General features: G+C 44.0%; 1 protein-coding gene across 2 annotated transcripts; it reads left to right on the top strand.

Moving 5' to 3' along the window:
• The first annotated feature begins 46,746 nt into the window (after positions 1–46,746).
• On the top strand, positions 46,747–71,240 carry LOC309561402 (type III endosome membrane protein TEMP). 2 transcript variants are annotated; one of them, XM_082265285.1, is made up of 5 exons: positions 46,747–46,769; positions 49,362–49,441; positions 53,746–54,226; positions 60,609–60,752; positions 70,563–71,240. In XM_082265285.1, the coding sequence occupies exons 2-5, from the start codon at positions 49,373–49,375 to the stop codon at positions 70,883–70,885; spliced, it is 1,017 nt and encodes a 338-aa protein (XP_082121411.1). In that variant the 5' UTR covers positions 46,747–46,769; positions 49,362–49,372; the 3' UTR covers positions 70,886–71,240. The 2 variants fall into 2 exon arrangements, with proteins under 2 accessions (XP_082121411.1, XP_082121410.1); XM_082265284.1 differs by lacking the exon at positions 46,747–46,769 and adding an exon at positions 46,821–46,828.
• Positions 71,241–72,089: the final 849 nt, after the last annotated feature.

Raw genomic sequence — 72,089 nt, 5'->3', positions numbered from 1 at the left:
TCGGGCTAAGAGGGATTCTTCAGATGTGGAGAGGGGGTGGTTGGAGAGGTTGAAGATTTTCATAGTCTGCGTGACTTTTCTGGTCTGTCTGTGTCTACGTTTTCCCCCTCTTCTACCTCTGCAATGAATTTTCTTTTTGAGCAGGGTAGGGGGGTTTGTACTAAAAAAGACTGGGGGGAAGAGGGAGCTGGTAAGCTTATAGGGGGTGTGTTGGGTGTAGCATTAGGGGGCTCCTGTGATTGGGGAACCGAGTACACTCCTGTGGTAGGAGGGTCAGTAGTTAATACATGGTATTGCGTGTCCTCTGTTCCTGAGCTGGTTTGATTGGGTGGGCCGGGTTCAGATGTATGGTGTTGTTGAGCTGTGGGCATGATATGCTGTTGCCCAGTATTGTCAAGTGGATGGGGTAAGCTGGAATCTATTTTTGATCTGGTAGCCTTTTTGCTCCTTTGGCGAGGGACTTCTGCTTGACGACTGCATGGTGTAGAGCAAGGTTGGGACGGAATAAGGGGTTTAGGGGGGTCCTTTCCATGTGGTGGTAGGTTGCTGGAAGAACAATTGGTCTGTTTGGATGATGCACGTACCCTCTTGAGTAGCGAGGGTGTGGGAACAGGACGACAGTCCATGAGGGGGAACGCGTGCAACCCCTATTTTTCTCCTGCCAGGAAGTGATGTCATCAGGGATCAGAAGTCGGCAGCTGGAGCCCTGTTGTGCATGCTCCGCCGCGGCCAGTGACAACTAGCAGCCCCACAGCGGCTCGGCTATACCTCTGGAACCTCACCACCTTCTCCTATGACCACTATCCTGGAAGAGGAAGATGGATGACCCTAACAGTCTTTGTGTACCGGTCTCACCCAACCTCGGACAGTGAGTCACCAATTTTAACAGTGTTAAATAAACTTGTACTATACTAAGCTGGCGCCGCTCTCTCCTTTCTCTGATGAATGCTCTCCTTGCCCGTCTGGTCAGTTTAGGTGGACGGCCATGTCTTGGTAGGGTTGCAGTTGTCCCATACTCTTTCCATTTTCCCATGATGGATTGAACAGCGCTCCGTGAGATGTTCAAAGCTTGGGATATTTTTTTATAACCTAACCCTACTTTAACCACTTAAGCACTGCAAGGTTTTACCCCCCGTAATGACCAGGCCATCATTTGCAATTTGGCACTGCGTGATTTTAGCTGGTAATTGCGCAGTTATGCAATGCTGTTACCAAACTAAACTTATGTCCTTTTTTTCCCCACAAATAGAGATTTCTTTTGGTGGTATTTGATCACCTCTGCGGTTTTTATTTTTTGCAATATAAACGAAAAAAAGACCGAAAATTTTGAGAAAAAAAATTACATTTTCTACTTTTTCTTATCCAATAAACTAAATTTTTGTCATATATTTAGGCAAAAATGTATTTAGCTACATGTCTTTGATAAAAAGGATTAGAGGATTAGAGGATTACTGTACTATACTTATGCGTCCTGATGAAGCATAACTTCGGCGAAACACGTTGACACATGAGGATCTCTCTTTATTGCTTGTATTGAGCAAGGGCAATATTATTGTTCAATGTACAACTAGTTAATCAATCAAGCACCATATATTAATGTTTTAATGACGTTTTTTATTTTTAATTATGTATAATATAAATTAGACAATATATAACATTGTTTTCTTTGGTTTAATAACACTTTAAAGGAGATATAATTTTCTAGCAAAAAAATGCTGATTTTAACACGTAAAAAATGTAAAAATTGTGGATGAGGTCACTGAATGAAGTGTGGTAATTGATGATGATGACTGGTGAGGTGACTGATCAGAGATGTTACACAATATCAGGTTGTCTCATATTATGGATACAATGTAACAGATGATTGCTCGGATGGCGGTATTTGGGGTGAAGTCTTCCAGCTGTCTTGCAGAGTCCTCGCGGCTTCCTTGTCGCGCTCCGGGATCCAGAATAAAGATAGCAGAACAATGGGGAGGAAGCTTGGGGCTGTCTCAGGTCTGGGGCTCCAGGGACGGGGGAGGGGCTGCGGACACGGTGAAGTTTTATGTCTCAGAAGTTGTTTTTTTCCTGCAATTCTTCAGCTGCTGGCACAGAACCAGCGCTGGGTCCAATCTCCCAACAGTGTGAGACCTCATCGCTTTTTCCTCTACGTGGCCCATCAACAGCAAGAGGTCTATTTATAACAAGGGGGGGGGGTGCAAGTGCTGATCTCCAAAAGGAGGAAAAAACAAACAGAGAGATAATAACAGTAGCGATGATAATAAATATGATAATAGCAACAACAAAGACAATATTATAAACAATGATAATAGCAACAACAACAACAAAGATATTATTATAAACAATGATAATAATACTATCAATACCAATGATAATAGTCATATCAATAATAATACTATCAATACCAATGATAATAGTCATATCAATAATAACCATAACATTTCTGACCCAATAATGTTGAGATCTGGGAATGGGACAAATTAATGTACCTTTGCAGTAAACTAACCCCATTCCTGGCTCCAGCAGGGTCCCTCCGTCCATGCAACTGATTATATAATAATAATAATATTATTAATAATAATAATAATATTATTGACCTATTAAAGCTGCACCCTGGGAATGAAACCAAATGTACCCTTGCAGTGGGTTTGCTGTATTTCTGGCACCAGCAGGGTACCTCAATTCATACAACTAATAATAATAATAATTATTATTATTATTATTATTATTATTTTGATAACTAGATAAATAATCAATATTATTATTATTAGTGTTGTTATTATTCTTATTGCTGTTATTATTGTTCATATTGTTGATATAGTTATTATTATCACCAATGATAATAATAATAATAATAATAATACTAATAATAATAATTAATATTATTATAGTTATTATTATCAATGCTTATTTTTATTATTATTATTATTATTATTATTATTATTATTATTATTAGTAGTAGTAGTAGTAGTAATAATAATAATAATAATAATAAATTATTATTATTATTGTTATTATAATTCATATTATTAGATGATGACTATTATTAATAATAATAGTAATAATATTATTATTATTTTGATATTAACTATAATAATAATTATTATTATTATTATTAGTTTTAGTATTGGTATTATTATTGTTAATAATGTTGATATAGTTATTGTTATCACCAAGAATAATAATGATTATTATTATTATTATTATTATTTTGAAACCTAGATAAATAATAAATATTATTATTATTAGTGTTGTTATTATTCTTATTGCTGTTATTATTGTTCATATTGATGATATAGTTATTATAATCACCAATGATAATAATAATAATACTAATAATAATAATAATAATTAATATTATTATAGTTATTATTATCAATGCTTATTTTATTATTATTATTATTATTATTATTATTATTATTATTAGTAGTAGTAGTAGTAGTAGTAGTGATAGTAATAATAATAATAAATTATTATTATTATTGTTGTTGTTATTATAATTCATATTATTGGATGATGATGATTATTATTATTATTATTATTAATAATAATAGTAATAATATCATTATTATTTTGATATTAACTATAATAATAATTATTATTATTATTAGTTTTAGTATTAGTATTATTATTGTTAATAGTGTTGATATAGTTATTATTATCACCAAGAATAATAATCATTATTATTATTATTATTATTATTTTGATATTAACTATATTGTTAATAATAATTATTATTAGATTTAGTATTGGTATTATTATTATTGTTAATATTGTTAATACTGTTGATATAGTTATTATTATCACCAATAATAATGATTTTTCATATAGTTGTTATCATCAATATTTAATAATATTAATAATAATAGTAACATTTATAAATATTATTAATATTATTATTGTTGTTGTTATTAAAGTAGTTCTTATTAGCAATAATAGTATTATTACTATTATTGCTATTATTATTAGAATAAAAATCCAAAAATCTTTGTTCAGAGATCTTCCAGGGTCACCATCCACTCTGTGCCCTGAAATGACACAATCATGTAAGGCCATTTCCCCATGGGCTTTCCATCGGCCTGCTTTTTATCCATCCGTTTACAGTGATAAAGAAAAATGGACAGCAATACATTTCTAGGGGCAAACGAATGTTTATCCATTACCATCCATTTATATCCATTTCTGTTTAGTTCTGTTTTTTTTTTTTCAGTTTTCTTTAACCACTTGCCGACCACCAGCAGTACATATACTGCGGCAGATCAACTCTATCCCACGAAACGACGTAACTGTATGTCGCTTCGCGGGACTGCTAGCGGGGGCACCCACCCATTCTCCTCAGGGAAAGCCAATTTGCAGGTCCGGCAGCCAAGATGTCCGCCAGGCACCCGCGATCGCTCCCCGTGGAGAGAGAGCGGTTGTCTGCCGTTGTAAACACAGCAGACCGCTGTTCTGTCAGTTATAAACACTGGGATCCTTCTATTTAGGAACACAGGTCTCTGTGTTCATCCAGCAAGCCCACCCACAGTTAGAAAGCACCCCCTAAGGACACATTTAACCCTTTGATCACCTCTAGGTTAACCCCTTCCCTGCCAGTGTCATTATTACAGTAACAGTGCACTGATTACTGTAGTAATGTCACTGGTCCCCCCAAAAGTGTGAAAAATGTCAGTTAGGGGTCCGATCTGTCCGCCGCAATGTCGCAGTCCTGCTAAAAATTGCTGATTGCCGCCATTACTAGTAAAATAAATAAATAAATAAATAAAAGGGACATAAATCTTTCCCTTAGTTTGTAGACGCGATAACTTTTGCGCAAACCAATCAAAATACGCTTATTGTGATTTTTTTTACCAAAAATATGTAGCAGAAAACAAATTGGCCTAAAATGATGAAAAAATTTGATTTTGACTTTTTTTTTTTTTTTTGGGGGGAATGTTATATAGCAGAATGTGAAAAATATAGTTTTTTTTTTTCAGAATTGTCACACTTTTTTGTGTATAGCGCAAAAATTTAAAATCGCACAGGTGATCAAATATCACCAAATGAAAGCTCTATTTGTGGGGGAAAAAAAGGACATCAATTTTATTTGGGTACAGCGTCGCACGACCGCGCAATTGTCCGTTAAAGTAATGCAGTGCCGATTCGAATCGCAAAACATGGCCTGGTCATTAAGGGGGGAAAATCTTCCGGTCCAGAAGTGGTTAAAAAATATTAATTATTATTATTATTAGTAGTAGTGGTAGTATTATTATTATTATTATTATTAGTACTAGTAGTATTATTATTAGCAGTATTATTCTTCTTCTTCTTATTATTAGTAGTAGTAGTATTATTATTATTAGTATTATTATTATTATTAGCAGCATTATTATTATTATTATTAGTAGTAGTAGTAGTAGTAGTAGTAGTATTATTAGCAGTATTATTATTATTATTAGTAGTAGTAGTAGTAGTAGTAGTAGTATTATTATTAGCAGTATTATTATTATTAGTATTATTATTAGCAGTATTATTCTTATTATTATTATTATTAGCAGTATTATTATTCTTATTATTATTATTAGTATTATTATTATTATTATTATTATTAGCAGTATTATTATTATTAGTAGTAGTAGTAGTAGTAGTATTATTATTATTATTATTATTATTATTAGCAGTATTATTATTATTATTAGTAGTAGTAGTAGTATTATTATTAGCAGTATTATTATTATTATTAGCAGTATTATTATTATTAATAATAATAATAATAAAATAAAATGTAGGGCCAATCAATAATTGCACCAAATGCCCCAAAAAAGATGCCTATATTTTTTTTGTAATGCATCGCACCATAACGCATGGTAGTGTAATACTGCGGGTTGTTGTGTTCTGCAATGTAAATCTATTAGTAAGGTGCATTGGAATGTTATATCGAACGCACGGCACCGCAGCACCCCAAAATGCTTGTTTTAGCGTGCGCAGCAGTGTGACCCCAATCTTGAGAACATCTCCAGTTCCATTGGAGTCCTCCAGCTCTTTGGGGGTTAATTCTTCTCTCCATCGTCTCCTTTGTCTCAAGATGTTTTCCTGTTATTGTTTGGAGGACGATGAAGTTCTCGGGACATCCTGACGGGCTGTGCGAGCCGTGAGCCCGATGGGCACTCATTGGCTGGCCCGGTGCGGCCCCACGACTGAGGATGTCACCACTTTGTCTTAGGATTTCATCAACAGCCAATGGCGCGCCCTCTGCTTCCTGCCCCCAGTACTCAGAGTGGTAATCCAGCAGATGGAATGGCGGGCGGAGGTCGGCGATGGGATGCATTAATATTCCCAGATCTCAAGTGGACTCCATGGGAAGACGCTCACAAAGAGATTAATATACTAAAGACAAATAGGCTGTGCACTTTGCAATGTGCAGTTGCTTCAGCGCTTAGTAAATGAGCAGAAGCTCTGCTGACTTCAATCATCCAATCATGTGCAAGCAAAAATGCTATTCTGTTTTTTTCCTTGCACGTGATTGGATATTCTTTGCAAAGGGAATCTTTACCTCATTTACTAAGCTCTGGAGCAACTGCACTTTGCAAAGTGCACAGTCTATTTGCCTTTAGTAAATCAACCCCATTGCAGCGTCATCTCATAGCTGGGAGTTATATATTTTTAACGCCAGCTCACACCTACGCATTGTGCTGACACATGTGGATTGAACACGTTATTGTGCATTTTGTTAACCACTTAAGGACCGCCCGTCGCAGATTTACTGCAGCAGTCTGGCCCTCCTGCACGAACCGACGTAGCTCTACTTCAGTCAGTCGCCTGCAGCTAGGGGGCGAGAGCGTGCCACCGGCTAGGGGGCGAGCGCGCGCCACCAGCGGTGCGCTCCCGCCCCCACTTGGCAGCGGGGACTCTGATGCACGGGGCCGGCGGCCGGCACCCGCTGTCATTCCCCGCTCAGAGAGAAGGACGGTCAGTTGTTGTAAACACAGCCGACCGTTCTCTCTGGAATGATCACAGAGCTCCTGTGATCCTTCTATATAGGAACACAGGTCTCTGTGATCATTTCAAAAGCCCCTCCTCCATACAGTTAGAAACACCCCCCAGGCTCACATTTAACCCTGTGATCGCCCCCTGGTGTTAACCCCTTCCCTGCCAGTGTCATTATTACAGTAACAGTGTATATTTTTAGCACTGATTACTGTAGTAAAAAGTGTCAAAAATGTCAGTTAGGTGTCCGATCTGTCCACCGCAATGTCGCAGTCCCGCTAAAAATCGCTGATCGCCGCCATTACTAGTAAAAAAAAAAGACAATAAAAATGACATAAATCTTCCCCGTAGTTTGTAGATGCGATAAATTTTGCGCAAACCAATCAAAATACGATTATAGCGATTTTTTTGTTTACCAAAAATATGTAGCAGAAAACAAATTGGTCTAAAATGTTAAAAAAAATGGATTTTTAATTTTTTTTTTTTTGGGAATGTTATACTGTTTAGCAGAATGTGAAAAATATTGTTTTTTTTTTTTTTTTTCTAATTGTCGCTCTTTTTTTCGTTTAAAAAAAAAAAGAGGTGATCAAATACCACCAAAAGAAAGCTCTATTTGTGGGGAAAAAAGGACATCAATTTTATTTAGGTACAGCATCGCACGACCGCGCAATTGTCCGTTAAAGTAACGCCGAATCACAAAAAATGGTCTGGTCATTAAGGGGGGAAATTTTCCGGCCCAGAAGTGGTTAACATGATGCACTGCAATGCACAGATCGATCGCACCTTTGATCGGTGGTGAGCTACAATGCGCAGTGACAGTGGGTGACAGGTGGGTGTCTTGGTGACAGGCGGGTGTGTGGATGGCAGACGGGTGTCTTGATTATAGGCGGGTGTCTTAGTCAGAGACAGGTGTCTTAGTGACAGGTGGGTGTCTTGGTGACAGGCAGGTGTCTTAGTCAGAGGCAGGTGTCTTAGTGACAGGCAGGTGTCTTAGTGACAGGCGGGTGTCTTGATGACAGGTGGGTGTCTTAGTCAAAGGCAGGTGTCTTAGTGACAGGGGGTGTCTTAGTTACAGGCAGGTGTTTTAGTGACAGGTGGGTGTCTTGGTGACAGGCGGGTGTCTTAGTCAGAGGCAGGTGTCTTAGTGACAGGCAGGTGTTTTAGTGACAGGCAGGTGTCTTAGTGACAGGGGGGTGTCTTAGTGACAGGCAGGTGTTTTAGTGACAGGCGGGTGTCTTGGTGACAAGCGGGTGTCTTTGTCAGAGACAGGAGTCTTAGTGACAGGCAGGTGTCTTAGTGACAGGCAGGTGTCTTAGTGACAGGGGGGTGTCTTAGTGACAGGGGGGTGTCTTAGTGACAGGCAGGTGTTTTAGTGACAGGCGGGTGTCTTGGTGACAGGCGGGTGTCTTTGTCAGAGACAGGTGTCTTAGTGACAGGCGGGTGTCTTGATGACAGGCGGGTGTCTTAGTCAAAGGCAGGTGGTTTAGTGACAGGCGGGTGTCTTGGTGACAGGCGGGTGTCTTGATGATAGGTGGGCGTCTTCATGACAGGCGGGTGTCTTGATATCAGGCCTGTGTCCTGGTGACAGGCGGGTGTCTTAGTCAGAGGCAGGTGTCTTACAGTGCCCTGAAAAAGTATTCACACCCGTTGAAATTTTCCACATTTTGTCATGTTAAAACCAAAAACAGAAATGTATTTTATTGGGATTTTATGTGATAGACCGACACAAAGTGGCACATAATTGTGGAGTGGAAGGAAAATGATAAATGGTTTTCAACATTTTTTACCAATTAATATGTGAAAAGTGTGGCTGCATTTGTATTCACCCCCTGAGGTCAATACTTTGTAGAACTGCCTTTCCCTGCAATTACAGCTGCAAGTCTTTTTGGGGATGTCTCCACCAGCTTTGCACATCTAGAGAGGGACATTTCTGCCCATTCTTCTTTGCAAAATATCTGAAGCTCTGTCAGATTGGATGGAGAGCGTCTGTGAACAGCAATTTTCAAGTCTTGCCACAGATTCTCAATTGGATTTAGGTCTGGACTGTGACTGGGCCATTCTAACACATGAATACGCTTTGATGTAAACCATTCCATTGTAGCTCTGGCTGGATGTTTCGGGTCGTTGCCCCCCTGGAAGTTGGCCTCTTCCTCAAGTCTCAAGTCTTTTGCAGACTCTAACAGGTTTTCTTCTAAGATTGCCCTGTATTTGGCTCCATCCATCTTCACATCAACTCTGACCAGCTTCTCTGTCCCTGCTGAAGAAAAAGCATCCCCACAACATGATGCTGCCACCACCATGTTTCACAGTGGGGATGTTCAGGGTGATGTGCAGTGTTAGTTTTCTGTTACACATAGCGTTTTGCTTTTATGCCAAAAAGTTCAATTATGGCCTCATCTGACCAGAGCACCTTCTTCCACATGTTTGCTGTGTCCCCCACATGGCTTCTCACAAACTGAAAACAGGACTTCTTATGGCTTTCAACAATGGCTTTCTTCTTCCACTCTTCCATAAAGGGCAGATTTGTGGAGCGCACGACTAATAGTTGTCCTGTGGACAGATTCTCCCACCTGAGCTGTGGATCTCTGCAGCTCCTCCAGAGTTCCCATGGGCCTCTTGGCTGCTTCTCTGATGAATGCTCTCCTTGCCCGGCCGGTCAGTTTAGGTGGACGGCCATGTCTTGGTAGGGTTGCAGTTGTGCCATACTCTTCCCATTTTCCAATGATGGATTGAACAGCGCTCTGTGAGATGTTCAAAGCTTGGGATATTTTTTTTATAACCTAACCCTGCTTTAACCTTCTCCACAACTTGATTCCTGACCTGTCTGGTGTGTTCCTTGGCCTTCATCATACTGTTTGTTCACTAAGGTTCTCTAACAAACCTCTGAGGGCTTCGCAGAACAGCTGTATTTATACTGAGATTAAATTACACACAGGTGGACTCTCTTTGCTAATTGGTTCCACTAGATTTTTGCCAATTGGTTCCACTAGATTTTAGTTAGGAGTATCAGAGTAAAGGGGGTGAATATAAATGCACACCACGCTTTTCACATATTTACAGTATTTGTAAAAAAAATTTAAAACCATTTATCATTTTCCTTCCACTTCACAATTATGTGCCACTTTGTGTTGATCTACCGCATAAAATCCCAATTAGGGATGATCGAACGGTTCGGGTCCACCATCGGTTCGGCCTGAACATTGGGTGTTCGAGGTTCGGCCGAATTTAGAACTTTTTGCCCAAAAAGTTCGGAATTCGGCAACCAGAACCGACCAAAATGCAATGCTTCAGGAAATGGGCTTTAAAAGCCTGTGATTGGACCAGAACCATTAGCAAAAGCCAATTGAGGGGGCAGGAGAATGCTAGGAATGTGATTGGAGTGACTAGGGGGTCCCTAGACCAATCATTAGTGAATACGCCCCCCAGTATATAAGATCGCCCGCCATATTCCCAGCATTGTTATACTGGACATGGAAGAGAGTGGAAGCAGTTCTGTTAATTTTACTTTAAAAGTGTCATTTAGCATTTATTAGTGTGAGGAAAGGGATATCTAGTGTAGTTAGAGTGCTCCTTTACACTTAAGTTAGCTTCAAAAATTTAGTTTCTGTAGGGAAAGTGTTAAGTGTAAGGGGACCGTAGTGTAGTGTAGGGTTAACTGACAGTGACTGCTATGGAAGGGTGACAAAACCCTTCCATAGCAGGGTGACCGCTATAGAGAAATGATCATTTCTCTAAATTGCTTCGGAACTGGAATATGGCTTCTCACCAGCCAAGCATTTTTCATGCTGCAGGGGCTGCCACTGCCAGTGCTTTTTTGAGGACATGACATCTGAACATGTGTATAGGGGGTATATATACACATATATGTCTGTATATATACCCCTAGACATATCTAGGTGTGATAGTAGCAGAAATATATGCTTGCGCTAATGAAATCATTTACAGTAATATATTTCTGCTACTATCACACCTATATATGGCTAGGTGTCTATATACATATAATTATGTGTGTATATATACCACTATACACAAGTTCAGATGTTTTGCCTGCCTCAAAAGAACCCCAAAAAATGCCAGAAAAAACGCTAGCGTCAAAAAAAAAAAAATGCCCAGGTGTGTTTTTGCTGGCATTTTTTGGGGGTTTTTGGAGGCAGGCAAAACATCAGAACTTATGTATAGTGGTGTATATACACACATACATATATTTATATACACACCTAGACATATATAGGTGTGATAGTAGCAGAAATATATGCTTGCGCTAATGAATTCATTTACAGTTATATATTTCTGCTACTATCACATCTATATATGGCTAGGTGTCTATATACATATAATTATGTGTGTATATATACCACTATACACAAGTTCAGATGTTTTGCCTGCCTCAAAAGAACCCCAAAAAATGCCAAAAAAAATGCTAGCGTCAAAAAAAAATGCCCAGGTGTGTTTTTGCTGGCATTTTTTGGGAGTTTTTGGAGGCAGGCAAAACATCAGAACTTGTGCACAGTACCACTTTACACAAGTTCAGATGTTTTTCCTGACTGCAAAGAACCCAAAAAAATGCCTTCTATTAAACCGGCAAGGTGTGAAAACCGAGGAGAGAAACTAACCCCCTGAGCTGAAAGTTTTCTAATACAAACAATCCTTTTTTTTCTGGTTCTGGACATGCTACAGAGCTGAAACTTCACAGGTACACCTTTTAGACCCCCCAGACACAAAATCACACAAAAAAAAAGTTCTTAAAAATTGTCATTTTTGATTAAAAAAAAGCCAATTATTGAAAAAATTAAAAAAAAAGAGATTTTTTGATTTTTACTTTGGATTTCAGATCTGGGGGGTCTAAAAGGTGTACATGTGAAGTTTCAGCTCTGTAGCATGTCCAGAACCATGAAAAAAAAGGATTGTTTGTATTAGAAAACTTTCAGCTCAGGGGGTTGGCTTCGCTGCTGTAACACCTTGCCGGTTTAATAGAAGGCATTTTTTTGGGTTCTTTGCAGTCAGGAAAAACATCTGAACTTGTGTATAGTGGTACTGTGCACAAGTTCTGATGTTTTGCCTGCCTCCAAAAACTCCCAAAAAATGCCAGCAAAAACACACCTGGGCATTTTTTTTTTTACGCTAGCGTTTTTTTTGGCATTTTTTGGGGTTCTTTTGAGGCAGGCAAAACATCTGAACTTGTGTATAGTGGTATATATACACACATAATTATATGTATATAGACACCTAGCCATATATAGGTGTGATAGTAGCAGAAATATATTACTGTAAATGATTTCATTAGCGCAAGCATATATTTCTGCTACTATCACACCTATATATGTCTAGGTGTGTATATACATATAAGTATGTGTGTATATACACCACTATACACAAGTTCTGATGTTTTGCCTGCCTCAAAAGAACCCCAAAAAATGCCAAAAAAAACGCTAGCGTCAAAAAAAAATGCCCAGGTGTGTTTTTGCTGGCATTTTTTGGGGGTTTTTGGAGGCAGGCAAAACATCAGAACTTGTGCACATACCACTATACACAAGTTCAGATGTTTTTCCTGACTGCAAAGAACCCAAAAAAATGCCTTCTATTAAACCGGCAAGGTGTTACAGCAGCGAAGCCAACCTCCTGTGCTGAAAGTTTTCTAATACAATCTTTTTTTTATGGTTCTGGACATGCTACAGAGCTGAAACTTCACATGTACACTTTTTAGACCCCCCAGATACGAAATCCAAAGTAAAAATCAAAAAATCTCTTTTTTTTTTTAATTTTTTCAATAATTGGCTTTTTTTATCAAAAATGACAATTTTTAAGAACTTTTTTGTGTGTGATTTTGTGTCTGGGGGGGTCTAAAAGGTGTACCTGTGAAGTTTCAGCTCTGTAGCATGTTCAGAACCAGAAAAAAAGATCATATAGGTGTAAAAGGAGGGTCCCACATCCCTGTTCTACTGAAAAATTATCTTTTTTTTTTCATGGTTCTGGACATGCTACAGAGCTGACACTTCACATGTACACTGTTTAGACCCCCAGATACTAAATCCAAAGTCAAAATAAAGAAATCTCTCTTTTTTTTTTTTTTTTCAATAATTGGCTTTTTTATCAAAAATGACAATTTTTAAGAACTTTTTTTTGTGTGATTAATAGTTAATGGGGCATGACCCAGAACCCTAGGCACTTTTTAGGGGCATTTATTGGGTTTTAGGGCTTAAAAATTGTGTTTTTTGATTACCGAAGTTCGGGTCCCATTGATTTCAATGGGGTTCTGAAATCCGGGCCGAACTTTCGGTAAGTTCGGATGTTCTGGCCGAACCAAACTTTTCAAAAGTTCGATCATCCCTAATCCCAATAAAATACATTGACATTTTTGGTTGTAACATGACAAAATGTGGAAAATTTCCAAGGGGTATGAATACTTTTTTAAGGCACTGTGGTGACAGGAGGGTGTCGTGATGACGGGCGTTTTATGTGCCCACTCTCATTCTCATCTTCTGCACAGCCCAGTCCTGCAGTCCATACAGAGGGAATACTTGGCGCTGGAATGCCGGGGTCAGGATGCTGGAGAGGTCTCCGCACAGCAGAATGAAGATAAGGAGACAAAGGAAATAGGAGGATGTGCCCATCATTCTGGAGATTGATAATTGCACTCCACCTATTGGGCGATTCGCTTAAAATAGAATAACAAACAACAAGAAAGCTATAAACAGAATTTATCAGCATAGGAGTTATTTAAAATGTATTTTCAGCCAAAACTTTTTTTTTTTTTTTTTAAAGTGGGGAAACATGTGACAGTGACATCGACCACACCAGATGGGACTAGATGGGACCAGAGGGAAAATCTTCAGATATTAATGAAAAAGAGTGAGAGAAGCCTAGAACCCCCTGGCAAATTTGTATTGCTGTCTGTGTCCCTGTCACAGATTCTCTCTCACTTCCTGTCTGGTGGAATCGTCTGATGTGACTGGCTCAGTGTTCTTTGTACAGCACTGTGGTATATGTCGGAGCTATATAAATGTATAATAATAGTGTGTGACTGTGGGGAGACATTAGAGTGTAAGCTCCTCTGGTACAGAGACTGGTGTGACTGGCTCAGTGTTCCCTGTACAGCTCCATGGTATATGTCAGTGCTATAAAAATGTATAATAATAGTGTGTGTGACTGTAATGGGACATTAGAATGTAAGCTTCTTTGTTGCAGAGTCCGGCTGGCCCCCATATTCATGCTCATGCCGCTCCCAAAACAGATCCATGGATTCTGGACGCACGAATTATAAGTCGTATTCATAGGAACCTGCCGGACTGATGAGAGCATATACAGTATCTCAGTCCCTGCCACAGATTCTCTCTCACTTCCTGTCTGGTGCAATCGTTGTCACCCATTCAGGAAGTTAGGAGAAATTACTCTAACAGAGACCCAGGTAGATAAATATCCAACAGAGGTTTTAGTTTCTCCCCGCTCCATCCAAAACTAAAAAAAAAAAAAAAAAATGTGTTTTGGTTAGATGTAGACTTTATACATAAAGGGGCATTTATAGGAGTGAGCAATTTTGCACCCGGTAAGGCACACAGTCAGGTAAATGCTCAAATATGTACCAAGTATATTTGTTCACAGCCGGGGCCCAAAAAACTATAGAAAGTAAGAAAAGAAAGAAATTACAGTCATTGACACATAATAGATTATTTGCAACAATATTGCACATCATTTCCCTGTTGCGAATTCTCTCTGAGAGAAAGAGAAAGAAAGAGAGAGTAAGAGAATGAGAGAGAGAAAACGAGAATGAGGGAGAGAGAGTGAGAGAGAGAGGGGGGAGCAAGATAGAGGGAGAGAAATAAAGAAGAGAGAGAGAGAAAGAAATGAGAGCGAGAGAGAGAAAGAGAACGAGAGAGAGAGAGAGAAAGAGAACGAGAGAGAGAGAGAAAGAGAGAGAGAAATAAAAGAGAGAGAGAAAGAAAAGAGAAAGAGAGGAAGAGAGAGAAAGAAAAGAGAGAGAGAGGAAGAGAGAGAAAGAAAAGAGGGAGAGAGAGAGAGAGAAGAGAGAGAGAGAAAGAAAAGAGAGAGAGAAAGAGAGAAAGGAAAGAGAAAGAGAGAGAAAGAAAAGAGAAAGAAAAGAGAGAGAAAGAAAAGAGAAAGTAAGAGGGAGAGAAAGAAAAGAGAGAGAGAGAGAGAGAAAGAAAAGAGAAAGAGAGAGAAAGAGAACGAGAGAGAGAAAACGAGAACGAGAGAGGGGGGAGCGAGAGAGAGAGAGAGAGAAAGAGAGAAAGAAAAGAGAGAAAGAAAAGAGAGAAAGAAAAGAGAGAAAAGAGAGAGAAAAGAGAGAGAGAGAAAGAAAAGAGAAAGATAGAAAGAAAAGAGAAAGAGAGAAAGAGAGAGAAAGAAAAGAGAAAGAGAGAGAGAAAGAGAGAGAAAGAGAACGAGAGAGAGAGAAAACGAGAATGAGAAAGAGAGGGGGGAGCGAGAGAGAGAGAGAGAGAAGAGAAAGAGAGAGAAAGAAAAGAGAAAGAGAGAGAAAGAAAAGAGAAAGTGAGAGAGAGAGAGAGAGAGAGAGAAACAGAGAGAGAAAGAGAGAGACAAACAGAGGGGGGAGCGAGAGAGAGAAAGAAAGAGAGAAAGAAAAGAGAGAGAGAGAGAAAGAAAAGAGAGAGAAAGAAAAGAGAAAGAGAGAGAGAAAGAAAAGAGAAAGAGAGAGAGAAAGAAATGAGAAGGAGAGAGAGAGAAAGAAAAGAGAAAAAGAGAAAGAAAATAGAGAGAAAGAAAAGAGAAAGAGAGAGAGAAAGAGAGAGAAAGAGAACGAGAGAGAGAGAGAGAGAGAACGAGAATGAGAGAGAGAGGGGGGAGCGAGAGAGAGAGAGAAAGAAAAGAGAAAGAGAAAGAGAGAGAAAGAATAGAGAAAGTGAGAGAGAGAGAGAGAGAAACAGAGAGAGAAAGAGAGAGAAAAACAGAGGGGGAGCGAGAGAGAGAAAGAAAGAGAGAAAGAAAAGAGAGAGAGAGAGAAAAAGAGAAAGAAAAGAGAGAGAGAGAGAAAGAAAAGAGAGAGAAAGAAAAGAGAGAGAGAGAAAGAAAAGAGAAAGAGAGAGAGAAAGAAATGAGAAAGAGAGAGAGAGAGAAAGAAAAGAGAAAGAGAGAAAGAAAAGAGAGAAAGAGAGAGAAAGAAAGAAAAGAGAAAGAGAGAGAGAGAAAGAGAATGAGAGAGAGAGAGAGAGAGAGAGAGAACGAGAGAGAGAGAGGGCGGAGCGAGAGAGAGAGAGAGAGAGAGAGAGAGAGAAGAGAGAAAGAGAAAGAAAGAGAGAAAGAAAAGAAAGAAAGAGAGAGAGAAAGAAAAGAGAGAAAGAAAAGAGAAAGAGAGAAAGAGAGAGAAAGAAAAGAGAAAGAGAGAGAGAAAGAGAACGAGAGAGAGAGAGAGAGAGAAAACGAGAATGAGAGAGAGAGGGGGGAGCGAGAGAGAGAGAGAGAAGAGAAAGAGAGAGAAAGAAAAGAGAAAGAGAGAGAAAGAAAAGAGAAAGTGAGAGAGAGAGAGAGAGAGAGAAACAGAGAGAGAAAGAGAGAGACAAACAGAGGGGGGAGCGAGAGAGAGAAAGAAAGAGAGAAAGAAAAGAGAGAGAAAGAAAAAGAAAAGAGAGAGAAAGAAAAGAGAAAGAGAGAGAGAAAGAAAGGAGAAAGAGAGAGAGAAAGAAATGAGAAAGAGAGAGAGAGAAAGAAAAGAGAAAAAGAGAAAGAAAATAGAGAGAAAGAAAAGAGAAAGAGAGAGAGAAAGAGAGAGAAAGAGAACGAGAGAGAGAGAGAGAGAGAGAGAACGAGAATGAGAGAGAGGGGGGGGAGCGAGAGAGAGAGAGAAAGAAAAGAGAAAGAGAAAGAGAGAGAAAGAATAGAGAAAGTGAGAGAGAGAGAGAGAGAAACAGAGAGAGAAAGAGAGAGACAAACAGAGGGGGAGCGAGAGAGAGAAAGAAAGAGAGAAAGAAAAGAGAGAGAGAGAGAGAAAAAGAGAAAGAAAAGAGAGAGAGAGAGAAAGAAAAGAGAGAGAAAGAAAAGAGAGAGAGAAAGAAAAGAGAAAGAGAGAGAGAAAGAAATGAGAAAGAGAGAGAGAGAGAAAGAAAAGAGAAAGAGAGAAAGAAAAGAGAGAAAGAGAGAGAAAGAAAGAAAAGAGAAAGAGAGAGAGAGAAAGAGAATGAGAGAGAGAGAGAGAGAGAGAGAGAACGAGAGAGAGAGAGGGCGGAGCGAGAGAGAGAGAGAGAGAGAGAGAAAGAGAGAAAGAGAAAGAAAGAGAGAAAGAAAAGAAAGAAAGAGAGAGAGAAAGAAAAGAGAGACAGAAAAGAGAAAGAGAGAAAGAGAGAGAAAGAAAAGAGAAAGAGAGAGAGAAAGAGAACGAGAGAGAGAGAGAAAACGAGAATGAGAGAGAGAGGGGGGAGCGAGAGAGAGAGAGAGAGAGAGAGAAGAGAAAGAGAGAGAAAGAAAAGAGAAAGAGAAAGAAAAGAGAAAGTGAGAGAGAGAGAGAGAGAGAGAAACAGAGAGAGAAAGAGAGAGACAAACAGAGGGGGGAGCGAGAGAGAGAAAGAAAGAGAGAAAGAAAAGAGAGAGAGAGAAAGAAAAGAGAAAGAGAGAAAGAAAAGAGAGAAAGAGAGAGAAAGAAAAGAGAAAGAGAGAAAGAAAAGAGAGAAAGAGAGAGAAAGAGAACGAGAGAGAGAGAGAAAACGAGAATGAGAGAGAGAGGGGGGAGCGAGAGAGAGAGAGAGAGAGAGAGAGAGAGAAGAGAAAGAGAGAGAAAGAAAAGAGAGAGAGAGAGAAAGAAAAGAGAAAGTGAGAGAGAGAGAAACAGAGAGAGAAAGAGAGAGACAAACAGAGGGGGGAGCGAGAGAGAGAAAGAAAGAGAGAAAGAGAGAAAGAAAAGAGAGAGAGAGAGAGAAAGAAAAGAGAGAGAAAGAAAAGAGAAAGAGAGAGAGAAAGAAAAGAGAAAGAGAGAGAGAAAGAAATGAGAAAGAGAGAGAAAGAAAAGAAAAAGAGAGTAAGAAAAGAGAGAGAGAGAGAGAGAAAGAGAACGAGAGAGAGAGAGAGAGAGACCGAGAGAGAGAGGGCGGAGCGAGAGAGAGAGAGAGAGAAAGAGAGAAAGAGAGAGAGAAAGAAAAGAGAGAAAGAAAAGAGAAATAGAGAAAGAGAGAGAAAGAAAAGAGAGAGAAAGAGAGAGAGAGAGAGAGAGAGAAAGAAAGATTTTGAGCTCCTGGGAGAAGTGCATTTGTGTGCTGAGCAGTAGGTGGCGCTGTGCTCCCTATAAACTGCAGTCATTGGCACATAATAGATTGTTATCCGGACAAGTTCATGCTGCTGCTGGAAGGGAGCCAGTTGTGGGACTTTCACCTAACGCACCTTCTTCCTTTAAACGCAGGAATGTGGTACAGCTCAGGTGGGAAGGAGGAGGTATTCCACCTATCAGGAGATGGTTGTGGATAGGATCCTGGCCATGAAATTTAAGGCATAGAATATTCAGTGTCTCACAAAAGTATATATTGAAAAGTAATATTTTATTCTATCTTTTCATGTGACAACACTGAAGAAATGACACTTTGCTACAATGTAAAGTAGTGAGTGTACAGCTTGTATAACAGTGTAAATTTGCTGTCCCCTCAAAATAACTCAACACACAGCCATTAATGTCTAAACCGCTGGCAACAAAAGTGAGTACACCCCTAAGTGAAAATGTCCAAATTGGACCCAAAGTGTCAATATTTTGTGTTGCCACCATTATTTTCCAGCACTGCCTTAACCCTCTTGGGCATGGAGTTCACCAGATCTTCACAGGTTGCCACTGGAGTCCTCTTCCACTCCTCCATGATGACATCACAGAGCTGGTGGATGTTAGAGACCTTGCGCTCCTCCACCTTCTGTTTGAGGATGCCGGACAGATGCTCAATAGGGTTTAGGTCTGGAGACATGCTTGGCCAGTCCATTACCTTTACCCTCAGCTTCTTTAGCAAGGCAGTGGTCACCTTGGAGGTGTGTTTGGGGTCATTATCATGTTGGGCCCAGTCTCCGAAAGGAGGGGATCATGCTCTGCTTCAGTATGTCTCAGTACATGTTGGCATTCATGGTTCCCTCAATGAACTGTAGCTCCCCAGTGCCAGCAGCACTCATGCAGCCCCAGACCATGACACTCCCAACTCCATGCTTGACTGTAGGCAAGACACACTTGTACTCCTCGCCTGGTTGCCGTTACACACGCTTGACACCATCTGAACCAAATAAGTTTATCTTGGTCTCATCAGAGCACAGGAGATGGTTCCAGTAATCCATGTCCTTAGTCTGCTTGTCTTCAGCAAACTGTTTGCAGGCTTTCTTGTGCATCATCTTTAGAAGAGGCTTCCTTCTGGGACGACAGCCATGCAGACCAATTTGATGCAGTGTGCGGCGTATGGTCTGAGCACTGACAGGCTGACCCCCCCACCCCTTCAATCTCTGCAGCAATGCTGGCAGCACTCATACATCTATTTCCCAAAGACAACCTCTGGATATGATGCTGAGCACGTGCACTCAACTTCTTCGGTCGACCATGGTGAGGCCTGTTCTGAGTGGAACCTGTCCTGTTAAACTGCTGTATGGTCTTGGCCACCGTGCTGCAGCTCGGTTTCAGGGTCTTGGCAATCTTTTTATAGCTTAGGCCATCTTTATGTAGAGCAACAATTCTTTTTTTCAGATCCTCAGAGAGTTCTTTGCCATGAGGTGCCATGTTGAACTTCCAGTGACCAGTATGAGAGAGTGAGAGCGATAACACCAAATTTAACACACCTGCTCCCCATTCACACCTGAGACCTTCTAACACTAACGAGTCACATGACACCGGGGAGGGAAAAATGGCTAATTGGGCCCAATTTGGACATTTTCACTTAGGGGTGTACTCACTTTTGTTGCCAGTGGTTTAGACATTAATGGCTGTGTGTTGAGTTATTTTGAGGGGGACAGTAAATTTACACTGTTATACAAGCTGTAAACTCCCTTCTTTACATTGTAGCAAAGTGTCATTTCTTCAGTGTTGTCACATGAAAAGATATATAATAAAATATTACTTTTAAATATATACTTTTGTGAGATACTGAATATTCTATGCCTTAAATTTCATGGCCAGGATCCTATCCACAACCACCTTCCTGATTGGTGGAATACCTCCTCCTTCCCACCTGAGCTGTACCACATTCCTACGTTTTAGGCCCCTTTCACACATACGATCCGTTCAGTTCTTCAGTTCAGTCACGTCAAAATGTATCAGTTTTCCATCCGTTTTTCATCCATTTTTCATCCTTCTTTCATCAGTTGTCATCCGTTTTCCATCCGTTTTTCATCCGTTTTTCATCCGTTGTCATCCATTTTTCATCCGTTTTCCATCCGTTTTTCATCCGTTGTCATCCATTTTTCATCCGTTTTTCATCCGTATTTCATCCGTTTTTCATCCGTTGTCATCCATTTTTCATCCGTTTTTCATCCGTATTTCATCCATTTTTCATCCGTTGTCATCCATTTTTCATCCGTTTTTCATCCGTTTTCATCCGTTGTCATCCGTTTTTCGTCCGATCCGTTTTTTGACGGATGAAAAATAGGACATTCATCCGTTCTAAAAAACGGACATTGACAGAAGCGGATGAAAATGGATGTTAACGGATGATCATCCGTTGTCATCCATTTTTACATAGAGATACATTGATGTCCGTTTTTCATCCGTCAACAGATGGATGAAAAACTGACAAACGGACAGCATATGTGAAAGGGGCCTAAAGGAAGAAGGTGCGTTAGGTGAAAGTCCCACAACTGGCTCCCTTCCAGCAGCATGAACTTGTCCCGATAAATGTCTATTATGTGCCAATAACTGCAGTTTATAAGGAGCACAGCGCCACCTACTGCTCAGCACACAAATGCACTTCTCCTAGGAGCTTAAAATCTTTCTTTCTTTCTTTCTTTCTTTCTTTCTTTCTTTCTTTCTTTCTTTCTTTCTTTCTTTCTTTCTTTCTTTCTTTCTTTCTTTCTTTCTTTCTTTCTTTCTTTCTTTCTTTCTTTCTTTCTTTCTTTCTTTCTTTCTTTCTTTCTTTCTTTCTTTCTTTCTTTCTTTCTTTCTTTCTTTCTTTCTTTCTTTCTTACGTTCTATCGTTTTTTGGGCCCCCGGCTTTAAACAAATACACTTGCTTCAAATTTGAGCATTTACCTGACTATGTGCCTTACCTTGGCCAAAATTGCTCACTCCTATAAATGCTCCTTTATGTATAAAGTCTATATCTACTCACAACACATATTTGTTTGTTTTTTTTTTTTTTGTTTTGGATGGAGCAGGGAGAAACTAAAACCTCTGTTGGATATTTATCTACTTGGGTCTCTGTTAGAGTCATTTCTCCTCACTTCCTGAATGGGTGACAACGATTGCACCAGACAGGAAGTGAGAGAGAATCTGTGGCAGGGACTGAGATACTGTATATGCTCTCATCAGTCCGGCAGGTTCCTATGAATATGACTTATAATTTGTGCATCCAGAATCACTGTGTCTGTTTTGGGAGCGGTATGAGCATGAATATGGGGGCCAGCCGGACTCTGCACCAAAGGAGCTTACATTCTAATGTCCCATTACAGTCACACACACTATTATTATACATTTTTATAGCTCTGACATATACCATGGAGCTGTACAGGGAACACTGAGCCAGTCACACCAGTCTCTGTACCAGAGGAGCTTACACTCTAATGTCCCCCCACAGCCACACACTATTATTATACATTTATATAGCTCTGACATATACCGCAGTGCTGTACAGAGATCACTGAGCCAATCACATCAGTCACTGTACCAGAGGAGCTTACACTCTAATGTCCCCCCACAGCCACACACTATTATTATACATTTATATAGCTCTGACATATACCGCAGTGCTGTACAGAGATCACTGAGCCAGTAATTAGTATAACACAAGGTCAGTGTCTGACTCATAGAGATTAGGGTGTGCTGACTGACGTAGTTCAGTTTTATGGGAGCAGCGGATTGGCTCCTATGGGTCATCTATAAACGTCTCCCTATCATGCTATGAATATTCTGTGTTAGGTGTTCACTATGTGTCTTTCTTGTCTTTAATCAACAATAAGGAAAAGATGCATTTTCACAATCCTCCGTTGTGAGTAAATAATAAATATGATCTCTGCATTGTTTGATTGTCACTGCTCTGTGGTCAGCAGACACTCCCTGTGTAATATTCTCTAGGATCTCATTCCAATAAAACACAAAGCTCTATAAACCCAGCCTGGGTGTGTCAGAATCACCTTCCCGCACTGAACCTTCTCTATCTCTTCCATGGTTCTTTCAGATTGCAATGTTCTAGATGAGCATGTTGGTGCCAGATCTGTGTTCAATAAAAATTCATTACTACTAATCCTTGTTAGGCAATGGCAGCCTGAATTTTAAATGTAAAAGTTGTTTCTACATTATCTCAATCTTCCTTAACCGCTTCTGGACCGGAAGGATTTTCCCCCTTAATGACCAGGCCATATTTTGCGATTCGGCACTGCGTTACTTTAACAGACAATTGCACGGTCGTGCAACGCTGTACCCAAATAAAATTAATGTCCTTTTTTCCCACAAATAGAGCTTTCTTTTGGTGGTATTTGGTCACCTCTGCGATTTTTATTTTTTGCGCTATAAACAAAAAAAAAAGAGCGACAATTCTGAAAAAAAAACAATATTTTTCACGTTCTGCTAAATAACATTCCCAAAAAAAATTGAAAAATCAAAAATTTTTAACATTTTAGGCCAATTTGTTGTCTGCTACATATTTTTAGTAAAAAAAAAAAATCGCAATAAGCGTATTTTGATTGGTTTGCACAAAAGTTATCGCGTCTACAAACTACGGGAAAGATTTATGTCATTTTTAGTTTTATTTTTTTTTTACTAGTAATGGCGGCGATCTGCAATTTTTTGCGGGACTGCGACATTGCGGCGGACAGATGGGACCCCTAACTGACATTTTTGACACTTTTGGGGGGACCAGTGACATTACTACAGTAATCAGTGCTAAAAATATGCACTGTTACTATAATAATGACACTGGCAGAGAAGGGGTTAACAGTCTGGGTGATCAAGGGGTTAAATGTGTACCTAGGGGCGTGTCTCCAACTGTGGGGGGCGTGGCTTGTGGAATGACCATAGAGACCTATGACCCTATATAGAAGGATCACAGGGGCTCTGTGATCATTCCAGGGAGAAGAACAGTCAGCTGTGTTTACAACAGCAGACCGTCCTTCTCTCTCAGCGGGGAACGATCGCGGGTGTCAGGCGGCAATCGGAGCCGCCTGCCCTGTGCATCGGCTTCCCTGCTGACAAGCGGGGGCGGGAGCACGCCAGCGGTGGCGCGCACTCGCCCCCTAGCTGCAGGTGCGTGACCGACGTAGCCCTACGTCGGTTTGCCTAGGAGAGCCACACTGCCGCAGTAAATAGGCGGCGTGTGGTTGGCAACTGGTTAAAATATAAGAAAAAACGTAATAGTCCATTAACGATAAATGAAAAGCATTTTCTGCAATATTCACCTTCAGGGAGATTTCCCCTGCAGTACTTTTTTTCTGGCACTAGATGTCCTCAGTGTGCTGTTCAGCATAAATAAACCCACTTCCTGTAAGCTCAGGTCATCCTGGACCAGCCCCCAACCTGTGACTGGACAGTGAAAGAAGAAGCAGCGCACTAATGAGCTCATCCCCCCTTTTGCCCCATTCTCCCCTCCCATCAGCATTCTTATTGTCGGCACATAAACTGATTGGCTACTTGTGCTGATGCAATCACTTTTCAGAGGCATCTGACATGCAGAGAGGAGGTATTATTACACATCCTCAAAGCCTGTTTTAACCCCTTAAATGCTGCACCAATATTCCACAACCACATGCATTGCAAGGTTTGCGGCACATCCCAATTCGCTTTGCAATATTTTATGTCACATGGTATTTGCGCAGCAGTCTTTCAAATGCAGCTTCTTGGGAATTTTTTCATGAATTGAAAAAAAAAAAAAAGTAAAGTTAGCCCAATTTTTTTGTATAATGTGAAGGAGGGTGTTACATCGAGTAAATAGATACCTAACATGTCATACTTTATTATTGTGCACACTTGGAAAGGCGAAAAACCACGGCCTGGTAATCTCCATAGGTGACGCTTTAAAAAATCTCCATAGGCGATGCTTTTAGGCCCTGTTCACCCCTGAGCGTATTTCAGCTCGTAAAACGCTCATCTCGGAAGTCTCAAAATGCCCAACAAGCAAAATCCTATTCATTTCAATGGCCCATAATGGATCGTCCGATTATCGGCAACACAGATATATAGAGGGCCGATATGCACTTTCCCCGATATATCAGAATCGGCCCCGGAGGTTACCGATATTGCCGATATTTCGGGAAAGTGCTTGTACCGGAGTGATGCCTGCAGCTAGAGGCATCAACCCGGTATCGGCGTCTATAGCCGACAGTCAGCTGTCTTGTAATGACAACCAATGCGGCTGAGAAGCCGCTCGGCTGTCATTACAAGGAGTGGGAGGGGACGTCCTCCCTCCCGCCACCTTCCGCGGCTCGCCCGGTTCTCCTACCTGCACGGCCGCCGAAGAGAAAACCCGATCAAAGCCGCATTCAGCTCTGATCGGGTCTCCATGTAAAAAACCCGGAAGTGATGTCATGACACCACTTCCGGGTACTCGGCGCCAAATTAAAAAAAAAGTGAGCATTCAAAACAGCCAAACTTGGTGTTTTAAATGCTTTTAAGTGCAGAGGAGGAGTTTGGGGTCTTTTAGACCCCCAGATCCCTCCACAAGAGTACCTGTGAAAAATATAAATAAAACATTTTTTTTTAAATGTCCGAAAATATCGGCCAATACTGATATCCGATGACCGAAATATCGGTATCGGCAATAAAAAAAACGATATCTAATGTCAATGACTGCCTCCAAACACCTGCAAAAAACGCCTGTAAAAACACCTGAAAAAACAATTGAAAACAATACGCTCAGGTGTGAATGGAGCCTAAAAATCTCCATAGGCGACGCTTTAAAAAAATCTCCATAGGTGACGCTTTAAAAAAAATCTCCATAGGCGACGCTTTAAAAAAAATAGGGTTACCTGTTTAGAGTAACAGAGGAAGTTCTGTGCTCGAAGCATTGCTTTCGCTCTAACGATCGCGGCGATACCTCACATGTGTGGTTTGAACACCGTTTACATATGTGGGCATGACTTGCGTATGCGTTCGCTTCTGCACGCGAGCTCGGAGGGATGGGACGCTTTGATTTATTTTATTTTATTTTTTTTCTTTACAATGTCCCTTTAAAAAAACACTTTGATCACTTTTTTCTTAATTATTATAGTTTTTTTACACTGTCCCTTTAGAAAATGTTTTTTTTTTTTATCTCTTATATTGCTTATGACAGTACAGTAATATGCAGTGACAGGTACTCTTTATGGAGGGATCGGGGGTCTAATAGACCCCAAACCCCTCCACTGCACTTAAAAGCATTCAAAACGCCAAGTTTTGTTTCGAATGCTGTCATTTTTTTTAAGTCTGGCGCCTTTAAGGCTCCAGTACCCGGAAGTGATGTCATTATATCGCTTCTGGGTTTTTTTTTTTTATCGGATCCGAATCTGGCTTTGTTCGGGTATTCGGCCAGCTAGCGGACATGTTGGCTGGTTTCTCTGGTCCCCTGATGGAACGGTAGATCCGGGCAAGCCACAGAAGGCAGTGGGAAGGGATCCAGAATTATTGCTCTCGCTCTAATGATCGCGACGATACCTCACATGTGTGGTTTGAACACCGTTTTCATTTGCAGGCGTGACTTGCGTATGCGTTTTTGTTTGGTGTGCGCGCTCACGGGGACGGGGAACACTTTACATTTTTTTTTTTTCCTATTTATTTTTTTTAACCACATAACGACCGCCCACCACAGTTTTACTGCGGCAGGCAGCCGCTCCTGGGCAAAGCGACTTTATACTACGTCGCTCGCTCAGGAGACTCTAGGGGGCGAGCGTGCGCCACCGGCGGTGCGCTACCGCCCCCACTTGTTAGCTGGGGAACCAGTTCGTGTGACAGGCGGCTCCGATGTCCGCCGGCCACTCGCATTCTCCCGCAGCTGAGAGAGAAGGACAGACGGCTGATGTAAACACAACCGCCTGTCATTCTCCCTGAAGTGATCACAGAGGCAATGTGATCCTGCTATATAGGATCACATGTCTCTGTGATTACTTCACAAGCCACGCCCCCCTGACAGTTTGAGTCACTGCCCTAGGGACACATTTAACCCCTACCCCTCACACATACTGTTAACCCCTCCCTGCCAGTGTCATTTTTACAGTAACAGTCCATATTTTTAGCATTGATTACTGTAGTAATGTCTCTGGTACCCCCAAAAGTGTCAAAAATGTCAGTCAGGGGTCCGATCTGTCTGCCGCAATCTCGCAGTCCCGATAAAAATCGCAGATCGCCGCCATTAGTAAAAAAAAAAAAAAAACAATAAAAATGACATAAATCTTTCCCGTAGTTAGTAAACGCAATAACTTTTCCGCAAACCAATCAAAATACGCTTATTGTGATTTTTTTTTTTTTTTTTTTACCAAAAATATGAAGCAGAAAACAAATTGGCCTAAAATGTTTAAAAAATTTGATTTTTACTTTTTTTTTTTTTTTGACAATTTCATGTAAAAGAATGTGAAAAATGATTGTAATTTTTTTCAAAATTGTCGCTCTTTTTTTGTTTATAGCGCAAAAAAATAAAAATCGCACAGGTGATTAAATACCACCAAAAGAAAGCTCTATTTGTGGGGAAAAAAAGGACATTTGGGTACAGCGTCACACGACCGCGCAATTGTCCGTTAAAGTGCTCGAATTGCAAAAATAGGGCCTGGTCATTAAGCAGCCAAATCTTCCGGGGCTTAAGTGGTTAAAATAAAAATAAAAATCCTGATCACTTTTATTGCTGTTTCAAGCAATGTAAACATCCCTTGTGACAGTAATAGGAGTGACAGGTACTCTTTATGGAGGGATCGGGGGGAATGTGACAGTAATAGGAGTGACAGGTACTCTTTATGGAGGGATCGGGGGGAATGTGACAGTAATAGGAGTGACAGGTACTCTTTATGGAGGGATCGGGGGGAATGTGACAGTAATAGGCAGTGACAGGTACTCTTTATGGAGGGATCGGGGGGAATGTGACAGTAATAGGAGTGACAGGTACTCTTTATGGAGGGATCGGGGGAATGTGACAGTAATATGCAGTGACAGGTACTCTTTATGAAGGGACCGGGAGGGAATGTGACAGTAATAGGAGTGACAGGTACTCTTTATGGAGGGATCGGGGGGAATGTGACAGTAATAGGAGTGACAGGTACTCTTTATGAAGGGATCGGGAGGGAATGTGACAGTAATAGGAGTGACAGGTACTCTTTATGGAGGGATCGGGGGGAATGTGACAGTAATATGCAGCGACAGGTACTCTTTATGGAGGGATCGGGGGGAATGTGACATAAATAGGCAGTGACAGGTACTCTTTTTGGAGGGATCGGAGGGAATGTGACAGTAATAGGAGTGACAGGTACTCTTTATGGAGGGATCGGGGGGAATGTGACAGTAATATGCAGCGACAGGTACTCTTTATGGAGGGATCGGGGGGAATGTGACATAAATAGGCAGTGACAGGTACTCTTTATGAAGGGATCGGAGGGAATGTGACAGTAATAGGAGTGACAGGTACTCTTTATGGAGGGATCAGGGGGAATGTGACAGTAATAGGCAGTGACAGGTACTCTTTATGGAGGGATCGGAGGGAATGTGACAGTAATAGGCAGTGACAGGTACTCTTTATGGAGGGATCGGGGGGAATGTGACATAAATAGGCAGTGACAGGTACTCTTTATGAAGGGATCGGAGGGAATGTGACAGTAATAGGAGTGACAGGTACTCTTTATGGAGGGATCAGGGGGAATGTGACAGTAATATGCAGCGACAGGTACTCTTTATGGAGGGATCGGAGGGAATGTGACAGTAATAGGCAGTGACAGGTACTCTTTATGGAGGGATCAGGGGGAATGTGACAGTAATAGCAGTGACAGGTACTCTTTATGGAGGGATCGGAGGGAATGTGACAGTAATATGCAGCGACAGGTACTCTTTATGGAGGGATCGGGGGGAATGTGACAGTAATAGGCAGTGACAGGTACTCTTTATGGAGGGATCGGAGGGAATGTGACAGTAATAGGCAGTGACAGGTACTCTTTATGGAGGGATCGGGGGGAATGTGACACCAATATGCAGTGACAGGTACTCTTTATGGAGGAATCGGGGAGGAATGTGACAGTAATAGGAGTGACAGGTACTCTTTATGGAGGGATCGGAGGGAATGTGACAGTAATATGCAGTGACAGGTACTCTTTATGGAGGGATCGGGGGGAATGTGACAGTAATAGGCAGTGACAGGTACTCTTTATGGAGGGATCGGGAGGGAATGTGACAGGTACTCTTTATGGAGGGATAGGGGGGAATGTGACAGTAATAGGCAGTGACAGGTACTCTTTATGGAGGGATCGGAGGGAATGTGACAGTAATAGGCAGTGACAGGTACTCTTTTTGGAGGGATCGGGGGGAATGTGACTGTAATAGGAGTGACAGGTACTCTTTATGGAGGGATCGGGGGGAATGTGACAGTAATAGGAGTGACAGGTACTCTTTATGGAGAGATCGGAGGGAATGTGACAGTAATAGGCAGTGACAGGTACTCTTTATGGAGGGATCGGGGGGAATGTGACAGTAATATGCTGTGACAGGTACTCTTTATGGAGGGATCGGAGGGAATGTGACAGTAATAGGCAGTGACAGGTACTCTTTATGGAGGGATCGGGGGGAATGTGACAGTAATAGCAGTGACAGGTACTCTTTATGGAGGGATCGGGGAGGAATGTGACAGTAATATGCAGTGACAGGTACTCTTTATGGAGGGATCGGGGGGAATGTGACATAAATAGGCAGTGACAGGTACTCTTTATGGAGGGATCGGGGGGGAATGTGACAGTAATAGGAGTGACAGGTACTCTTTATGGAGGGATCGGAGGCAATGTGACAGTAATAGCAGTGACAGGTACTCTTTATGGAGGGATCGGAGGGAATGTGACAGTAATATGCAGCGACAGGTACTCTTTATGGAGGGATCAGGGGGAATGTGACAGTAATATGCAGCGACAGGTACTCTTTATGGAGGGATCGGAGGGAATGTGACAGTAATAGGCAGTGACAGGTACTCTTTATGGAGGGATCAGGGGGAATGTGACAGTAATATGCAGTGACAGGTACTCTTTATGGAGGGATCGGAGGGAATGTGACAGTAATAGGCAGTGACAGGTACTCTTTATGGAGGGATCAGGGGGAATGTGACAGTAATAGGCAGTGACAGTTACTCTTTATGGAGGGATCGGGGGGTATGTGACACCAATATGCAGTGACAGGTACTCTTTATGGAGGGATCGGGGGGAATGTGACAGTAATAGGAGTGACAGGTACTCTTTATGGAGGGATCGGAGGCAATGTGACAGTAATATGCAGTGACAGGTACTCTTTATGGAGGGATCGGGGGGAATGTGACAGTAATATGCAGCGACAGGTACACTTTATGGAGGGATCGGGGGGAATGTGACAGTAATAGGCAGTGACAGGTACTCTTTATGGAGGGATCGGGGGGAATGTGACATAAATAGGCAGTGACAGGTACTCTTTATGGAGGGATCGGGGGGAATGTGACAGTAATAGGCAGTGACAGGTACTCTTTATGGAGGGATCGGGAGGGAATGTGACAGGTACTCTTTTTGGAGGGATCGGGGGGAATGTGACAGTAATAGGAGTGACAGGTACTCTTTATGGAGGGATCGGAGGGAATGTGACAGTAATATGCAGTGACAGGTACTCTTTATGGAGGGATCGGGGGAATGTGACAGTAATATGCAGTGACAGGTACTCTTTATGGAGGGATCGGAGGGAATGTGACAGTAATAGGCAGTGACAGGTACTCTTTATGGAGGGATCGGGGAGGAATGTGACAGTAATATGCAGTGACAGGTACTCTTTATGGAGGGATCGGGGGAATGTGACAGTAATATGCAGTGACAGGTACTCTTTATGGAGGGATCGGAGGGAATGTGACAGTAATAGGAGTGACAGGTACTCTTTATGGAGGGATCGGGGGGAATGTGACATAAATAGGCAGTGACAGGTACTCTTTATGGAGGGATCGGAGGGAATGTGACAGTAATAGGCAGTGACAGGTACTCTTTATGGAGGGATCGGGGGGGGAATGTGACAGTAATAGCAGTGACAGGTACTCTTTATGGAGGGATCGGGGGGAATGTGACAGTAATATGTAGTGACAGGTACTCTTTATGGAGGGATCGGGGGGAATGTGACATAAATAGGCAGTGACAGGTACTCTTTATGGAGGGATCGGAGGGAATGTGACAGTAATAGGAGTGACAGGTACTCTTTATGGAGGGATCGGAGGCAATGTGACAGTAATAGCAGTGACAGGTACTCTTTATGGAGGGATCGGAGGGAATGTGACAGTAATATGCAGCGACAGGTACTCTTTATGGAGGGATCAGGGGGAATGTGACAGTAATATGCAGCGACAGGTACTCTTTATGGAGGGATCGGAGGGAATGTGACAGTAATAGGCAGTGACAGGTACTCTTTATGGAGGGATCAGGGGGAATGTGACAGTAATAGGCAGTGACAGGTACTCTTTATGGAGGGATCGGGGGGAATGTGACACCAATATGCAGTGACAGGTACTCTTTATGGAGGAATCGGGGAGGAATGTGACAGTAATAGGAGTGACAGGTACTCTTTATGGAGGGATCAGGGGGAATGTGACAGTAATAGCAGTGACAGGTACTCTTTATGGAGGGATCGGAGGGAATGTGACAGTAATATGCAGCGACAGGTACTCTTTATGGAGGGATCGGGGGGAATGTGACATAAATAGGCAGTGACAGGTACTCTTTATGGAGGGATCGGAGGGAATGTGACAGTAATAGCAGTGACAGGTACTCTTTATGGAGAGATCGGAGGGAATGTGACAGTAATAGGCAGTGACAGGTACTCTTTATGGAGAGATCGGAGGGAATGTGACAGTAATAGGCAGTGACAGGTACTCTTTATGGAGGGATCGGGGGGAATGTGACAGTAATATGCTGTGACAGGTACTCTTTATGGAGGGATCGGAGGGAATGTGACAGTAATAGGCAGTGACAGGTACTCTTTATGGAGGGATCGGGGGGAATGTGACAGTAATAGCAGTGACAGGTACTCTTTATGGAGGGATCGGGGAGGAATGTGACAGTAATATGCAGTGACAGGTACTCTTTATGGAGGGATCGGGGGGAATGTGACATAAATAGGCAGTGACAGGTACTCTTTATGGAGGGATCGGGGGGGAATGTGACAGTAATAGGAGTGACAGGTACTCTTTATGGAGGGATCGGAGGCAATGTGACAGTAATAGCAGTGACAGGTACTCTTTATGGAGGGATCGGAGGGAATGTGACAGTAATATGCAGTGACAGGTACTCTTTATGGAGGGATCGGAGGGAATGTGACAGTAATATGCAGCGACAGGTACTCTTTATGGAGGGATCAGGGGGAATGTGACAGTAATATGCAGCGACAGGTACTCTTTATGGAGGGATCGGAGGGAATGTGACAGTAATAGGCAGTGACAGGTACTCTTTATGGAGGGATCGGGGGGAATGTGACAGTAATAGGAGTGACAGGTACTCTTTATGGAGGGATCAGGGGGAATGTGACAGTAATATGCAGTGACAGGTACTCTTTATGGAGGGATCGGAGGGAATGTGACAGTAATAGGCAGTGACAGGTACTCTTTATGGAGGGATCAGGGGGAATGTGACAGTAATAGGCAGTGACAGGTACTCTTTATGGAGGGATCGGGGGGAATGTGACACCAATATGCAGTGACAGGTACTCTTTATGGAGGAATCGGGGAGGAATGTGACAGTAATAGGAGTGACAGGTACTCTTTATGGAGGGATCGGGGGGAGATGTGACAGTAATAGGCAGTGACAGGTACTCTTTATGGAGGGATCGGAGGCAATGTGACAGTAATAGGCAGTGACAGGTACTCTTTATGGAGGGATCGGAGGGAATGTGACAGTAATATGCAGTGACAGGTACTCTTTATGGAGGGATCGGGGGGAATGTGACAGTAATAGGCAGTGACAGGTACTCTTTATGGAGGGATCGGGGGGAATGTGACATAAATAGGCAGTGACAGGTACTCTTTATGGAGGGATCGGGGGGAATGTGACAGTAATAGGAGTGACAGGTACTCTTTATGGAGGGATCGGGGGGAATGTGACATAAATAGGCAGTGACAGGTACTCTTTATGGAGGGATCGGGGGAATGTGACAGTAATAGGCAGTGACAGGTACTCTTTATGGAGGGATCGGAGGGAATGTGACAGTAATAGGAGTGACAGGTACTCTTTATGGAGGGATCGGGGGGAATGTGACATAAATAGGCAGTGACAGGTACTCTTTATGGAGGGATCGGAGGGAATGTGACAGTAATAGGCAGTGACAGGTACTCTTTATGGAGGGATCGGGGGGGGAATGTGACAGTAATAGCAGTGACAGGTACTCTTTATGGAGGGATCGGGGGGAATGTGACAGTAATATGTAGTGACAGGTACTCTTTATGGAGGGATCGGGGGGAATGTGACATAAATAGGCAGTGACAGGTACTCTTTATGGAGGGATCGGAGGGAATGTGACAGTAATAGGAGTGACAGGTACTCTTTATGGAGGGATCGGAGGCAATGTGACAGTAATAGCAGTGACAGGTACTCTTTATGGAGGGATCGGAGGGAATGTGACAGTAATATGCAGCGACAGGTACTCTTTATGGAGGGATCAGGGGGAATGTGACAGTAATATGCAGCGACAGGTACTCTTTATGGAGGGATCGGAGGGAATGTGACAGTAATAGGCAGTGACAGGTACTCTTTATGGAGGGATCAGGGGGAATGTGACAGTAATAGGCAGTGACAGGTACTCTTTATGGAGGGATCGGGGGGAATGTGACACCAATATGCAGTGACAGGTACTCTTTATGGAGGAATCGGGGAGGAATGTGACAGTAATAGGAGTGACAGGTACTCTTTATGGAGGGATCAGGGGGAATGTGACAGTAATAGCAGTGACAGGTACTCTTTATGGAGGGATCGGAGGGAATGTGACAGTAATATGCAGCGACAGGTACTCTTTATGGAGGGATCGGGGGGAATGTGACATAAATAGGCAGTGACAGGTACTCTTTATGGAGGGATCGGAGGGAATGTGACAGTAATAGGAGTGACAGGTACTCTTTATGGAGAGATCGGAGGGAATGTGACAGTAATAGGCAGTGACAGGTACTCTTTATGGAGGGATCGGGGGGAATGTGACAGTAATATGCTGTGACAGGTACTCTTTATGGAGGGATCGGAGGGAATGTGACAGTAATATGCAGCGACAGGTACTCTTTATGGAGGGATCAGGGGGAATGTGACAGTAATATGCAGCGACAGGTACTCTTTATGGAGGGATCGGAGGGAATGTGACAGTAATAGGCAGTGACAGGTACTCTTTATGGAGGGATCAGGGGGAATGTGACAGTAATATGCAGTGACAGGTACTCTTTATGGAGGGATCGGAGGGAATGTGACAGTAATAGGCAGTGACAGGTACTCTTTATGGAGGGATCAGGGGGAATGTGACAGTAATAGGCAGTGACAGGTACTCTTTATGGAGGGATCGGGGGGAATGTGACACCAATATGCAGTGACAGGTACTCTTTATGGAGGAATCGGGGAGGAATGTGACAGTAATAGGAGTGACAGGTACTCTTTATGGAGGGATCGGGGAGGAATGTGACAGTAATAGCAGTGACAGGTACTCTTTATGGAGGGATCGGGGAGGAATGTGACAGTAATAGGCAGTGACAGGTACTCTTTATGGAGGGATCAGGGGGAATGTGACAGTAATATGCAGTGACAGGTACTCTTTATGGAGGGATCGGAGGGAATGTGACAGTAATAGGCAGTGACAGGTACTCTTTATGGAGGGATCAGGGGGAATGTGACAGTAATAGGCAGTGACAGTTACTCTTTATGGAGGGATCGGGGGGTATGTGACACCAATATGCAGTGACAGGTACTCTTTATGGAGGGATCGGGGGGAATGTGACAGTAATAGGAGTGACAGGTACTCTTTATGGAGGGATCGGAGGCAATGTGACAGTAATATGCAGTGACAGGTACTCTTTATGGAGGGATCGGGGGGAATGTGACAGTAATATGCAGCGACAGGTACACTTTATGGAGGGATCGGGGGGAATGTGACAGTAATAGGCAGTGACAGGTACTCTTTATGGAGGGATCGGGGGGAATGTGACATAAATAGGCAGTGACAGGTACTCTTTATGGAGGGATCGGGGGGAATGTGACAGTAATAGGCAGTGACAGGTACTCTTTATGGAGGGATCGGGAGGGAATGTGACAGGTACTCTTTTTGGAGGGATCGGGGGGAATGTGACAGTAATAGGAGTGACAGGTACTCTTTATGGAGGGATCGGAGGGAATGTGACAGTAATATGCAGTGACAGGTACTCTTTATGGAGGGATCGGGGGAATGTGACAGTAATATGCAGTGACAGGTACTCTTTATGGAGGGATCGGAGGGAATGTGACAGTAATAGGCAGTGACAGGTACTCTTTATGGAGGGATCGGGGAGGAATGTGACAGTAATATGCAGTGACAGGTACTCTTTATGGAGGGATCGGGGGGAATGTGACAGTAATAGGCAGTGACAGGTACTCTTTATGGAGGGATCGGGGGGAATGTGACAGTAATAGGCAGTGACAGGTACTCTTTATGGAGGGATCGGAGGGAATGTGACAGTAATAGGAGTGACAGGTACTCTTTATGGAGGGATCGGGGGGAATGTGACATAAATAGGCAGTGACAGGTACTCTTTATGGAGGGATCGGAGGGAATGTGACAGTAATAGGCAGTGACAGGTACTCTTTATGGAGGGATCGGGGGGGGAATGTGACAGTAATAGCAGTGACAGGTACTCTTTATGGAGGGATCGGGGGGAATGTGACAGTAATATGTAGTGACAGGTACTCTTTATGGAGGGATCGGGGGGAATGTGACATAAATAGGCAGTGACAGGTACTCTTTATGGAGGGATCGGAGGGAATGTGACAGTAATAGGAGTGACAGGTACTCTTTATGGAGGGATCGGAGGCAATGTGACAGTAATAGGCAGTGACAGTTACTCTTTATGGAGGGATCGGGGGGTATGTGACACCAATATGCAGTGACAGGTACTCTTTATGGAGGGATCGGGGGGAATGTGACATAAATAGGCAGTGACAGGTACTCTTTATGGAGGGATCGGGGGGAATGTGACAGTAATAGGCAGTGACAGGTACTCTTTATGGAGGGATCGGGGGGAATGTGACAGTAATAGGCAGTGACAGGTACTCTTAATGGAGGAATCGGGGGGGGGGGGGGGGAATGTGACAGTAATATGCAGTGACAGGTACTCTTTATGGAGGGATCGGGGGGGAATGTGACAGTAATAGGAGTGACAGGTACTCTTTTTGGAGGAAACGGGGGGAATGTGACAGTAATAGGAGTGACAGGTACTCTTTATGGAGGGATCGGAGGCAATGTGACAGTAATAGACAGTGACACGTACTCTTTATGAAGGGATCGGAGGGAATGTGACAGTAATATGCAGCGACAGGTACTCTTTATGGAGGGATCGGAGGGAATGTGACAGTAATAGGAGTGACAGGTACTCTTTATGGAGGGATCCGGGGGAATGTGACAGTAATATGCAGCGACAGGTACTCTTTATGGAGGGATCGGAGGGAATGTGACAGTAATAGGAGTGACAGGTACTCTTTATGGAGGGATCGGGGAGGAATGTGACAGTAATAGGCAGTGACAGGTACTCTTTATGGAGGGATCAGGGGGAATGTGACAGTAATATGCAGTGACAGGTACTCTTTATGGAGGGATCGGAGGGAATGTGACAGTAATAGGCAGTGACAGGTACTCTTTATGGAGGGATCAGGGGGAATGTGACAGTAATAGGCAGTGACAGTTACTCTTTATGGAGGGATCGGGGGGTATGTGACACCAATATGCAGTGACAGGTACTCTTTATGGAGGGATCGGGGGGAATGTGACAGTAATAGGAGTGACAGGTACTCTTTATGGAGGGATCGGAGGCAATGTGACAGTAATATGCAGTGACAGGTACTCTTTATGGAGGGATCGGGGGGAATGTGACAGTAATATGCAGCGACAGGTACACTTTATGGAGGGATCGGGGGGAATGTGACAGTAATAGGCAGTGACAGGTACTCTTTATGGAGGGATCGGGGGGAATGTGACATAAATAGGCAGTGACAGGTACTCTTTATGGAGGGATCGGGGGGAATGTGACAGTAATAGGCAGTGACAGGTACTCTTTATGGAGGGATCGGGAGGGAATGTGACAGGTACTCTTTTTGGAGGGATCGGGGGGAATGTGACAGTAATAGGAGTGACAGGTACTCTTTATGGAGGGATCGGAGGGAATGTGACAGTAATATGCAGTGACAGGTACTCTTTATGGAGGGATCGGGGGAATGTGACAGTAATATGCAGTGACAGGTACTCTTTATGGAGGGATCGGAGGGAATGTGACAGTAATAGGCAGTGACAGGTACTCTTTATGGAGGGATCGGGGAGGAATGTGACAGTAATATGCAGTGACAGGTACTCTTTATGGAGGGATCGGGGGAATGTGACAGTAATATGCAGTGACAGGTACTCTTTATGGAGGGATCGGAGGGAATGTGACAGTAATAGGAGTGACAGGTACTCTTTATGGAGGGATCGGAGGGAATGTGACATAAATAGGCAGTGACAGGTACTCTTTATGGAGGGATCGGAGGGAATGTGACAGTAATAGGCAGTGACAGGTACTCTTTATGGAGGGATCGGGGGGGGAATGTGACAGTAATAGCAGTGACAGGTACTCTTTATGGAGGGATCGGGGGGAATGTGACAGTAATATGTAGTGACAGGTACTCTTTATGGAGGGATCGGGGGGAATGTGACATAAATAGGCAGTGACAGGTACTCTTTATGGAGGGATCGGAGGGAATGTGACAGTAATAGGAGTGACAGGTACTCTTTATGGAGGGATCGGAGGCAATGTGACAGTAATAGGAGTGACAGGTACTCTTTATGGAGGGATCGGGAGGAATGTGACAGTAATAGGAGTGACAGGTACACTTTATGGAGGGATCGGGGGGAATGTGACAGTAATAGGAGTGACAGGTACTCTTTATGGAGGGATCGGAGGCAATGTGACAGTAATATGCAGTGACAGGTACTCTTTATGGAGGGATCGGGGGGAATGTGACAGTAATATGCAGCGACAGGTACACTTTATGGAGGGATCGGGGGGAATGTGACAGTAATAGGCAGTGACAGGTACTCTTTATGGAGGGATCGGGGGGAATGTGACATAAATAGGCAGTGACAGGTACTCTTTATGGAGGGATCGGGGGGAATGTGACAGTAATAGGCAGTGACAGGTACTCTTTATGGAGGGATCGGGAGGGAATGTGACAGGTACTCTTTTTGGAGGGATCGGGGGGAATGTGACAGTAATAGGAGTGACAGGTACTCTTTATGGAGGGATCGGAGGGAATGTGACAGTAATATGCAGTGACAGGTACTCTTTATGGAGGGATCGGGGGAATGTGACAGTAATATGCAGTGACAGGTACTCTTTATGGAGGGATCGGAGGGAATGTGACAGTAATAGGCAGTGACAGGTACTCTTTATGGAGGGATCGGGGAGGAATGTGACAGTAATATGCAGTGACAGGTACTCTTTATGGAGGGATCGGGGGAATGTGACAGTAATATGCAGTGACAGGTACTCTTTATGGAGGGATCGGAGGGAATGTGACAGTAATAGGAGTGACAGGTACTCTTTATGGAGGGATCGGGGGGAATGTGACATAAATAGGCAGTGACAGGTACTCTTTATGGAGGGATCGGGGGAATGTGACAGTAATATGCAGTGACAGGTACTCTTTATGGAGGGATCGGAGGGAATGTGACAGTAATAGGAGTGACAGGTACTCTTTATGGAGGGATCGGAGGGAATGTGACAGTAATATGCAGTGACAGGTACTCTTTATGGAGGGATCGGAGGGAATGTGACAGTAATAGGCAGTGACAGGTACTCTTTATGGAGGGATCGGGGGGGGAATGTGACAGTAATAGCAGTGACAGGTACTCTTTATGGAGGGATCGGGGGGAATGTGACAGTAATATGTAGTGACAGGTACTCTTTATGGAGGGATCGGGGGGAATGTGACATAAATAGGCAGTGACAGGTACTCTTTATGGAGGGATCGGAGGGAATGTGACAGTAATAGGAGTGACAGGTACTCTTTATGGAGGGATCGGAGGCAATGTGACAGTAATAGCAGTGACAGGTACTCTTTATGGAGGGATCGGAGGGAATGTGACAGTAATATGCAGCGACAGGTACTCTTTATGGAGGGATCAGGGGGAATGTGACAGTAATATGCAGCGACAGGTACTCTTTATGGAGGGATCGGAGGGAATGTGACAGTAATAGGCAGTGACAGGTACTCTTTATGGAGGGATCGGAGGGAATGTGACAGTAATAGGCAGTGACAGGTACTCTTTATGGAGGGATCAGGGGGAATGTGACAGTAATAGGCAGTGACAGGTACTCTTTATGGAGGGATCGGGGGGAATGTGACACCAATATGCAGTGACAGGTACTCTTTATGGAGGAATCGGGGAGGAATGTGACAGTAATAGGCAGTGACAGGTACTCTTTATGGAGGGATCGGAGGGAACGTGACAGTAATATGCAGTGACAGGTACTCTTTATGGAGGGATCGGGGGGAATGTGACAGTAATAGGCAGTGACAGGTAGTCTTTATGGAGGGATCGGAGGCAATGTGACAGTAATAGGCAGTGACAGGTACTCTTTATGGAGGGATCGGGGGGAATGTGACAGTAATAGGCAGTGACAGGTACTCTTTATGGAGGGATCGGAGGGAACGTGACAGTAATATGCAGTGACAGGTACTCTTTATGGAGGGATCGGGGGGAATGTGACAGTAATAGGCAGTGACAGGTAGTCTTTATGGAGGGATCGGGGGGAATGTGACATAAATAGGCAGTGACAGGTACTCTTTATGGAGGGATCGGGGGGAATGTGACAGTAATATGCAGTGACAGGTACTCTTTATGGAGGGATCGGGGGAATGTGACAGTAATATGCAGTGACAGGTACTCTTTATGGAGGGATCGGGGGGATGTGACAGTAATAGGCAGTGACAGGTACTCTTAATGGAAGAATCGGGGGGGGGGGATGTGACAGTAATATGCAGTGACAGGTACTCTTTATGGAGGGATCGGGGGGAATGTGACAGCAATAGGAGTGACAGGTACTCTTTATGGAGGGATCGGGGGGGAATGTGACAGTAATAGGAGTGACAGGTACTCTTTATGGAGGGATTGGGGGGAATGTGACAGTAATAGCAGTGACAGGTACTCTTTATGGAGGGATCGGGGGAATGTGACAGTAATAGGAGTGACAGGTACTCTTTATGGAGGGATCGGGGGGAATGTGACAGTAATAGGCAGTGACAGGTACTCTTTATGGAGGGATCGGGAGGGAATGTGACAGTAATAGGAGTGACAGGTACTCTTTATGGAGGGATCGGAGGGAATGTGACAGTAATAGGCAGTGACAGGTACTCTTTATGGAGGGATCGGGGGGAATGTGACAGTAATAGGAGTGACAGGTACTCTTTATGGAGGGATCGGGGGGAATGTGACAGTAATAGGCAGTGACAGGTACTCTTTATGGAGGGATCGGGGGGAATGTGACAGTAATATGCAGTGACAGGTACTCGTTATGGAGGGATCGGAGGGAATGTGACAGTAATAGCAGTGACAGGTACTCTTTATGGAGGGATTGGGGGGAATGTGACAGTAATAGCAGTGACAGGTACTCTTTATGGAGGGATCGGGGGAATGTGACAGTAATAGGAGTGACAGGTACTCTTTATGGAGGGATCGGGGGGAACGTGACAGTAATAGGCAGTGACAGGTACTCTTTATGGAGGGATCGGGGAGGAATGTGACAGTAATAGGAGTGACAGGTACTCTTTATGGAGGGATTGGGGGGAATGTGACAGTAATAGCAGTGACAGGTACTCTTTATGGAGGGATCGGGGGAATGTGACAGTAATAGGAGTGACAGGTACTCTTTATGGAGGGATCGGGGGGAATGTGACAGTAATAGGCAGTGACAGGTACTCTTTATGGAGGGATCGGGGAGGAATGTGACAGTAATAGGAGTGACAGGTACTCTTTATGGAGGGATCGGGAGGGAATGTGACAGTAATAGGAGTGACAGGTACTCTTTATGGAGGGATCGGAGGGAATGTGACAGTAATAGGCAGTGACAGGTACTCTTTATGGAGGGATCGGGGGGAATGTGACAGTAATAGGAGTGACAGGTACTCTTTATGGAGGGATCGGGGGGAATGTGACAGTAATAGGCAGTGACAGGTACTCTTTATGGAGGGATCGGAGGGAATGTGACAGTAATAGGCAGTGACAGGTACTCTTTATGGAGGGATCGGGGGGAATGTGACAGTAATAGGAGTGACAGGTACTCTTTATGGAGGGATCGGGGGGAATGTGACAGTAATAGGAGTGACAGGTACTCTTTATGGAGGGATCGGAGGGAATGTGACAGTAATAGGCAGTGACAGGTACTCTTTATGGAGGGATCGGGGGGAATGTGACAGTAATAGGAGTGACAGGTACTCTTTATGGAGGGATCGGGGGGAATGTGACAGTAATAGGCAGTGACAGGTACTCTTTATGGAGGGATCGGAGGGAATGTGACAGTAATAGGCAGTGACAGGTACTCTTTATGGAGGGATCGGGGGGAATGTGACAGTAATAGGAGTGACAGGTACTCTTTATGGAGGGATCGGGGGGAATGTGACAGTAATAGGCAGTGACAGGTACTCGTTATGGAGGGATCGGAGGGAATGTGACAGTAATAGCAGTGACAGGTACTCTTTATGGAGGGATCGGGGAGGAATGTGACAGTAATAGGAGTGACAGGTACTCTTTATGGAGGGATCGGGGGTCTAACAGACCCCAAACCCCTCCTCTGCACTTCAATGTATTCAAAATGCCAAAATCTGCATTTTTGAATGCTGACATTAATCGGCGCCGTTAGCACCCGATCAAACCGGAAGTGACGTTGTGATGTCACTTCCAGGTTACTCATTGGAGACCAGATCAAAGCCGAATCGGGACTCCAACCAGCCGCTGACGTGCCAGCTGGTTGCTCAGGTCTCCCGGTGGGATGGGAGACCCAGGCAAAGTGGCGGAAGGTGGCGGGAGGGGAAGGGACGTCCCCTCCCGCTCGCTGGGATCAGGGGAGGACTGGGAGGGGGGGCAGGGTGGCAATCGCCCCCCAGGCTGCTCTGATGCCAGGTAAAAAGGCCACACTCAGGGCTGGATTAATGTAGGGGCCAGACACTATACAACTGCCGGTCCCGCTACACAATGTTATATTTGCAGAGCTGCAGCGGAGTGGTATGAATGTGCAAAATACGCTCCTGCACCCAGCCAGGCAGGTAGAGTCAGGCGGAGTGATCTCCGCCCAACAGGAGCTTCCTAGGCCCCGCCTGATGTGATGTCATGTATTTTTGTTAAACTCCCTTTGTTGCTATTAACCTTAAATTATGTTACCACATTGCATCATGTTTGTTTTGCTTCATAACATCAATATCTGTTATAAAACCAGGTGGGCATGGATGGTGAGCTGATTCAATGGTTTAATGGGCCACTTGACTGGACTTGGCCCCCAGGCCTAAGGCTGCCAGCCCTCCCCTGGCTGGGATAACGGCAGAGCGGCTGCTGAGCTGCATTGGTTGATATCTCCTGAAAGCCGCCCGCCGGCTCTAAAAAACGGTACCGGGGTGCTGCCTGCAGCTGCATATCCCCCCGCTACAACCCCCTGAAGCTGAGGCCGTGTATATCCATTCTGTCGGGGTGAAGGGGTGAATGCCCCCAAACAGCGCCAGGACAAGGTCAGCTAGAGCCCAGGGTGAACATGCCAAACTGCCCCCCCTCCCTCAACATGTATGAGCATAAATTCCCCCAGTACAAATCCACCCCCCTGCTGAAATTTTCCCTCCTAGCACAAATCTTTGCCCTTCATCCCCCTAATCCCCCCCCCCCCAACACAAATGCCCCTTCCCCAAAAAAAGTCCCTTCTCCTAGTACAAATTCTCTACCCTTCAAATTTCCCCTCCGAGTACATATCCTCTCCCCTCCACTCCAAATCCCTCCTCCTAGCACAAATCCACCCCCTCAAATGTCCCCTCCTAGCACAAATCCCTCCCCCCAACATACATTTCCCGTCCTTTGCACCACTTCCCTCCCTACTTCACCATATCACCCCTCCTAGCACAAATCCACCCCACCCCCTCAAATGTCCCCTCATAGCACAAATTCCCCTCCTCCCAGACATACATTTCCTGTCCTAGCACCACTTCCCTCCCTACTTCACCATATAACCTCTTCTAGCACACCCCCCCAATCCCCCCTCCTAGCACACATTCACCCCCCCCCCCCCAAATGTCCCCTCCTAGAACAATCCCCCCCTCAACATACATTTCCCGTCCTAGCACCATTTTTCTCCCTACTTCACCATATCACCTCTTCTAGCTCAACCCCCCCATCCCCCCTCCTAGCACAAATCTACCCCCCCCCCCAAATGTCCCCTCCTAGCACAAATCCCTCCCCCAAACATGCATTTCCCGTCCTAGCACCACTTCCCTCCCTACTTCACCATATCACCTCTTCTAGCACAGAACCCCCACCCCCCTCATAGCATAAATCCACCCCCACCCCCCCCCCCCAAATGTCCCCTCCTAGCACAAATCCCCCCTCCAAACATGCATTTCCCGTCCAAGCATCACTTTCCTCCCTTCTTCACCGTATCACCTCTTCTAGCACAAACCCCCCAAATCCCCCCTCCTAGCACAAATCCTCCTCCCCCCCCCCCAACACAAGATCACCACTCCTAGCAATTCTTACCCCCTGCTGCCCCCCCCCCCCAAAATGCCCCTCCTAAAACACATCCCCTCCCTTTCAATCTCCCCTTAGTCTTCCTCCACCTCACATTAAACCACAGTGCCCAGGGCAGCCGCTCCTCCTGCCCACCCCTTGTCCTGGCCCTGCTCTTTAATTTTTGGGGGAGATTTACTAAAGCTAGAGTGCGAAAAATCTGGTGCAACTCTTCATAGTAACCAATCAGCTTCCAGGTTTTATTGTCAAAGCTTAATTGAATATCCTGAAGTTGTAAGCTGATTGGCTCTAATGCACGGCTGCACCAGATTCTGAGTGCTCCAGTTTTAGTAAATCTCCCCCTCTGTGTCAATCTCTTTTTTGAAGTTTAGAATGAGAAGAAAGGACATTGTTGGGTAACACACGGCAGTACAAAATAAAACTGACAACATAACCAGTACATAGTCACACAGGTGCGATGCCGGAACCCTGCCAATCTACCGCATTGCACCCAAATCGCATGCAGTTCACACTGCCATATGCAAATCGCTGGGGGTGTCAATACGAAGTTAACGACACCCCCAGATCAGTTCGCACATCGCAGTGTGAATTGTCAATTCGGACAGGAATCGGATCGCATAGGTGTGAACACCCATGCGATCCGATTCTGGTGCGGACCAAACAAAGGGTTCTGTGTGACTTTGATCCAAAAGCGATGCAAATTCAGCCATACAATCTGTATGACTCGCATCGCATGTGATCTGCAGAGCAGTGCGGTGTGAATCACATGTGACGTCTGACACCACATATGTGTGAAGCGGCTCTAAATGATCAATAAAAATAAGAAGCAGCACTAAATCCTAATAGTAATCAGGAATAATTATCTGGTAAATAATGTGGCATGAAAACAACCAAACATGCAGTGAATAAATTAACCACTTAAGCCCCGGAAGATTTTACCCCCTTCCTGACCAGGGCTTTTTTTGCGATTTGGCACTGCGTGAATTTAACTGACAATTGCGCGGTCGTGCAACGCTGTACCCAAACGAAATTGACGTCCTTTTTTTTCCCACAAACAGAGCTTTCTTTTGGTGGTATTTGATCACCTGTGCGATTTTTACTTTTTGCGCTATAAACAACAAAAGAGCGTCATTTTTGCAAAAATAACAATATTTTTCACATTTTTTTTATATGAAATTCCCCATAAAAAATTTAAAAATCAAAATTTTCTAACATTTTAGGCCAATTTGTTTTATGCTACATATGTTTGGTAAAAGAAAATTGCAAAAAGCGTATTTTGATTGGTTTGCGCAAAAGTTATTGTGTTTACTAACAAAGGGAAAGATTTATGTCATTTTTGTTGTTTTTTTTTTAACGCCTAATGGCGGCGATCTGCGATTTTTTTTTTTTGCAGGACTGCGACATTGCGGCGGACAGATCGGACCCTTGACTGACATTTTTGACACTTTTGGGGTTACCAGTGACATTACTACAGTAATCAGTGCTATACATATGCACTGTTACTGTAAAATGACACTGGCAGTGAAGGAGTTAACTGTATTTGAGAGGGAGGGGCTATGTGTGTCCCTAGCGGCGTGCTTCTTACTGTGATTGGCTGTGGCTTGAGGTGTAGGAACAGTGATCAACGGTCCTTCATAGTAGAAACGTATGATCACTATTCCTACACAGGGGAGAATGACAGTCGGCTTTGTTTACATTAGCCGCCTGCCTTTCTCCCTCTCCACCGACGATCGCCGAGTGACCGGCGGACATCGGGTCCGCCGGTCACACGCAAGGACTTGCTAGGGAACGAGCCAGGGCGGGAGCGCGCCTCCGCGGGCACGCGCTTGCCCGCTATTGGCTCCCAAGCAAGTGACAGGCTAGTGACGTATATATACGTCACTTTGCCTGGCCGGGGCTGACCGCCGCCGTATATCGTCGTGCGGCGGTCGGCAACCGGTTAAGACCAAAAAATATCCTTGAAAAAAATCAATCCTATGAAAATGATAGAAGGAAAAAGATGCAAAATCCAGAGTTAGGTGACCATAGAAAAGTCCTTTTCAATATAATTTTTACCTGCCGACCGCCAGCAATACATACACTGCAGCAGATCGGCTCTGTGCCGGGAAACAACGTAACTGTACGACCGCTTTGCGGGACCACTAGTGGGGGTGCGCTCTCATTCACCACAGGGGGAGACAGTGAAGTGGGTTCGGCTGCTGCGATTGCTGCCGGGCACCTGTGATCGCTCCCCCTGGAGACAGAACGTTGTAAACAGGGCAGACCGCTGTTCTGTCAGTAAGGAACACAGATCTCTGTATTCATCCATTAAGTAAATCCCCCACACAGTTAGAAAACACCCCTTAGGGACACATTTAACCCTTTGATCGCCCCTGGTGTTAACCCCTTCCCTGCCAGTGTCATTAGTACAGTACCAGTGTATATTTTTAGCACTGATTACTGTAGTAATGTCACTGGTCCCCCCAAAAGTGTCAAAAATGTCAGTTAGGGGTCAGTTAGTGATACAATGTAACGTTCTCCAGAGTCATACAATGTAATCTTCTTCTGAGGGATACAATGTAACCTTCTCCTTAGTGATACAATGTAACCTTCTCCTGAGTCATACAATGTAATCTTCTCCTGAGGGATACAATGTAACCTTTGCCTTAGTGATACAATGTAAACTTCTCCTTAGTGATTCAATGTAACCTTCTCCTTAGTAAAACAATGTAACCTTCTCCTTAATGATACAATGTAACCTTCTCCTGAGTGATACAATGTAACCTTCTCCTTAGTAAAACAATGTAACCTTCTCCTGAGGGATACAATGTAACCTTCTCCTTAATGATACAATCTAACCTTCTCCTGAGGGATACAATGATAATCCTTAATGATACAATGTAACATTCTCCTTAGTGATACAATGTAACCTTCTCCTTGGTAAAACAATGTAACCTTCTCCTTAGTGATTCAATGTAACCTTCTCCTTAATGATACAATGTAACCTTCTCCTGAGTGATACAATGTAACCTTCTCCTTAGTAAAACAATGTAACCTTCTCCTGAGGGATACAATGTAACCTTCTCCTTAATGATACAATGTAACCTTCTCCTTCATGATACAATGTAACCTTCTCCTGAGTGATACAATGTAACCTTCTCCTTAGTAAAACAATGTAACCTTCTCCTGAGGGATACAATGTAACCTTCTCCTTAATGATACAATCGAACCTTCTCCTGAGGGATACAATGATAATCCTTAATGATACAATCCTTAGTGATACAATATAACCTTCTCCTAAATGATACAATGTAACCCTCTCCTGTTGGCAGCTCTCAGAGGCTCCCTCTAGTGGACACTGGGCTCCCATGTCTCTGTATACAGTATATATACTCCGTATTCTCATGTGATGAATGGATGGATGTGTGTATTCTTTCCTCTCTCTGCAGAAGATGAGAAGAGATATATTGCAGGCTCCTCTCTCCTCTCCCACTCAGGACGGGTTAAACTTTAACCAGCTCTTCCACCTTTGTACCCTTCCTGGTGCCAAACTCCTCCCCTCACCTTCAGGAAGAGAGGACAGGTAGGAGACGAATAGACTGCCCAGCATGGTGCTCACCTAGGAAAGCCGGGAACAAACAGGTGAGTGCTGAGGGAGGGGGGCGCATAGACTGCCCAGCATGGTGCTCACCTAGGAAAGCCTGGAACAAACAGGTGAGTGCTCAGGGAGGGGGGCGCATAGGCTGCCCAGCATGGTGCTCACCTAGGAGACCCAGCGACAAACATGAGATTGCTCAGGGAGGGGGTGCACTGGGTGCATAGGCTACCCAGCATGGTGCTCACCTAGGAAACCCAGCGACAAACAGGTGATTGCTCAGGGAGGGGGGTGCACTGGGTGCATGGGCTGCCAGGAATATTTCTCATCTAGGAGACCCAGTGACTAACAGGTGAGTGCATGGGGAGGGGGCGCACTGGGTGCATGGGCTGCCCAACAAGGTGCTCAGCTAAGAACCTGGGACAAACAGGTGAGTGGCGAGGGGGGGGCACTAGATGTTTAGATGGCCCAGCATGGTACACACCTAGGAGACCCAGCACCAAACAGGTGAGTGCTTAGGGAGGGGACGCATTGGGTGTATAGATGGTCCAGCATGATGCTCACCTAGGAGACCCAGCGACAAACAGGTGAGTGCTCAATTAGGGGGGCGCACTGGATGTATAGATGGCCCAGCATGGTACACACCTAGAAGACCCAGCATCAAACAGGTGAGTGCTCAGGGAGGGGGTGCAGTGGGTGCATAGACGGCCTAGGATCGTACACACCTAGGGGACCCAGCACCACACAGGTGATTGCTTGGGGGGGGGTGCAGTGGTTGCATAGATGGCCCAGCATGGCACACACCTAGGGGACCCAGCACCAAACAGGTGATTGCTTAGGGAGGGGGTGCAGTGGGTGCATAGATGGTCCAGCATGGCACACACCTAAGGGACCCAGCACCAAACAGGTGATTGCTTAGGGAGGGGGTGCAGTGGGTGCATAGATGGTTCAGCATGGCACACACCTAGGGGACCCAGCACCAAACAGGTGATTGCTTAGGGAGGGGGTGCAGTGGGGGCATAGAAGGCCCAGCATGGTACACACCTAGGGGACCCAGCACCAAACAGGTGAGTGCTCGGGGAGGGGGGGTGCAGTGGGTGCATAGAAGGCCCAGCATGGTACTAACCTAAGAGACCCAGCACCAAACAGGTGAGTGCTTAGGGAGGGGGGAGCAGTGGGTGCAAAGACGGCCCCCCAGCATGGTACTCACCTAGGAGACCCAGCACCAAACAGGTGAGTGCTCAGGGAGGGGGGTGCACAGGGTTCTTTAAGGAGACAGCACTGGATCATGTATGCCATCTCTGTGTTTGAGAAGCATCCTGAGCCTTCTGTGTAATATGGAGCGCTCCAATCAGGATTTGTATTGCCGTGTTTTGGGCGGTTTGTGTCTCTGGGCAGTATGGTGGCTTAGTGGATAACACGGTTACCTTGTAACCAGGGCTTAGATTGGGTCAGATATGGATAGCAGGAGAAGGGGGCTTGGTTTGGAATGCTGGACGTTCCTATTGATACATATAGGGGCTCTTGCACACAGCAAGTACAACACGCTTGTTGGGGCCCCTGGAGGCCACGACTGCAGCATTTTCTTTTCCCATAGATATACAAAGTGTATGTAGCTGTACATGCATATATATCGGTACTTACATTTACACTAGAACACTTTTTAGGTGAATTGGAGCAGGGACTGCGAGCCAGGCCATCTCGTCCACATCAGTGCCTGACCTTACAAATGCGCTTCTGGAAGAATGGTCAAACATTCCCATAAACACACTCCTAAACCTTGTTGACAGCCTTCCCAGAAGAGTTGAAGCTGTTATAGCTGCAAAGGGTGGGCCAACTCAATATTGAACCCTACGGACTAAGACTGGGATGCCATTATAGTTCATGTGCGTGTATACAGGCAGGCGTCCCAATACTTTTGGTAATATACTGTATGAAGTGTATGAGATAGGTAGTCAGGAAATTAGATGCATTATGCCCCTAGAAAGCCTGAAAGTGCTCCTTGGATTTTGGATCTCTCTTTGTGGTTAGGCTGTGAAAAAGTCTTACACATGTGGTATCGCCATACTCGGGAGGAGTAGCAGAATGTGTTTTGGGGTATAATTCTAAGTATGCCTATGATGTGTGTAATATGATGTGTGATATCCAGATAGTTGACAACTTTGTGTAAAAAAACAACACTTTCTTTTTTTCAGCCCACATTTTTCACAAATGTGGCAAAAAAAAAAAAAATGAAGTCTTCAAAAGACTCACAAAATGCGATAGTTGTTCAGCAAGCTAGATGCATAAATTATGCCTCTAGAAAGGCTAAAGGTGCTCCTTGGATTTTGGGGCCCTCTATGTGGCTAGGATGGCATCCTTTGCATTCTCCTTTCCATCCTAGGCTACAGGGCTGTGTATTTCTATTGTAGGGTGTCCCTGCATACAAGGGTGCCTACGCAGTATGCTGCAAGAGAAAGGTGTCTTCCATCACTTTAATATATGTGGGTGATAAACTCCATATATAATATAAAGTAGATCCTGCCCCATGTCTGTGATTGTTACTTTTCATCCTGGTGTGTCTTTGTCTTCCTATGACAGGTTCATTTATCATGCTGCTCCTGTACATCACACTGCTCCTCCCTGTTGCCTCCGCTCACTCCTGCACCTTCACCAGCAAGGTAAGTTTCCTCTTTACTGACAATCCCGCAATAGGCAGGCTATGGAACACTACTCACCACCAATCGAATAGGCAGACATTAATACAGACAAACAGATAATACATTAAATATAACCAGGGCTTTTTTTCAGCGGCAACACGGGGAAATGCAGTTCGGACACCTCCAGCACTAAATTTATGTAATGGCAAGAGGTGATGGGCTGTTCCGATATTGTTGCGGGGGGGGTTTATTGTTGCTAGTGGGGGATCTATTGCTTCTTGGGAGGGTCTTATTTTGCTGGCATGGATCTACTGTTGAGGGAGGGGTCTCCTGATGCTGGTTGTTGGGGATCTATTGTTGCGGGGAGTCTATTGTTGTTGGGGGGAGGGACTTTGGGAATGGTCTATCCAATATGGACTAAATGTTTGTTAGATGATGGAGAGTTAAAGGCAACTTTTTTTTTTCTAATTTGGATAGAGTACGGTACTGTTAGAACCCCTGTCAGTTTTTCCATCTGGGGAGATTTCCCTTCACTTCTTGTCCCATTGCCAAAACAGGAAGTAAGGGGAAATCCCCTCCAAAGGGAGGGGAATCCCTGGTTGTCACAAGAACTAGTGTTCCCGTTGCACCCTGGCATGGTACTTTCCACATGTTGAGGGCATGTAATCTGTTATGGTTCAGGACGAAAGGGGATCCACACTCGGTTTCCCCTCCTCTTGGCCTACCAGGATGCATGCTCAGATAAAGGTTAGGTTGGAATTTTTTGGAGGGACCACATGCTTTTTTTTTTTTTGTTTTGGCATGGGTTTTCCCCTTAAAATTCACACCAGATCCGAAGAACGGCCACTGCGGCTGTCCTAACAACAGGGGATTCCACTCCAAAAGATGAAAAAAATGGTGTGGGGTCTTACTCAAATTCTATACCAGAACTTGAAGGGTCCAGTATGAAAATGAAGAGGGACCCCACATGTTTTTTTTTTTTTTTTTACAATATCATTCCCCTTTGATTATATTCTACTGAAAGAGCAGGTAGGGTTCAGTGATAAATGTCACTTTCCACTGTGAGGGGAGGTTGTAGAACTTTAAACAAGAAAAATCTGATCTGAACCTACATTTGGACCAAACATGTTGGTCATCCTTCCTGCTAATTAGTGTCTTCTTTTTGGCACAGGAACAGGTTTAGAATAGTTAAAAGGAGCTTCTGTACCCCTCAGGAGCCACTTAATGCTCACTGTACTCCTAAAACCCCAAACCCTTCTCAATTCCACCCTCTCATTTACTTCAATGAACCTTTCTGAAAGTTGTTTTAATTGTATCCTGACATTTTCCTAATCCCTAATCATCAGCTATTGCGGATCCTCACAAATCAATGCTCCCATTCTTAACTTCTGGGGCCCAGGGGCCACGCAATGACTTCAGAAGAGCTTTTTGTGGCCCCTGGCCCCAGGTGCAGCCATCTAGGGGTGATGTAGTCAGTCTTTTACATTATAATATTTATACTGTGTTTCTAAGGTCACTCTGTCCTCTTTGTAATGAGAGAGAGGTCATCTCAGAAGGTAGGAGGGCCTCTCAGAAGGTAGGAGGCCATTTCAGAAGGAAGTAGGGCCATAGGAGGGCCTCTCCTAGGGTAGGAGGGCCTCTCATAAGGTAGGAGGGCATCTCAGAAGGTACAAGACCATCACAGAGGGTAGGAGGTCCTCTCAGAAAGTAGGAGGGCCTCTCAGAAGGTAGGAGGCCATCTCAGAAAGTAGAAGGCCATCTCAGAAAGTAGGTGGGCCTCTCAGAAAGTAGGAGGGCCTCTCAGAAGGTAGGAGACCATCTCAGAAGGTAGGAGACCATCTCAGAAAGTAGGAGGCCATCTCAGAAAGTATGCGGGCCTCTCAGAAAGTAGGAGGGCCTCTCAGAAGGTAGGAGACCATCTCAGAAAGTAGGAGGCCATCTCAGAAAGTAGGTGGGCCTCTCAAAAAGTAAGAGGGCCTCTTATAAGGTAGGGGGCCATCTCAGAAAGTAGGAGGCCATCTCAGAAAGTAGGTGGGCCTCTCAGAAAGTAGGAGGGCCTCTCATAAGGTAGGAGACCATCTCATAAGGTAGAAGACCATCTCAGAAGGTAGGAGGCCATCTCAAAAGTTAGGATTAGGAGGTCCTCTCAGAAAGTAGGAGAGCCCCTCAGAAAGTAGGAGGGCGTCTCAGAAGGTAGGAGGGCGTCTCAGAAGGTAGGAGGGGCTCTCGAAAGGTAGGAGGTGTCTCAGAAGGTAGGAGGACATTTCAGAAGGTAGGAGGCCATTTTAGAATTAACGTTTTCTGAGAAAAGAAGAGCGAAGCGAAGAAGATTTACTGGTAATATTTAAACAAACATTAACTGTGACTGCTGAAGCCTTAAATGTCTGCTTTCCATTTGTGAAGAGGAGAGTCTTTCTGGGACATTTTTCATTTGACACACAGCAAACATTATAAAACCTTGTTACCTGCAGTTTATGGCGTTACTGCTAGGTATCCAATCAGAGTGAGGAACCATACAATTTTTTTTTACATCATCGTCTTATAAAACAAACAACAAGCCTGCCAATAAACTCTACACTGACAACCCTCCCGGGCAGTGCAGATATGGAAGACCTACCTAATATTGAATGATAAAGAAGTTGGCCACATACTTGACAATTTTCAGGTAATTTTTTTTTTTTAATTTAAATACGCTTTCTAATAAAGAAAATAATAAAAATAGATGAAAGCAACCTACAACACCATCAAACCATTTAAAGCCCCATTGGCCCAATGACCACATGTGTCACTTTGGTACCTATACCAAGCAGCAAGTAATGGCATTGATTTTTAAAAGGGCTGCAATGGCTTTGATCTCCAGCAGTCTTTTGCGACATGTTCCCCATCTCTGTGTCCTTCAGCATGTCTCCATCTCCAACCACATTTGTAGCATTTCCACATTTGCTGACCATCTCCCTCTTCTCCTGCTCCTTCTTCTGTAGGTAATATCAGAGGTCACAACTGTAGCATCCCATGCCTCATCCAACGATCTAAAGTGTTGGTAGTAGGTTGCCTTGATCAATAAATTTAAAATAATGCTGGCCTTACACCTGTAGAATTGTTGGACATTTTTCCTTTTAAGAATGTCTGTTCAATTTTTTGATTATTAATGCGGCCAAATTGATGTTCTTCTTTTACCATAGTAAGAAGAACATTTAAAAGAGCAGGATAAAAAATATTTCCTCAAAAAATTTCTAACAATGTATTAGGTTTTTGCTCAGGAAATTACATATATTCCAAAACTGAATGTTAAAACCTACCAAAATATGAAGTGTTTTCGAAAGACATTCGTCAAGTCATACAAATGTTCATTCAAAAATCAACTAGTGTATGGCCAACTTAATGTGATACTAAACACACACCGTTTAATTTACATTGTTCCTTCTATTTCTGTATTTAGATGATGGCATTGTAATTATTTTAATTAAAAAAAACATCTCAGTACCCTTTTCCTCATCTATATCCAGCTGTCACATGACCCAGCTCTCTCCAAGGAAACATAAGCAGGAGGAGCTTCTAGTCCTCTGCTGCTGGTCACATGGTCAAAATAAAAATAAAAAAAATAAAAAACATCCTTTGAAATACAGAGTCAAAATAAACAATTCATATCAATAAACTGTTTTAAATTGTCATACAAATATTTATTTGAAAACAAATATTTTTTATTTTGTGGAAATAACATGGTGTGGCCGGAAATCTGCCAGTCACAGGCTGTGTCACATCCCTCCAGCCTGTGTCTTAAGAATAGGAGGGAGGTGAAGCCTCCATCAAGCTACATGTAATATCCCGCCCCTATTGTGTTGAGCTGGTTGGTGGGCAAGGAGGAGGAGGAGGGAGAGAGTGGGCTGTCATTTACCACTGTGTTTACGCCCACATGTGTGACTCTATAGTCACATGGGCTGCTCAGATGTGATAGGGAGGAAATGCTCAGCATAGAAACTTACTGAAAACTGAGCACGTGCAGAGCTGCCAATACTTCTCTACAAAAACCCTAGCTGTAGACCTGGAATAAGAATACTATAAAAGGGTGTCAGAAAAGCATCACAAATCCTTATCTCTATGCTTGTTATGGAGAGCATGGAGGCCATAACATCCACATGACAGCCAAGGAGCTTGCATGTTTAACAGGAGAGTTCATCAATGGCAACCTCCATTATCCTCTCAAGAAAGAGTCCCTTTAAATGTTGTGGAAATTGGATAAAATTTTCAGACAGTTGTTGAGTATATGTGTTCAACACGAGAGCTGAGTAAAGAGAGTAATCCTGTCTTGCTTGCTGTTTATTCAGGTTAGTGTGGACTGCCGTCATAAAGACCTCGTTGACATCCCACTTACGCTTCCTAGTGATCTCCGGTACTTGGACCTGTCAAGTAACTCCATCCATCTATCTCAACCCTTGTCTAAGAGGTTCTCAGAGCTCCTCCACCTCAATCTCTCCAACAACCCATTGCATGTCCTTCCTGCAGGGGCCTTCAAGAACTTACCCCAACTCCACACCTTGGATCTAAGCAACTGTGGAATCTCCGAACTCCGTCTTGATGCCTTGCAGGGTCTAACGAAACTCCAGAGGTTATTTCTGAGCCATAATAATCTAAGGAATGTTAATGTAGAGAACCTCTGGGAGCTTGTGAAACTGGACCTAACGGACACCTTTATAACATCTTTGGGTTTTGGCCAACCCCCAGGAAAAGACTTCCTCTTACAGTTGGACAATCAAGGATTCTGTGACTGCTCCTCAGGAAAACATCTAGGAGGAACCCCGGAATATGGTAACAAGATGGAACCTTGGAGGGTATTTGGGGATCTCTCATAAAATATTTGGGGAAATTGTGAATTTCTTTAGCAACACATTATAAATTCTAACTTCTGACAAAATGTTTTCTTTCGATTTGGATAGAGTTGAGATAAGTTAAAGCGGAGTTCCGGGCACAAAATATAACTTTTTTTTAAGTGCCCATCCGCTTGGTCTCCTTCACCTGAAAAGGAATTGGATAGTTAGGCTTTTTTTTTTTTTTCACTTACCTTGTATTTGCAGATTGAAAATACTCACCTCAGTGTACTTCCTCCCTCTGTGCCGCGGCTCCGCCGTCACTTCCTGTCTTGCGATGATTCCTGGGAGCTGAACATCATCGCTCCCAGGAATCAATGCGACGGCACCGGCCCCGCTCGTCACTTCCGGTGCAGGCGCCTCATTCCCTGCTAAACAGCTATCGGGCATGCCCAGAAGCTGTGGAGGAATGCGGCGCCGCACCGGAAGTGACGAGAGGGGCCGATGCAGGCGCATTCTGGGACAAGAAGATGCGGAAGAGGACGCCGAAGAGGATCGCGCTGGCTTCAGCTGCCCACAACAGAGATGGCAACGCTGGAGAAGAAGTTTTAAAAGTGAGTATTTCTTCTAAAAGGTAAGTGCGAACCGGGACAGATCAGAGGCTAGCCATTGTGGAATGTACTAGCCCTGACTGTCCCGGGGGTATGTTTGTTGAAAATGGTTTCTGTGCCCGGAACTCCGCTTTAACATTTTTGCCAGATATTATTTTTGTCTGAGACCCCATTAGGGAGATTTTCCCTCACTTGACCCTATGATAACCACACAGATCTGTGTCCCCATTAAAGAGATTCCCCACCATTTTTTGTCCTTACTGGAATTGAGGGAAAAGCTACCCAATCAGGACAAAGACAGCAATAAAAACCCAGCAAAGGTTCTAAATATTCCCCATTGTATCCAATACAAAAGAAAAAGTTTGGGGTGGAAAGATAGAAAAATAAGAAATTCCTTACCCTGATTTCACTGCACACTGCAAGCTTATAGGGTGGTCCTAGGGTGGTCAGCTTGCAATTATAGCCTGCCTAGGACCGCCCACTCCTCCAGACTGACATCCATCCATCAAGGCATTTTGATGTTTGCATAACTCCTCCCATGAGCCATCCCGCTGCTTGCGTCAGGGCAGAGGACTATTGAGAGAAGTACCGAGGCAGGGTGCTAGGATGTTTTCAGAAAGGTATGTACTGCACCTTGCCGGCCCCTCCCACCATCCACAATCTGGATGCATACGGTCCCCCCTGTACGGTTCGGCTCTAACACTGAGAACAGAGCGATCTAACACCTCAGATCGCTCAGTTCTCAGGGCTCCCCGGGGAGAGAGCCGGTGACTGTCAGTGCTCTGCCCCTCCCGCGCTCACTGGAGCGACTCGGCACTGCATTACTTTAACTAACAATTGCGTGGACGTGCGACGCTGTACCCAAAATAAAATTGATGTCCTTTTTTTCCCACAAATAGAGCTTTCTCTTGGTGGTATTTGATCACCTGTGCAATTTTTTTTTTTTTGCGCTATTAACAAAGAGTGACAATTCTGAAAAAATTTATATTTTTTACTTTCTAATATATAACATTCCTAAAAAAATATTTAAAATCAAATTTTCTCATCCTTTTAGGCCAATTTGTATTCTGCTACATATTTTTGGTAAAAAAAAAAATACCAATAAGTGTATTTTGATTGGTTTGCGCAAAAGTTACCGCATTTACAAACTAAGGGAAAGATTTATGTCATTTTATTTATTTATTTTAAGTAGTAATGGTGGCGATCTGCGATTGTTAGCAGGACTTTAACATTGCGGTGGACAGATCGGACCCCTAACTGACATTTTTGACACTTTTGGGGGGACCAGTGACATTACTACAGTAATCAGTGCTAAAAATATGCACTGTTACTGTAATAATGACACTGGCAGGGAAGAGGTTAACCCAGGGGCGATCAAAGGGTTAAGTGTGAGCCTAGGCGGTGTTTTCCAACTGTATGGGGGAAAGACTTGTGGAATCAACACAGAGACCTGTGATCCTAAATAGGTGGATCACAGGCGCTCTGTGATCATTCCAGAGAGAACAACGGTCTGCCGTGCTAACAACAGCAGACCGTCCTCTCTCAGTGGGGAGCGATCGCAGGTGCCCCGCGGCAATCGCTGCTGCCCGTCCCGTGAATCTGCTTCCCTGCTTCATAATGGGGACAGGCGCGCGCCTCCGGCAGCGCGTGCATTTTCACAGGAGCGCTCCTGTACGCTCCACCTGTACGGCGGTTCGCACAGCCGAGCCAGCCTGCCACAGTATATCTGCGGTGGGAGGTCGGCAAGTGGTTAAGGGGCAGAGGGTGGAGAAGGGGCCAACATAAACGTAAACAGTAATTTAATTAAACAGTAAGCTAACTAGACAAGCCTAGGTGACTCAATGCCCACCCAGATCGTTCGGCACCAGTTCCCCAGTAAGAAGACCTAGGGTTGTCCAAATCTCTAAAGAATTAGCAGACAGACGGAAACAATAGGTGACTCAATTACCAAATATAATTCACACATAGGAGGCACACAATGGGGAAATGATATCATGAGAGAAAAACACCTTAGTAAATAGATCATTGAAGGAGACACCAATGTCAGGTTGTTTTGAGCTGATAATATTAACATCTGCTCTGAGTTTCACAGTCAAAAGCAGTCATTGCTGGTTTGGGCACAAAGGCCCCAAATCCATATCAAGGTCCTGGATTACCAGAGTCTGTGTGTTTCGAGGAGACATGGACCCGAATCTAAAGCAAGACCACTCCTAGGGTCCCTCAGGCACACAATTCCTAAGAATAGGGCCCCCTGAAAAGCCAGGGCCCATGGACAGTAGGCAAGTTAAGTGACTATCCTGCAGTCCCCTTCAAAAGCCCCTGTCCTGGTTGGGTGTGTCCCACCATCTTTCTATGTATTCTATATAGACAGAGATGTTGGTACTAATCAACAGTGCTCCTCAAACTACAGGCCTATAAACTATCAATAGATTTAAGATTCCATCTTTGACACCACTTTAGGCCCCTTTCACACTAGTGCGACTTGTCCTGCGATTTTGGACCGCAAAATCGCATGACAAGTCGTTTTCCATTATTTTCAATGAGCCCCATTCATATCAGTGCGTTTTGAAGTTTTGTGCACTACTTTGGCACAATTTTAATGCGTTTTGAGGTATATAGCCCTGAGCCATTGCTCAAAATCGCGTCAAAGTCGCGTCAAAATCGCGTCAAAGTCTCGTCAAAATCGCGGCAAAGTCGCGTCAAAATCGCGCCGCGCTTCGCAGCAAAATCGCGGTAAAATCACGTCGCATAAGTGTGAAAGGGGCCTTACACTCAACCAACCTCTGGTGGTCGATACCACTCATGGGCAGTAAGTTGTTTCTGGCAATTTCTTTCGATCATGCAGTATTTGCAAATCCCAATGGTTTGAAATTGGCTGAACATTGTCACGTGTATGACAATGTTCCACCAACCACCAACTCATAAGCTTTGTTGTATTTTTGATTTTTATAAGGTTGTCAGCTATTGGTTAAAAAAATGCATATTACCCAATGTAGAATTTGATGGGATTTGGAAGTAAGTATGTGTGTAATGGCTCCTCAGTGCTTGCATATTTCATCCATACCTGGTGTACAGCTGGACTCCACCTGTTCCAGGTTATCCAGAGACCTGAGCTTAGGATCAGAACTTTCCTGAGCTTCAACCTGTTTGGATTTTGTGGTTAAGCTAAGCCAACCAATCGGGTAGCTATTCATCATATTTGAGATGTAAGCTTTGGGGGAGGTCACTGAGGGTTAGAATTATTATTAAACAGTGAGGGAAAAAAGTATTTGATCTACTGCTAATTTTGTACGTTTGCCCACTGACATAGAAATGATCAGTCTATAATTTGAATGCCTTTTTTTTTTAAGAGACAGAATAACAACAAAAAAATCCAGAAAACGCATTTCAAAAAAGTTATAATTTGATTTACATTTTAATGAATAAAATAAGTATTTGACCCCTTCGCAAAACATGAGTTAGTAGTTGGTGGCAAAACCCTTGTTGGCAATCACAGAGGTCAGACGTTTCTTGTAGTTGGCCACCAGGTTTGCACACATCTCAGGAGGGATTTTGTCCCACTCCTCTCCAAGTCATTAAGGTTTTGAGGCTAAGGTTTGGTAACTCGAATCTTCAGCTCCCTCCACATATTTTCTATGGGATTAAGGCCTGGAGACTGGCTAGGCCACTCCAGGACCTTAATGTGCTTCTTCTTGAGCCACTCCTTTGTTGCTTTGGCCGTGTGTTTTGGGTCATTCTCATGCTGGAATACCCATCCACGACCCATTTTCAATGCCCTGGCTAAGGGAAAGAGGTTTTCACCTAAGATTTGACGGTACCAGGCCCCGTCCATCATCCTTTTGATGCGGTGAAGTTGTATTGTCCCCTTAGCAGAAAAACACCCCCAAAACACAATGTTTCCACCTCCATGTTTCACTGCAGAGGTGGTGTTCTTGGGTTCATAGGCAGCATTCTTTCTATTCCAAACAGGGCGAGTTGAGTTGATGCGAAAGAACTTGATTTTGGTCTCATCTGACCACAACACTTTCACCCAGTTCTCCTCTGAATCATTCAGATGTTCATTAGAAAACTTCAGATGGTCCTGTACATGTGCTTTCTTGAACAGGGGGATCTTGCGGGCGCTGCAGGATTTCAGTCCTTCATGGCGTAGTGTGTTACCAATTGTTTTCTTGGTGACTATGGTCCCATCTGCCTTGAGATCATTGACAAGATACTCCAGAGTGTTTTGGGCTGATTCCTCACTATTCTCATGAACATTGAAACTCCACGAGGTGAGATCTTGCATGGAGCCCCAGACTAAGGGAGATTGACAGATATTTTGTGTTTCTTCCATTTGCAAATAATCTCACCAACTGTTGTCACCCTCTCATCAAGCTGCTTGGCGATGGTCTTGTAGCCCATTCCAGCCTTGTGTAGGTCTACAATCTTGTCCCTGACATCCTTGGACAGCTCTTTGGTCTTGGCCATGGAGAGATTGGAATCTGATTGATTGATTAATTGATTGATTGATTGCTTCTGTGGACAGGTGTTCTTTTATACAGGTAACAATCTGAGATTAGGAGCACTGTTAAAGTAAACCTACCACTAAAATTATAGACTGATCATTTCTTTGTCAGTGGGCAAACTTACAAAATCAGCAGGGGATCAAATACTTTTTTCCCTCACTGTAATACAGGACTTACAGTATATAGCACCAAATTTGCACAGTTTTTTACAATATAAAGGGAGACAGTACAGTTACAACACAATTCAAGACAAGATGGTTGAGCGGGTCATGTTCTTACAATCTAAAGGGAAGGGTCAGTGGTGCAAAAGGAGATAATATGTAGGGAAAAATTGATGGAGAAAGAAAAGTTCAGTTATTAGGTGGAGGCAGAATAGGCTTCCGTGAAGACATGAGATTTCAGGGATCATCTAAAAATGTACAGAGTAGGAGATAGCCAGACAGATTGGGGTAGGTAATTCCATAGGATGGGAGAGGCTCTGCAGAAGTCCTGGAGGTAAACATGAGAGGAGGTGATAAGGGAGCAAGAGAGCAGGAGGTCTTGGGAGGAGAATAGCGGATGGTTTGGGTGATATTTTGAGTCAAGGTTGGTGATGTACCCTTTGTTGTAGTTGTTAGCAGGGCTGCTGTTAGAAATCGCGGGGCCCCGTACAGACTACCTGGCAGGGCCCCCCCAAGAAAATATTAAAGATATGTTTAGCTAAAATTACAACAAAATCACTATTATCAGACACAAATATAACATAACTCGCATAATTCTTGCTAAATCTAAAAAAAAAAAAACGATGTTAAATAAAAATGAAGATGAGATGAGAAAAATATACAGGCTGGGCAGTTGGAGCTCAGTGATCAGAGAGACAGAGAGAGAGAAACAAAGTTACAATTTACAAATAAACTCCTGAGCAGAGATAAGTGCTGGGAGGGGGGCCACACAAGGGAGGGGGATTAGTGAGGGACGACTGTCTCTTTCTCAGCAGATAAAAGCTGATAGCAGGGAGAGGGACAGATCGGATTCAGGTGCTGGAGGAAGATTTCTGTATTTGTTGTCCATCACTAATCCCCCTCTCTGTGTGGGCCCCCCTGTGTGCTCGGGCCCCCTACAAGAGGGCTGGTGGTCCCCCCCTATCAGCGGCCCTGGTTGTTAGTATTTTGGATGAGATTCCTTGGGGATCAGAAGCCAGTAGAGGGGTTGGCAGAGAGAGATGGCTGACACCGAGCGGTCTGTAAGGTAGATGTTAGAATGATGAATTCCTGTGTTGTAATTCCAGTATCCGGTTTGTTCTGCTCCTGCAAGTCACTGAGAGAGGAGAGGGGTCATCCTGTACAGAGGAGCAGCCATGACTTCAAACTCCTTAAGCCCTTTATCCGTGAGGTTATTGAAAAGCCAGACAATGAAACAACGCTAAACAACAGTAAGTAACGTAATCATGTAACATAGGGTTCAGAACATCTAAAACATAGAGTATAGTTTGCCAATAATTTTCAGAATAATACAGGTCCTAATAGCCAATTCTTGTCCTTCATTTTTTCTTTCCTCTGTCTCTTCTTTGTCCTCCCCTTTCATTTTCTTTCCATTCTATTTTCAGTACTCAAGTATCTTGAATATTGATCAATTGATTGACCTCTAATGGTGCACAGGAACCTTCTAATATGCTTTTTACATGATACTAGAGCAGCCACTCTCAACCAGGTTTCCATGGAACCCTAGGGTTCCTTCAAAGGTTGCCAAGAAGTTCCTTCAGCTGTGGAGGATTGATCTCCCATTTGATGGTGCTTGCATAGTTCCGCCACCAACACCACTTGGCATAACCAGCTGCATGACACCAATGGTCTTTTTAACTGTCTGAAGGAATGGCAGGTGGCATTTTGGCCACTACTGTAAGGGAGCATGCTTTCCAATGACCACCAATGTAATAGGCATTCTTCTAACTGACCCTTACTCAAGTATCTTGAGTATTAATTAATTGACATGATTTTTCCAATATGCTTTGTACATGATACTAGAGCAGCTATTCACAACCAGGGTTCCAGGGCCAACACCACTTGGCATAGCCAGTATCATGACATCAATGGTCTTTTTAGCTATCTGTAGGAATGACAGGTGGCACCTTGGCCACTACTGTAAGGGAGCATGCTTTCCAATGACCACTAATGTAATAGGCATTCTTCTAACTGACCCCTACTCAAGTATCTTGTGTATTAATCAATTGATTCACTTCAATGATTGATAGACAGGATTCCTCTAATATGCTTTCTACATGATATGAGAGCAGTCATTCTCAACCAGGGTTCCAGGGCCAACACCACTTGGCATAGCCAGCTGCATGACACCAATGGTCTTTTTAGCTGTCTGTAAGGGGGCTTTTTTTCCAATAACCACCAATGTAATGGGTATTCTGCCCACAGCCCCCTAATGAATTGGTTTTAGCAGGGGTGCCAAAAGACCTGAAATTATCTCAATTGTTCCTTTGAAGTAAGAAGGTTGAGAAAGGCTTCGTTAGAAGCTGAACAGCACCCATGGTTTGCTATTGATCATATGCTCTTCATGCTGCTCAATAATGCTCAAATAATAACTCTGAGACTGACACATATTTTTTTCATTGATCATATCTGTTACATTATTTGAGGATGTCAGGATGGAATGTTTTGCAACCAATTATTGTATTTGCGGTACAAAACTGGTTCTTTTAGCCTCCAGGAAGAAGGAAGCAAAGTCAATGAATGTTTTGCCAACAGCAGATAAAATGGCTGACTCATCCTGACTGTTTATGTTCCAATTATGTCTAGGTTCAGTCGATCTCCTTTGAGTGTTTGCAGAAGATTTTTTTAATGTCACAGTGTACTGCACACATAACACACATAGCAGCTAGCAGTTCCTGCCCTCTCCTGATACACGGGGAGTCTTTGAATGGTTTTTCTCCACTAAGATATCCTTTACTTTGGTTATCATTTCACCACATTTTTACCACTGTTTAATTACATAGTAAAATACTTCAGAACCAAAATTTGGGGCATTCATTTTGTTTTGGGCCATGAGATAAGTATACTTACAGTTATTTGCAGGGTTAGATTAGGTTAAGATATTAGGTTGACTTTAAAGGGTAGTATTTGGGATTAGGTTGAAGGTCAGAGGTAAGATTTGGGGTCAGTTGAGAGACTGAAGGCTAAGGTTGTGGGATAGGCGGAGGAGATTGGGATTAGCTTGTAGACATTAGGGTTATGGTTTGAGGATTGCATGTTAGATGCAGTGGTGTATTTTGGTTTTGTGCTGCCCTAGGCCCTATGTAAATCTGCCCCACTCCTTCCTTTTTAACGGATGTGACTACCTCCAAAATTGAAGGACTACAAGTCCCAGCATAAACCCCTGAGATCTCATGAGAGGGGATGGGAGAGAGAGAGGGGGTGGGTGAGGGAGGGAGACAGAGAGGAAGATGAGAGAGAGAGGGGGGTGAGAGAGAGAGAGAGGGGGGTGAGAGAGAGAGAGGGGGGTGAGAGAGAGAGAGAGAGGGGGTGAGAGAGAAAGGGGGAGTGAGAGAGAGGATGAGAGAGAGAGAAGATGAGAGAGAGGGGGGGATGAGAGAGAGAGAGGGGTGAGAGAGAGGGGTGAGAGAGAGAGAGGGGTGAGAGAGAGAGAGGAGGATGAGAGAGAGAGATAGGGGGGATGAGAGAGGAGGGGTTGAGAGAGAGGGGGGATGAGAGAGAGAGGGGGGATGAGAGAGAGAGGGGGAGTGAGAGAGAAAGAGAGAGGGGGTGAGAGAGAGAGAGGGTGAGTGAGAGAGAGAGAGAGAGAGAGGGTGAGTGAGAGGGAGAGAGAGAAAGAGAGGAGGGGAGTGAGAGGGAGAGGGATGAGAGAGAGAGATAATGAGAGAGAGGGGGGTGAGAGAGAGAGAGAGAGGGGGGCGAGAGAGAGAGGGGGAGAGAGATAGAAAGAGTGAGAGAGAGAGAGGGGGTGAGACAGGGGGGTGAGTGTGAGAGAGAGAGGGAGAGAGAGAGAGAGAGAAATAGGGGGAGTGAGAGAGGGGATGAGAGAGAGAGAGAGAGAGGGGGGAGATGAGAGAGGGGTGAGAGAGAGAGAGAGAGGGGATGAGAAAGGAGGGGTTGAGAGAGAGGGGGGATGAGAGAGAGAGGGGGAGTGAGAGAGAAAGAGAGAGGGGGTGAGAGAGAGAGAGGAATGAGAGAGAGAGGGTGAGTGAGAGATAGGCAGAGGAGGGGAGTGAGAGGGAGAGGGGTGAGGGAGAGAGAGAGAGAGAGAGGGGGGGTGAGTGAGAGAGAGAGAAAGAGAGAGGGGGATGAGAGAGGAGAGATAGAGAGAGTGAGAGAGAGGGGGGTGAGAGAGGGGGGGGTGAGTGAGAGAGAGGGGGGTGAGAGAAGTGGCTTTAGGAACCAGTGGCCAATATAGTCTCAGGTGGAGGCGGGACGTCTTTTTTGCTGCCCCCCTGCAAAGTGCTGCCCAAAATACAGCACTGGTTAGATGTTAGGTTGAAGGTAAAGGGTAGGGTTAGACATTAGATGATAAGTTGAGGGTTAGGTGTTAGGCTGAGAGTCATGGTTATGGTTTGGATTAGCTAGAGGTGAGGATAAGGTCTAAGGTTAGAATTTGGGAATAGATGTTGGGGTAAGGGTTAGATTGGGGGTAAGGTGTAGGTTCTGAGGTTAGATTTCAGAGGTTAGTTTGAGGTTAAGGAGTAAAATTTAGAATTAGATGTTGGGTTAAGGGTGAGCTGTGAGGCTGAGAGTCAAGGTCATACTATGTATGTTAATTGGATGTTGGGTTGAAGTGGGGCTAAGGGCTAAAGGCTAGACTGAGGGTTAGGGGTAAAGCTTAGGTTAAGTGATGGATTTCAGATTAAGGATCAGGGAAATGGCCTAAGTTTAGGTTTCAGATGTTAGCTTGAGGCTGAGAAGTAAGATTTAGAATTAGATGTTAGGTTAAGGGTTCCGTGTTAGGCTGAGAGTCAGGGTCATGGTTTTTGGGTTATCTAGATGTTAGGTTGAAATTCAGGGGTGGGACTAAGGGTTAGGCTGAGGGTTAGGGGTACAGTTTTGGTTAGGTGATACATTTCAGATTCAGGATCAAGGAAATGGTCTAAGGTTAGGTATCAGATATTAGTTTGAGGCTAGGGGGAAAAATTTTGAATTAGATGTTAGACTAAGGGTTAGGTGTGAGGTTGAGAGTCCGAGTCATGGTTTTTAGGTTGTTTGGTTGTTCAGGGGTAGGGTTTGGAATTGTTCGGCTGAGTATAAAGGCTATATTGAGGGTCAGGAGTACAGTGAAGGTTAAATGATAGAAGGTCGGGGTAGGGTTTTGGGTTAGATATTAGATTAGGGGATGAGGGTCCAGGATAAGGTCTGGTGCTAGACTTCAGCTGTTAGGTTGAAGGTCAGACTAAAGTTTGAGGATAATTATTAGACTATGGACTAAGATTAGAAATTAGGTTTAGGGTAATAGGTAGAAAGTGGAGCTAAACTGGTCATACAGATGTAGAATTTTGTTTTAAAAAAACGTGATTTCAGAACCATTGTTTTATATTTTTATCATTAATGGAGCCAAATCAACAATCATTTTCCACCACAGTGATAAGAAAATTCAAAGAATCAAAATGGAAAGTTTTTCTCAAACACAACAAATTGAAATTCCAACAGTGAATGTGGGTTTCGTTCAGGAAATTCCATTTATTCCAAAATCGAATGTTAAAATTTTAAGTACTTTCGAACGACATTTGTTAAAGAGGTTGTTGTAACCCTAAAAAAATGTAAAAAATAAAAAGCATGTTAAAATGTCCTTTAGAGCATGTTACACTGCATAGGGCTTGTGCGGTGTCAATTGTCCCTTTCTATGTTGTAAAATACTTGGTTGATCCTGCCTGTTCCTGTGTCTCACTTAGTGTGCTGACCATGGTAATCATGGCTGCCGATCCCTGATACTGTGGTCAGTTTATGTGCCTCTGTCACCCCACTGCTCTCCCTCTCCACCTCTCCCTCTCCCTCTCTGCCTGTCACTTTAAGTCTCTGATGGCATTATCAAATGAACTGATGAGATTTTTCATATGAACTTTTGTAGGAAAGTCTACTAGTATATGGCCAGTGATGAGGATCAGAGTCTGTATTTAGGTGTAAGTTATTAGGTTGCACAGCTGCATTTCTAAATTCCAGCATTAAAGTGGTTGTAAACCTCTTAAATAAAAAATAACAAAGCATATCCTTCTATAGTATGTTGTATAGTGTGATTTCTGTCTACTTTTTGTCATGTCTCTGCCATCTGCCGGAGTCACTTCTGACAGCTAATGCAGACACCAAGCAATCCCGAAAGACAGCTCCATCCCCCCAGCACACAGCAGGTGATTGACAGCCTCATCTGTTCATGTTTCTCTATGAGACCGTGTAGAGAAGGGTGTATCTATTCCCTCCACTAAAGTCTCAGATTACACTCAGCAACCTGCTCTGTGCTGTGTGTGACATCAGAACCCCACCCCCTGCCTTCCAGATCTGAGAAATGCTATTTAAAATTCTGTACATTGCAGGACTGTAGAGGAGAGATGGGCTCCAGATCAGTGGCGTCGCTAGGGGGGGGCCAGAGGGGGCCATGGCCCCACCAATATTACTCTGTGCCCCCTCATGTGCCCCCCCAAATAAAATGCTGTTTTTGTTACTATTTTATATGGCAGAGAAAGCACTAAATCAAAAAAAAGGGCTGAAGAAGGCTGCTGTTCTGGTGCTGTGCGATACATCCCCCCCCCCCAGGCTGTAATGGTAGAGTCCGGATTGAAAAAAAAAAGCCTGATTCACACTGTGTATATGAAGCTGCGAGTGTCTTGTCTGTATGACACAGCCGAGCCAGCACACTCCCTCCTCCCTCCTCCCCCTCCACTCTCCCCTCACAGACAGCAGAGGAGAGGCAATACGAGCTCCTTGTGTGTCTGCCTGGACCGCCCACTCTCCTCCCCGCATGCAGATATATCTGAGAGGAGATGTGGGCGGGAAACATGAAATATGGTGGTGTCTGGTGTGTGAGAGAGGGAAGAGGAAGAGCTTTAACCCTGCTGGGTGAGTACAGCTGTGCAGTATACAGTATATTGTGATTGCTGAACTGTCCCCATCTCCCTCCCTTGTCCCCCCCCCCCCTTCTCTGTTCTTCCAAGAGCTTGACAAACTTCACTTCCATTCAGAACTTAGGCAGCCAATGCATGGATTTTGTAAATGTGAAAGAACACTTCCTCGGGCCAATTGGTTTTATAAATGTGACAATGGGATTGTGCTGTGGACGACCCTAAGAGTGAACATTGGAAAATAAGTGTAATACAAGGTATTACTCACAGCGCGTGTCGTTGAGCAAAATAATAATAAATAATGATGTGCTAAATATGTGATACTGAGTATAAAAATGTATGGTGTGCTCTTGTGATTATAATAAAATAACTTTTGGCTGCTTATAGCTCTATTTAAACGCACCCTATAAAATACTGAACTCCTGCTTATTGTGACTTTGCAGTCCTATGCCAAAATGCATCAAAAAAAGAAATTATCAAGTGAAATGTGATATGCAAAACTTAAACCATATAATGCAAAGAAATATTAGTGATAAAAAATTACTGGTGCAGAAAAAATAGTGAAAATTATTAAACTGTGATTGGTGTCCAATATACTGAAATATAGTGTCCAAATAGTCCAGAAAAATTAGTCCAAAAGAAATATTCCAGCTTCAGTGATGGTGTTGGAAATACCAATCAGTGCAATAGTGTTGTCACCCTCCGTGCTCCTGTGCGATAAGGTAGGCAATTCAAACTCACCAGACGGTGTTGACCCATAATGTCTTATGACAAGTGGGTCAGTAGAGCTTTGTGTGGTAGGTATCCAGCGGGGTCCCAGCCATCCGTGTCTGGGTGGTCCTGGATGCTCAGTTTTCAGAAAATTCTGCAGACCGGAAGAAGTGACGCAGCAGAGATAAAGAATCACACATGGCTCCCACCGGGTCCCAAACCTTGGGAATGGTTGATAAATTAAAGGAGGCACATCTAAGAATGCAGGCTTCTGGGGTAAAGATGTCCACATAGACCATCCTCCTCACCACCAGCAGTCTGTAGTCGTGAACGGGAAGAATACACTGCAGTAGAGCGATCTGAAAGAGAGGCTTGAAGTACACATTGAGCTCAGTGTGGAAGGGATGATCTCCTTTAATTTATCAACCATTCCCAAGGTTTGGGACCCGGTGGGAGCCATGTGTGATTCTTTATCTCTGCTGCGTCACTTCTTCCTGTCTGCAGAATTTTCTGAAAACTGAGCATCCAGGACCACCCAGACACGGATGGCTGGGACCCCGCTGGATACCTACCACACAAAGCTCTACTGACCCACTTGTCATAAGACATTATGGGTCAACACCGTCTGGTGAGTTTGAATTGCCTACCTTATCGCACAGGAGCACGGAGGGTGACAACACTATTGCACTGATTGGTATTTCCAACACCATCACTGAAGCTGGAATATTTCTTTTGGACTAATTTTTCTGGACTATTTGGACACTATATTTCAGTATATTGGACACCAATCACAGTTTAATAATTTTCACTATTTTTTCTGCACCAGTAATTTTTTATCACTAATATTTCTTTGCATTATATGGTTTAAGTTTTGCATATCACATTTCACTTGATAATTTCTTTTTTTGATGCATTTTGGCATAGGACTGCAAAGTCACAATAAGCAGGAGTTCAGTATTTTATAGGGTGCATTTAAATAGAGCTTTAAGCAGCCAAAAGTTATTTTATTATAATCACAAGAGCACACCATACATTTTTATACTCAGTATCACATATTTAGCACATCATTATTTATTATTATTTTGCTCAACGACACGCGCTGTGAGTAATACCTTGTATTACACTTATTTTCCAATGCACGGATTTTGTTTCATTCAGGTGGGGTTCACACTGATGCAGTGTACTGCATTGCATGTCATTTGTCCAGGAATCACACAAGATTCCTGTACAAATGACATGCAAATTCAGTGCGATGCAAATTGAACCATACATTGTGTGTGGCTCAATTTGTATTCAATCCGCTCCAAAAAGGTGCAAGACCCTTTTTTTTTGTCTGCACTGGAATCGGATCGCAAGGGTGTTCAGACCCATATGATCCAATTCCATCTCCATCGGCTTCCACAGTGCGCACTGCAAACCAGTTTGTGGGTATCATTAATATTGACACCCGCAGTGGTTTGCAGAGCGCAGTGTAAACTGCTTGCAATTCTGATGCATTGCGGGAAAGGAATTGCAGCAGTTCCCTCACCGCATCAGTGTGAACCGGACCTCAACTATTGTGTTGACGAAAAAAATATTAAATTCCCCCATCTACACATTCAAGGTGGATGGGGGAATCATGCTGCTGAGCCCATGCCAGAACTACCGGGGTCGCACTTGTGACCAGGTCCTGGTGTTTAGCCTCCAGGGGGGTTTTCAGCCTCCTCTTTCTGTCCTGCCCCTGATATTGACAATGCCAATCTGGTGTTTTCTGTCTCAGTGGCAGCAGCTGCAGCATATTAGGACCCAGTACTGGTTACATTATGGGGCTGATGGGGGCATATGGGGAAGAGGGGGCAGCACTACTGGTTGTAGATGGCTGGGCTCTCCACCAGTCGCCTAGCAGCTGTGACACTGCATAGCCTTTTCTGTTGACATGGTGATCTGGATGTGTTCTGGGTGATGCTCCCGATCAGATCTAAAAATAAATATGATAGTGGTTTTATTGATTAGAGCCCCCACCTTACTGGAATGCAGCCCACACAGTTGCTGAGCATATGGCTGATATATATGTGATTGTACTTTTGATTCTATTAAATATTGTGTTTATGTCCACATATTCGATCCAATTGGGAGAATCGCCCAGATTGCATCCAAATGGCATGTCAACAGAGAAGGCTATGCAGTGTCATCGCTGCTAGGGACTGGCGGAGAGCACAGCTGTCTACAACCAGTAGTGCCAGCCCTTCCGCACATTTGCCCATTAGCCCCATAATGTAACCAGCACTGGATCCTAATGCGCTGCCATGAAGACAGACGCTGGACTGGCCCTGTCAATAGCAGGGGCAGGACAGCAAGAGGAAATTGGGAACCTCCACAGTGGTGGAACACCAGGGCCTGGTTGCTGGTGACATATCCCTTGCTTTCCACCACCATGGGGGACCTAAGATGTCAGGAAGGAGGCCCACTGTAGAACATGAAGGAGCCCTGCTGTGGGAAAGTAATAAAGGCCCCCTGGATCAGTGGAAAGCACACCATGCACACAGGGAAGGCCCCCGGGACTGATGGGTGGGGGTGGTCAGGGTGGCCCCCTATGGTTTCTTGCACTGATGCCCATTGTCACGAATATTTCATCTTTTTGCCTTTTTGATGCCCATTGTCAGGAATTGTGACAAAGTGTTTGGAATATTTCATGTTTATGCGTTTGATAGCCCTTCATAATGCGAATTTTTTGTCTATAGGTCATGTTAAAGAGACTCCCCAGCTTCCTTCTCGGAAGTATGCCTGGGGACTTTTTAGCATCTTGATAAAAGTCCCTAGTCAGATTGAAACATTGACGCTCAATTGTATTGTATATTGCATGAAAAAAAAAAAAAAGGTGAATTTGTAACAAGACCTCTGGAGTGCATTCTATTCTTGGGAAAAAAAAAATAAAAAAAAAAATATATATATATATACTGCATTTTATTGTCGGCCCCCCTACTTTTGTCCCTGTCCCCCCATGTGCCCCCCCAAAATATGAAAGCTGGAGACGCCACTGCTCCGGATAAAAAGGTAAAACTCATGTAGGAGCATTTGTTTCATCTCTGTGTATTGCCTGAATCCTATCACTTCATTGGGTATATGTGAGGGCTTACATCCACTTTAAATATATTCCTCAATAACCACAGAGAAAATATTGTGTGCACCAAATGCCTTTGCAAACCCTTCTCTGCAGCACACTTGCAGGGGACAGGCTTTTCTACTCAAGCCGAGGCTTCTTTCTAAGCAAATCAGACTTTTGTTGTGTTGCAACTGGAATGTATTTAGCTGATTTAAATTAAAACTTGGGCTTCAAAAGAAATGAAAAGATTCTTATATTGTATAAAATGTTTTTTTTCCCAGAAAGTAGAAAGAATTTCTACAATATATTGGAATAATTTGTTGCCACAAAATGATAAAGAATGTTGCAAATTTTTATTTTTAATTTTTTTTTGTGATCCTCAGCTTCTCCGTCACCCCCACCTGTATCTCAGGGCAGAAGTTGGCCGTATCTAGTGGGGTTCGTGCTCATCGCCGCCACTCTGTCTCTTCTCATAGCCGCGGCCGCCAAGTGCAAGCTTTTCCATCGATATTTCCGCAGCTACCACCATCGTCCCTTGCCAGAGAACGAGTGGGCAGCCGAGTCGCAAAGCGAGCTACCGGGGGTCCCCATCCCCAACCAAGATGACGAAGATGGCTTCATAGAAGACAATTATATCCAGCCGGAGGACCATCAGAAAGAGGAGGATGAAGACGAAGTGTCTCAGGGTGACTTCTACAGTATCTGAGACTTCTTCTGTATCAAATCAGGAGCTACTACAACACCTTACCAGAAATAAAAATAGCTGGTAGACAGTTACAGGCAACCAACTAGCTGTTGATGATTGCTTGAAACACCATGAAGACTCAAAGTTACCGTAGGCCTGGACTTGCTACGTGCCACCTCTTTCATTTGCCAGAGAGATTGATTTGAATGGGAGGGATGTTCAGCTTGTGCAACACTCCTGTGGGCTGCTCACCCTTTGTCTGTTATATTTTAATATTAATATTTAATTTTGTGCAGCCTTTACTCCAAACATATTAAATGTTTAACTCTGCATAACTGGGCAGGGTTGAAGTTCAGCTCTGAGTAAAACATGACGTTCCGTCACTGATATATCAATGTAAGCAACCTGGATTCGCTGATGCTTTCCGCCAAACTGGCCAGAGACTCTACCCTTGCATCTTCATGAGATAAGGCTCCAGGTCTGAGGCCCACCACATCGATTAAAGAATGTCTTCACAGATTGCTTTTCCAATGGGGTTCCAGGCCTGAGGCCCACCACCTTGAATAAATTAGGTCCACACAGGATGCTTTTCCAATAGGGCTCCAGGTCCGAGGCCCACCCCTTCCAATAAAGAAGGTCCACACAGGATGGTTTTCCAATGGGGCTCCAGGCCCGAGGCCCACCACCTCGAATAAAGAAGTTTCACGCTGGATGCTTTTCCAATGGGGCTCTAGGCCAGAGGCCCACTGCCTCAAATAAAGAATATCCACTCAGGATGCTTTTCCAATGGGGCTCCAGGCCCAAAGTCCACCACCTGGAATAAAGAAAGTCCACACTGGATGCTTTTCCAATAGGGCTCCAGGCCCAAGGCCCACCACTTCGAATAAAGAAGGTCTACACAGGATGGTTTTCCAAGAGGGCTCCAGGTCCTGAGGTCCACCATTTCAAATAAAGAAGGTCCACACAGGATGCTTTTCCAATGGGGCTCCTGGTCTGAGGCCCACCACCTTGAATAATGAATGTCCACACAGGATGCTTTTACAATGGGGCTCCAGGTCCGAGGCCAACCACCTCGAATAACGAAGGTCCAGACAGGATGCTTTTTCAATGGGGCTCCAGGCCTGAAGCCCACCACCTCAAACATCAATAACCTCAAAATGTATGTGTTTTTTTTTTTTTTCAAATAAAGAAGGTCCACACAGGATGATTTTCCAATGAGGCTCCA

Source organism: Pelophylax lessonae, assembly GCF_965119305.1.
Source record: "Pelophylax lessonae genome assembly, chromosome: 8".
Classification (NCBI taxonomy): Eukaryota; Metazoa; Chordata; class Amphibia; order Anura; family Ranidae; genus Pelophylax; species Pelophylax lessonae.
This window is presented reverse-complemented; position numbering and strand designations above follow the sequence as displayed.

What these genes read in the sequence shown, in the direction of transcription:
- LOC309561402 (XM_082265285.1), top strand. Translation starts at nt 49,373, where the DNA reads ATGCTGCTCCTGTACATCACACTGCTCCTCCCTGTTGCCTCCGCTCAC. An exon ending in CCTGCACCTTCACCAGCAAG is followed by an intron (nt 49,442 to 53,745) that starts GTAAGTTTCCTC and finishes CTGTTTATTCAG; the next exon opens with GTTAGTGTGGACTGCCGTCA. An exon ending in TGAAACAACGCTAAACAACA is followed by an intron (nt 60,753 to 70,562) that starts GTAAGTAACGTA and finishes TGTGATCCTCAG; the next exon opens with CTTCTCCGTCACCCCCACCT.